Below are 72,089 nucleotides of genomic sequence, written 5' to 3'. Positions count from 1 at the left end.
ATGTAACCACTGAGACATCTAGCACTTGTTGCTACCAAGAGTGTTAAACTTGGAAAACTATCATCATCTACAACGTGCCAAGAGGAGGAAAGAATAAGTTAATAATTTAAAAAAGTAGTAGTCAAAGGATTTCACACAGTATTAGGAAATTAGCCGCACAATTTCTGAGCCGTTAGCGAGAGCTTTTGACAACAAAAAGAAATGGGATAGTCTTGAGAACTGGAGAAAGGCAAATAAAATACTGATTTTAGGTATGGTTTCACAAAAGTGCTGGGGAAAAAGAGGAGTGAGAAGTGGTTGAAGAGTGAAAAAAAAAAAGAAAAGGGATGGACTGGCAGAAGGACAAAGAGACATGGGTGTTACGTGGAACCACAACACTGTGAAGCAAGGACTAGGGAAATCACCGAGAAAGCAGCCAACTAAGATAACTGAAAATACACTGGAGCAAATGCATTTCTAGGGGAATAAAATAGTAAGAAATAGTCAAGATCAGCTTCACAAGAATAAAGCATGTCAAGTCAATGTATTTTCTCTTCTGACAGTATAACCAGCCTAGTAGTTCAGCGGGAGTCAGGAGCTGTGATGGATCTTGACTTCACTAATATTTTCAATGCTGTCCTGTGCAACATTCTTATAAGCACGGACAGGGGAACAAAAACTAGGAAAATAGATTCTGAGCAAAGTCAGCTGAAAAGAATAACCTCAAGGTATACCAGTTAATGGTTTGCTGCCATACTGGGAGGACTGACAGTGGACATAGAAGGGAATTCAGAATCCTATTGTACTTCACATGGTAATAAACTGGAGACATGAGCCAAGAGTCAAGGAGAAGTTCAAAGGGCTATGCTTCAGGAAAGAGGAGAAATCCAGTTTAGAAACAGAAAATGGGCACTGCCCAGGCAACAGGAAGGGAGCCTGGGGTTGAGGTGGCTCACAAACAGTATCAGTCAAGCATTAGTCCTCTTCTGAATGCAGAGGCAAGGGCTCAACAGGGTCATTTTGAGCATCTTTCTTAAAAGATGTACTTTAAAAACAATCTTGGGCAATATGGAAATTGCACAAGAAGGCAAGACACAGGTTTTACAAAGAGTTGAGTTTGTGTACTGTAGGTAAGGAGAGGTGTGGAGGGCTAGGAGTTTGATTTGTTTTTTCAATATGTAAGAAGTTATAACAAAGACAAATCAGTTGTTCTTTGTGTCAGCTGGAGGCGGGACCAAAAATAATTAGTGTAGTTTGTAAGAAAGAGGATATTGCTTAAGTTTTCGTGACGGATTTCTAACTACAAGCATAATTCAATGGTCTAGCAGATTATACAACATGAAAGTTGTGGAAAACCTTCTTTCCTGTGGAGGTTTGAGGTTAGAACAGATAATCCGAAAGGGACAGTCTGTCTTTATCCTGCCTTAGTGCCAGTGGTGGTCAGAAGTATAGCTCAAGATCCCTTCCCTACCTATATATCTTTGCTTTAGAATTTTAATTCAATGTAGTGATTCCCAAAAGGTCTTGAGAGACCAGGGAAAACTTTATCTGGTATTTCAGTAAAAGTTAAGCTGGTGTACAGGAAAGGGAGGGTACCATAATAGTTGTCCAGAATTTACCTCATGAGATACGTATGTATAAACATCCAACTAAATAAAAATACACAGGCCCTAATCGGAGCCACATATTATTCTTAATGTAGTTATCAGTAATGTCTCTAAGCAGAAACAGATTTTGGAAATACATCAATTGTTTTTAACATTTGTTTTATAAAATAATAATATAATATTCCATTATATGTTAACTATTCAGTCCGAGGGGCAGACCCTGTTGAGTTAGGTAATATACACTCACAGCAAAAATGAGATCCCCAGCAAAATCTGTAGCCTGTATAGAAAAAGAGTTGCAAGCAAAACAGCACTGAAGTATTGCCATTCTGGTTTCATGAGGAGTAACTGGTTTTCCAGTAGGAGTGTCCCAGTCCTTTAGCATTTGGCATTAAACCGCTTGAATTAAGTGTCTGTGGTGACCAAAGGTAGAAAGACCATCTGCTAAATGTAGCGATTTATGTATCTACAAGTATAGCTATATATTATAATCTATGATAAACCTGCAGCAAATGTGTTATACACCTAAACAGTGTTGTAGCGTGCAACTGTACACAATGGCAAGCACATCTGTAACATGCTGACCAGTAGCACAGATTAATCAGAAAAGGAGAAAGAGAGATGCTCATAATTCATTGTTCACTGAGTTTTCCCTTTTTCGCTGATCTTCAGCCACTAAAAAAAGATCCACATTTTCATGGTTCGTAACCTCTTTTATATATACACACACATATACATATATATACACACACTATGTATATAATATAATAATATATATATACATATACATGCATACATATATAGTCTACAAACAATAGCAGTGATGATCTTGTTTACCTCACTGTATTGACCCCATTTGAACAGGTTGTGGGTTTCAGGGAATGTTGTGTTAGGTGCTCCATCACAATTTCATTCATTGTATGTTATGCCTACCCAGGACTGGCATTACTCTATTTGATGTTTTCTCCTATGAGTCTAACTGGTCTTATTTCAAGGGAAATTCAGCCACCTGCTTCTGTGCACATCATCTCATTAACCACCCAAGTGCCAACAAAGAGTGTGCTGGATTTCAGTCACTCCGTGAGCAATAATCACCATGGTCTGATCAAGGTGGAGACAGATCTCAGACTGCTGTTAGTCTCAGCACTTCAGAACAAACAATTTTTCCCCTTTCTTTCCTTTTAAAGTATCAAAAATTCTCATTTATCCACTAAAACAACATGGAAGGAACATGACTCTCAGATTTCTGTTATGAGCCCAGTTTCCTCTTAAAACAAGGAAATGCAAAGTACAAAGCCAAGGTTCAGATACTGTCAAAAATAAAGTTACGCATGAAAACTTAACTTGGCTTCTTTTTACAAACACAGTTTTCATGGAAACTTTGATAATGTCATCCTAAACATGAAGGATTTTTTGTAATGTGCCTGCCTCAACCAGCACATGGGTTTCAGTAGTACCTACCCCTCATGCCTGTAATCATCTGAGATGTGGTTATTTATGCAGTAGATCAGCAAATAAAACAGTTTTTCAGTGTTCCTCAAAACAGAACAGAATGAGGTTGATGTCTCTTACATCTTACACCCGTATAATTCAGGTAGCAAAGCAGTAACAAAGAAGAGAAGGGACTGTTGTGTGCTCAAAGCAGTGAACCAGCGCCCTAGGGAAATGTGCTCTGCCGCTGTCTCTGCCGCTGGTTTGCCATACAGCCCTGGGCAAATGATTAGTCCAATATTTTAGAAGTATTTTGTGGGGTTTTTTTCCCAGATTGACTGAATATTTACCAGTCTAGCCTGACAAAATGGGAACAATCTGTCTTTTGGTATTTAAGGTTTTCTACATGAGAATGAGGAATGCAGAAGTAGTGGACCGTTTGGAAATTTTGTTTTTAATCACTCTGCGCTGTAATTCTCCCTATATAAGGGGGAACAACATAACTCCTTGACTTCACACATAGATTTGATGTCTAGGCTCCCTTTATAATGTCTGGAGAAAGTTAACTGCCTGCAAAAGACATTTCCAATGCCCTGCTCCCAGCTTCCCTGTTTAGCCAGTGGGAAACACAGCAAAGAAGGGAAAGGAAGGATGTGGGGGACTTTCTACATATGTTTTTATGTACTTATTTTTACAATAGCAGAGAGTTAGAGTGCTCTTGGGAACTGCTGGCGAGCTTACATGCCTGGCTGAAGAGATTTGAATACCCATCTCACAGAAAAGTCCCTGTCCCCCCCTCTCCCAATGTATTCATTCTTGCAGGAGAGAGGGAGTAGGAAAAGGAGAGTTTAATATCTCTTTCGCTGAGGCCATACCATTAGGCTCCAAATTATTCGATACTTAGTGGACCAGAGAATGAGCTACCTTAAGTCTTACTTTTTCCTGGATTTAAGTACTTGAGTTGTTTAAAGGCTTTTTCTTTTTCTAAACACGGGCTTTTGTCAAAGTGGGTTGTAAGCTTTATAAGAGTATAAAGAGGGTGTGAAGTCTTAGCACTGTTGTAGCAACAGTCTTTGTGATTTTCTGACTTTTAAGTGGGTATTTGTCAACTTTTCTATTTAGTCTAGTTTTCATATGTTATTTCTCTGTTTTCGCTTAAAAGGGTAAGAAACAGTCTGACTGTACACATGTAAAATTATGTCACTGACCTAAGTAACGTCATCAGGTCTGACACTTTAACTGTTGTGAACTGGGGAAGAGAGATGACAATACACTCTAAACACTCTAAACCTTTTCATTCCTCATATGCTGAAGCAATGGCATCCACTCTGGCTTTTTCAAGGCAATTGGCCTTAACAGCTGGATATCTTGACAAATGTATCCATAACTGAGATGTCATTAAAGATATTCTTAGTAAATGAATCCCTGGCAAACTCATTTTAAACAAGAGTTTAAAACTAAATTAAGAAAAAGAGAGAGGGGAAATATGGAAGAGGTCTTCATAGTATACAGAAAAATTACAAGTTGATTTAAAACTACTTAACCAATTTTCTTCAACCCAAGAGTGTTTTCTTCAAGCGGCTATATTGTAAGCCAACATAAAGACTTCTGACTTAAACAGATGCAGAAGATTTCGATAACAACATATGGAAGATATTTTTTTTCACATTCATTTAGTTGAAACTATTTTGTTCAAACATTTCTGACATAATCCAAGAGTAAAACCAAATATGGAAATCCTCAGTCCCAGAAGAATGCAAGAAATTAATGGGAGGTGCTAAGTTGAAGCTAAAATGAAAGTTGGCACTGAACTCCACCTAAACAGTCATTAGGATGGATTTTTAATAAAGCTGCAGCCATCTTGGGTACTTTGTTAAAAAAGAAAAAAAGAAAAAAGACCCAGAAAACTCCTCCCTGCTCACTCATGAATCTTTTAAAGGGCAGCCTCGCCAAGTTCATTACTAGAATTTGAGATGTTCCACCAGGCCTTTAAAGAAATACCACTTTTACATTATCTATATATAGAGAGATAGATATAAAAAACCCCATATGTCTTGCAGGAGATGAGTATTGGCATAGAGCACAAATGAACATCAGCTGCAACCCTGAAAACCAATATTTAAGCATGGCTGCAGGCATTTAGGTGAACCATGGAAATGGTAATTGTAAATGGTAACTGTCAGAGTAGGTAAAGTCATCCCCCACCACTGCCCCATTTAAGTCGTGGCCTTATATAATACTACAATCTCTTTGTCATTTGTCAAATAAAGGCTTTATTTACAAATTTGCCCTGTATACTGTGTTGCTGGGTTGGCTGTTTTACCAAATGAGTTATATAGTCCCCGGTGAGACCACTGTGTGAAGCAAATTTTTGCAGCATAAGTTACTCTCCCCCTATGGAAGAATGCGCTGTCGGAGGGATGTACTCGGACATCAGTCAGGCAGGGGCGAAGGGGGAATCACAGAATCACAGAATCACAGAATGTTAGGGATTGGAAGGGACCTCAAAAGATCATCTAGTCCAATCCCCCTGCCAGGGCAAGATTGCCTAGACCATATCACACAGGAACGCGTCCAGGCAGGTTTTGAATGTCTCCAGAGAAGGAGACTCCACAACCTCTCTGGGCAGCCTGTTCCAGTGTTCGGTCACCCTTACCGTGAAGAAGTTTTTCCTCATATTTAAGTGGAACCTCCTGTGTTCCAGCTTGCACCCATTGCCCCTTGTCCTGTCAAGGGATGTCACTGAGAAGAGCCTGGCTCCATCCTCTTGACACTTGCCCTTTACATATTTATAAAAATTAATGAGGTCACTGAGGTCACCCCTCAGTCTCCTCTTCTCCAAGCTAAAGAGACCCAGCTCCCTCAGCCTCTCCTCATAAGGGAGATGTTCCACTCCCTTAATCATCTTCGTGGCTCTGCGCTGGACTCTCTCTAGCAGTTCCCTGTCCTTCTTGAACTGAGGGGCCCAGAACTGGACACAATATTCCAGATGTGGCCTCACCAGGGCAGAGTAGAGGGGGAGGAGAACCTCTCTCGACCTGCTGACCACACCCCTTCTAATACACCCCAGGATGCCATTGGCCTTCTTGGCCACAAGGGCACACTGCTGGCTCATGGTCATCCTGTTGTCCACTAGGACCCCCAGGTCCCTTTCCCCTACGCTGGTCTCCAACAGCTCTGCCCCCAACTTGTACTGGTACATGGGGTTGTTCTTGCCCAGATGCAGGACTCTACACTTGCCCTTGTTATATTTCATTAAATTTCTCCCCGCCCAACTCTCCAGCCTGTCCAGGTCCCTCTGAATGGCTGCGCAGCCTTCCGGCGCATCAGCCACTCCTCCCAGTTTTGTGTCATCAGCGAACTTGCTGACAGCGCACTCTAATTCCTCATCCAAGTCATTAATGAATATACTGAATAGAACTGGTCCCAGAACCGACCCTTGAGGGACTCCACTAGATACAGACCTCCAACTGGACTCTGTCCCATTGACCACCACTCTCTGGCTTCTTTCCTTCAGCCAGTTCACAATCCACCTCACTACCCGATCATCCAGACCACACACCCTCAGTTTAGCTGCGAGGATGCTGTGGGAGACCGTGTCAAACACTTTACTGAAATCAAGATAGACCACATCCACAGCTTTACCATCATCTATCCACCGGGTAACATCCTCATAAAAGGCTATCAAGTTGGTTGAGCATGACTTCCCGTTGGTGAAGCCATGCTGAGTGCCCCTAATGATCCCCCTATCCTTGATGTGCCTAGAGACAGCATCAAGAACAAGTTGTTCCATCACCTTTCCGGGGATGGAGGTGAGGCTGACCGGTCTATAGTTACCCGGGTCCTCCTTCTTGCCCTTTTTGAAGACTGGAGTGACATTCGCTTTCCTTCAGTCCTCAGGCACCTCTCCCGTTGCCCACGACTTAGCAAAGATGATGGAGAGTGGCCTAGCAATGACTTCCGCCAGCTCCCTCAGCACCCGCGGGTGCATCCCATCAGGGCCCATGGATTTATGGACGTCCAGATTGCTTAATTGGTCCCTGACCCAGCCCTCATCAACCAAGACAGATTCCTCCTCTATCCTGACTTCTTCTGGGGCCTCAGGGGTCCGGGGCTCCTCAGGACAGCCTCCAACAGTATAGACAGAGGCAAAGAAGGCATTCAGTAACTCTGCCTTCTTTTTATCCTCTGTCTCCAGGGCCCCCACCTCATTCATCAGTGGGCCTACATTGCCTCTAGTGTTGGCTTTACCTGCAATGTATTTGAAGAAGCCCTTTCTGTTGTCCTTGACCTCTCTTGCAAGGTTTAATTCCAAGGAGGCCTTAGCTTTCCTAGTTGCCTCCCTACATCCTCTGACAACAGACTTCTATTCCTCCCAAGTGGCCAGCCCCTCCTTCCACGATCTGTACACCTTCTTCTTCCACTTGAGTTTGCCCAGCAGTTCCCTGTTCAACCATGCAGGTCTCCTGGTACCCTTCCTTGACTTCCTACCTGTTGGGATGCTCTGATCTTGAGCTCGGAAAAAGCAGTCCTTGAATGCTAACCAACTATCTTGGGCCCCCTTACTTTCTAGTACCCTGTCCCATGGGATTTCCCCTAGCAATTGCTTGAAAAGGCCAAAGTTGGCCCTCCTGAAGTCCAGGGTTGTGATTCTGCTAGCTATTCTGTTCCTGCCACATGAGATCCTGAACTCTACCATCTCATGGTCACTACAACCAAGGCTGCCCTCAACCTTCACCTCTTCAACCAGACCCTCCTTGTTAGTGAGGATAAGATCCTAAGCAAGCGCCTGGGCTCTTGTACTGCTAAGAAGGCTGGTGCAGCTCAGGCAGTGTGACCGTGGGGACAACGCTGTTGGCAGCGCCTGTGCCAGCTGTTCCCCCAGCCCATGGGGACTATTGCGAGCAGACGGGCATGGATGTGGTGGCACCCACACCGACACCGACACGGCCTGCAGGAGCAGTGTTGGTGGCTGAAGGAGGTGAGGCTCCAGCTGCCTTGGATGGGTCTTCTGGCCACCACCCCAGCCACGAGTTGCAGCGCGAGCTTCCCCCAGCTGCAGACCAGACCGTGCAGCCCTGGGTGGCTGCTGTGCTGGGACTGTGCTCAGAAAAGCCTCCTTGGGGATGCTGAGTGCTGCCAGCAGTGTAATGCAGCCTGGCTCCTTGCAGTTGGGGAGCAAAGTTAGCTGGCTTCGGGCCACCTCTTTCACAGGAGCCCAGTGGGGGACTACGGGTTCCCTCTGCAGAAACATAATTCTCTGTGGCTTGCTTGTAATCTGATCTATAGCTGCCAAGAGTGAATGCTGCCTGTACTTACCAAGACGCATAAAATAGCGTGTATAGGGACATCCCTTGTTAAGGAACACGCATTGTTTAACAGTATTAAAGAATGGAATGAATCATGGTATTTATACAGAGAGCATTGCACTAAATCCCTAGCATAAAAATATTTTGTGTGCAGGCCTCAACTGCTAATTGATTTTCTCTTGATGTGCTTTATTCAGCCTTTGCTATGACTGCCTGAAATAAAGAGCAAGGCTTCAGTTTTGTCCCCTGTCAAAGCCTGAATTCTGCAGGCTTGCTTCATGGGAACCATCTAACTGACTTCAGTGCCAGTGTACGGAGCCCCTGCACGCAAGAGGATCAAGAGCTAATTCTCATGTACGGCACTGTGGTGTGGTAAATGCTGACTTAAATATGACTAATGATATAATTAATGGCCAAACTGGTTCCTTTTCATTATCTTTTTCAGCTAAGCAAACACATTTCAAAGCTCCAAAGGAATCAGTCAACTTCCAGAAAAGCTGATTTATCAGGAACAGGCAGCCAAAGATGTTCTGTATCCCTTTCAAACAAATAATCCTTTCCAAAACTAAACAAGTATATGAACTACTTCCTGAAAGAAATGTGTCATTTGTCATAAGATGGTTTCTACTGCTTTTTCTCCTTTACCCCTTCAGGTTTTCAGCAATTTGAAATCTTACAAAAAACATCAGATTATAAATAAGCCAGAAAACTTCATTAAAGCTTCTACTTTTTACCAAACTGGCTGTACAAATTATCTAGTATGGAAGTGAAACAGCTACAATGGAAATGTTGCATCATGCTATTGTAAAGATTAGGAAGCATCAGATTTTTGTTCCCTTTTAACTAAAATACTCATTTCTTCTCTAAAATTTACGTTCTCCTGTTTAAACACTCAATGAAGCACCTTTTGCAATCAGTTATACATAGTGAAACCACGAGGTGAATGCATATGTAAGAACAGCCTTTGCCCCAGTACTCTATGTATGTCAGCTGTTTATATGGGAAAAGCTGTCGCTGTCTGCTTGAGATGTTTCCATTTTGCTTTTCAAGAACCACCAAGCACCACCAGTTTGAAAAATAAAGCACTTCTGACATATTTCAAGTAGGGAAACCATTAAATGAAAATTCTCAAAATCACAGGTCGCTTTTTGAAGTGTAGATCATGAAGTTTAATTGTCCCTTACAAGAACTGGGCAAATCAAGCTCTTAAGATTTTTTAAAAAGATCCAGCTGCTAAGCTTGAGGAAGATATAACTGTTCACATTATTTTTTTTTATTGCACAGTAGTAAAATATACTGTGTGATGTTTTAAACAACTGTATTAAATATAACCCTCTTGACCGTTTTTGAAATAGAGACACTGTCACTTCCTTAGCATTTCAAAATAATTTAGGCAGTGTAGATCAGAGTTATTAGAAATCTTTTCTGGATCATAAGATCTGTAATAATTATCCTTCTCGGGAACAATATTTTATTTTATAAGGGTTGTAGAACTGACGCGTGTAGCACAACAAAAGGCGTCTGTGTTAGGTTTTGAAGATGTTGTGAGTGAGAGAAGAGCTACAGTCAGCAAACTATCGGGTTAGCAATCCCATGAGTGCAACACTAGTCTCTCCCTCACGGTGAGGTCTGCCCAGCTGCTCCACAGATTGCTACGCCAGCACGGGTGTCACATCTCGGTGAAGGAGCTTTTCTCACAAATTCGTAGGGCGCCTTAGACTGCCACAAGCAAGTTGCCACTGCACAGAATTTGGGTTGTCCCAGGCAGAACATCTGTCTCACAGCTCATTACAGCACCCTTTAGGAAGGTGCTATCCCTTCTCATTTGCTTGCTGTATGCCATCAGTCCTATGCACAATCCCATGACCTACTTTCCAACCTATCCCATTTTTTTTTAGCATCCACAGTTATCTCATAAGGCTAGAAAGAAAGAAGAAGGATCTAAAATCTTCCCTGGTGGCCACAGAAAGGGAAAGGAAAAACTTTTGCAGTGCTTAGTGCCCAACTTGTCTCAGCGTTACACTACACTGGTGAAACAGCCTTTGCTGTACTGAGAACAGGGCAGAGCTCGCGGAGCACGCTGCCACCCAGCCTCCCGGGCACTTGGGGTTAGCACTGCTCCTGGGACCACACTGCCCTCCACACGTGAGGTGATCAACCTGGGGCTGACAATTTCAGAAAGTAAAAGGCCTCTGCATGGCCCAGTGCCACAGGGAGCTCCAGCCCTGCAGAATAGATCACTCCTTTCTGACCCAGCAAGGTTGCATGGCGTGCTCAAATGCCTCTCTGATCGCCACGGGCCATCCCCATGCTGCGATGCACGCTAGTCTTGCTTGCTTATGACATGCATGCTTAGACATGCATGCTTATGTATGTCTCACAACAGTGTGTTTCAAAGAGAGGCACTGTCTAAACTAAAACCACTTGCCCTCTGCTTGCCTTTTTATTTAAAATCTCCAGCAGGGAGGGAAGTAGAAGAGAAAGACTCATGCTGCAGGGGGACATGTCATCTTTCCATCCCAACGCTCAAAAAAGCAGGTTCCCAAGCATTATTTAGCAGGAGAGATGGAACATGTAGCTGTACTCCGAGTTGGCCTTCACATACCCTTTGAAGTTCCCCTATGCCCTTCCTACCCCATAAGTGATCAGGCATTTGGTGTGGGCATGGGCAGCAGAGGCTGGGTGGGGTGAAGAAGAGGGGATTACATTGGATGATCTGCCTCTAGTCCCTCAGGAAGAACAGCTAGCTGCCCCACAGTCCTACGACATCTCAATGCCTCTTCAAAGAACACCCTTCACCCATGAGTTCTTTGAATTCAGAGCCAAGTTCCACTTCCCCAGCTTTTATACCTCCTTTGACCCCTCCTACGTCTGTGCTTGGAAGCAACTCTTCTCCAGCCAGTCTATAAGCCCACCCCAGTGTTTATAGTAGTCACCATCTTCTAGAGGCAGGACAAGAAAGGATGGTGTCTTCATCCTGCATGGGATAAAGCGGAGAGGCAGACCTAAGGGCCTTCCCAAATAGCAGTTAGTCCTGAGGAGACACACTGTGAAGCGCAAAAATACTCTATTGTTGTCAAGTGCAAACAAATTTTATTGGCCTCACACAGAGAGGCTGCTGGCAAGGAGTAAGCTCTGAAAGCCAGTCCATGCTTGATAGCTTTCCAGGGACTCTCTGCCCCGCTGGGACACTAAAAGAGGAGAAAATATGTACACGCAAGCCAGGCTTTCTAACTAGGCTCAGCCTACATTGCAACATTCACAACCAGAAAATATTTTCAGATAGGCCACCCTCGTTTATTGGGGCCGTTTGGATACCCTCAGAGTCTGTTCAGATTAAATGTACGTAGGGGTCTTTCTCAGGCAGTGGCATGAGTTGGGTTATTCGGAGAAAAACAAACATAACACAAACAGGCTATGTTCTGGCCTGGCCCATAAAAACACCTGAAAGAAAGGCTCCCATCCTTCTAAGGACCACATGTCCTTAGAAACAGGGTAAACAAAAGCAAGTGCCAATAGCCCTTCCCACCATGCAGTTCTGAGGCACAAACACAGACAGTAGGCTGTCTGTCCATGCACTCATTAAAAAACATCTGTTATTACAGGCTATGAAAACATAGACAGGGCACTCTGCCCCTAGAGATGAAAGCAGGCAAAACCAAAAAGCCCAGGAAGAGTTTTCATCCCCCAGTGGTCCTATAACACCCTTCTTCTGACCTCCATACCCATGAACTCCTTTGCTCCCTACAGCTACTGGTTCATCTGCCTCTGGCCCAGGGCACGCACTGCCAGCATTCAGGAAGCTACAGCCTCTCCCACCAGCACCTGCAGAGCTACAGCCAGTCCCACCACTGTAGCCACCTGCCAGCTGCAGAGAGGATACACTGGAGGGCTCCGGCGGGGCGATCCCTCCTTGTAGCAAAGCTATGGTGCTCTACCCTCAAAATACCCCTGTTACTGCCTCCCTCCCTGCTCCCTGTGACCGCTAGAGTCCAAGGTCACACTCTTCCCACTTAGCCTGTCCTTCCAAGTGGACTGGAGAAAGTGGTTGTAGACACACATAACATCTAAAGAACTTGGGCTTTCTGGAGGCAACATGCAAAGCACTCTGCAAACAAGGCAAGGGCTGTGCTGCTCCTACCCTTTCTCTATGAACGTTCACTGGAGAAATGGGATTCACTAGAAAGGACAGCATGGAAATATGTTTTTGAGGGACACTGTAAAGACAGCTTGCCTGTCTCTTCATATTGTGTGCCCTAGAAAGGAAAAAGAAGTGAATCCTTTCTTTGGCTGTTGCAATTATACAGCTTGGAGCAGTCAAACTGTCTACCTTCCTACAGGAGTTGTGACAGCTCCCAGTGCCAGAAAGCTACATTCCTCTGCTTTGAAGAGCAGACTTATAATTCATGAGCAGCAAAATCTAAAGGCAGCTATAAAGGTTTTCTCAAATAATAAAAAAGAAGAATCAACAGCTACAGCCTCAATTATACATGGAGGCTTTGGATCTGTTTTTAGCATTTTCACATGATAAAAGGCATCAGCTGAACCAGATAAAGATGACACGGACCAGATGTTAGGGTGCATTATAGAAGATTTCTGTCACTGCCCAACATCAAGCTGTCATGGCCATCAGCAGACCCATCCTTGGGTCAGGGAGGATTCCTCTTGCTCCTTCCACACCACACCCTCGCACAGGCAGCGTGGCGAAGGCAGGCAGGAGCTGCAGACAGCCACTTCAAAGCGTTATTGCAGCAGCCAGCATCACTCAGAACTTGGCTCCAGTGGCGCAAAACAAGGGGGAGCCCAAAGACATCCATTTTACCTTTCTTCCTTAACTGCTCCTTTTTGTACATGTCACATTAGTGGGTCTCTTCCAGTTCAGCCTACAGGGAAAAAAAAATCTCCAGTCATTTTCAACAGGAGAAGACTCCAACAGTTGTCAACACTCAAAGTTTTTCTCCATACAAATAATGGAATTGCAGATTTTTTTTTTTTCTGAAACAGTGTAGAAAATTCATCAGGAAGTCACAAAAATTCTCTCTCAGGCTGTTTTCCTTGTAAGGGCAAATGGCTTTTAAAAATGGGGGCTGAAGTGTAACAACTGGAAACATTTTTGGTTCGAACTAGTATGTTGTTAGTAGTGTACATGTGCAGCTTGAGGGACACACAGAGTCCTTTCCTTCCTCCCAAAGCTCTCTCCTTGTAATGTTTAGCCTACCTGTTACTTTAATGACATGACAGGCTTTAGGCTTGACCTTTCCCTAATGACCATGCAAGAGCCTGTAGGGAAGTTCTTCCTGCCTCACCATATGCATTGTATATAAAGTTCCCACTGCTCTTTGCCCTCCTCCAAAGTCTCATGGGATCAAGCTCCTCTTTGGTCCCTGAAGATTTATCTTCCCTGCTCCCTCTTCTCCCCAGAACTATCAAGGACTAGCATGGGGAGGATAGATGGAGAGAAAGGACTGGTCCTCCCAGTTGCTTGGCACCCACCTGTTCCTTCCTCAAAGCACATAAAATAACAATAGCATCGCTCTGGCTGCCGATAGCCAGAAAGGAGAGTTAGAGTCACCCAGGCACATACTCTCTGTCAGGTAGGCATCCCTGTATTTTTAGCCAGAATTTTGCATACAAAACCACACATACTTTCTCCACACAGCACAAGCACAGGGTCTTCAGTCCACACACACCCCACACACGTTGCCTGCCTGAATCCTGTATGTCAGAAACACTGCTGTTCATAGCGGTGATTTGTCCAGGAAAACTGGACATGAATATCCATAAATCCCAAATAGTAAACTAGACATCTTAAATTATACCTAAACAAACTTTCCAGGTTTTTCTGGAAACACTGTTTGTTTCCAAACCGGGAACTCAGTGAAAAGCAGAAAAAGGACCATATATTCCTATTTTCTGATTTCCCAGCTTGTTAGTATTTTTCTCTTTATTAGTTTACACAATTTTTCTTGACCTGAAGACTCCTCAAAGCAATGTGCTATCACAAGACTGCCTCCATTGCAGCTATTTTCTAAGTAGCCATTTGGTCAGAGACGGGAATGGTAATTAAATCTTTAAGTATTTCTTTCCAGTTGTTGAGAAGATCCTATCTTTGTACTCCAAACTGAAGGGAAACAGACACAGATTAAATCTGCTTTTCCAGGAAGAAGAGGACCAGACTTTTATGACAACTGCTCAAAGTCTTCATAAGAGATTAGAATACCTGAAAAATAAGGTACCATATAGGTGTTCATCTGTAGCACAAAAATTAGTAGGTCTGTAGCACAGTTGATATAAGGTGCCTGTGGTCCCTGGGAAAGACTTCTCACATGGAGGTGTGACTGAAAGAAATTTTGAAGACCAGGTGTGATACTCTACAACTTGTATAGCTGAAGAAGAAAACACAGATACAACTTTCATACAGCAATTTTCTAGGCCCAAGGGGATCTGGAAGTGTTTTTTTGGGCATTTCTGCAGGGTCTACCATCACATGCAAAACGGCCCCCCCACTGCCTTGGCAGCTGGAAGGGGTCTTCTTCACCCATGGTGGAGTGTTTGCTGGGCTGGTTTCCTGCTGGTAGCTTTGTGAATGCAGCATGTCAGCTGAGGTGACTGTCTGTGTGAGCACCTGGAGCGATGGCTCAAGGTTGTCCTTTGCATGTGCCCCCTGCCCCTGTCACACTGATGGTTTTAACACAATGCTGAAGAAAGGAGAGGAGAGGTCTTGACAGTGTTTGCTGTGCAGTGCTAGCACGATGGAAATGATGTTCTCATTGGTTTCCACTGCCTAACTAACACCTCAAGGCACAACAGATCCTGCCTTTGCAGCTGCCCTGCACACAAGGAAAGCCCATGTCTGTGTAAACCACTCTGGGTGGTCCAACCTTCCTCACTCCACCGAGGCTGGGCGACCTGATTTTCTGCCTTTTCTGCCTTTTGTTACAATTCACTTTGTAGACATGGATGTCCCTCAGGAGGCAGTGCTAAGGAGCACCTTAATTCCCGTGATTTCAGAGACTGTGTCTTGCCTCTTATGTGAACCCTGTGCCAGTTCAATGTAGTTATGGTATTCAATGCCAATATGAGATGCAAATACAGGCAAAAGCGTAATAGAGACTCTCACACATTCAGGTAATGTTACCTGCACATAATGCCTTCTCTTCCCTCCTGATGTTATTTTCATTCCTGCACGCACTTCTGTTGTGAGTTGGTTTCTGCTGAAATAGATCTTTTCAAATTTGGGAGCTGAAGGGCTAAATTTGCTGATATTCGTGGAACCCAGGAGGATGATTCAGGCTGAAACTGTTGCTGCGCTGGCTCCGTGCTGCCAAGCCACTGCATTCCCCACCCAGAAGCCAGAAGAGCTCCAAGCCTGCATCCCAGCCAAGATTACTGCCTTCTTGTTGGGAACATAATATTGTTTGGTATGTAGCCATAATGGAGAACCTGAGCCCTAAGAGCGTGAGAGAGACTGAAAGATTCCGCTCACACTTAACCTTAGCTCTGTTTTCTAATGACCATTTCACTCACATAATGCTATTTATTATACTGGGGCTGAATAGATGCAACCAAGACCAAAATTTGGTTCTTATTAAATTTCTGCAGGCAAGGGAGACAGAGCTTGTGATCCCAGAGGATTGAAAAGGGATGGTCATGGAAACAAAAGCGTAAAAGCTGGATCATGAAATAGCCCAAAGAATTTTTGTAGTTTTTCTTGAGTCATTCAAGGACAAGAGGATGATGTACATAAAGAAGAATGGACTGAGACCTAGCTGAAAGAAGGAGGGCATTTAGTCCATCCTACATCTCAAACCCGTTATGCTGGGAACCATCTTCATTGGAAAGGTATCTAATCTAAGCCTCTATATTTTTGATGAAAGTGTTTACACAACTTGCTATGACAAAATCCGTCTCTGTATAACTCTACAGATGAAGAGTTCTCCATTTAGGCTAATTTTTCTCTGCTGCTGCTTTAACCTCATTATTTCTGTTCTGTTGTCATTAACTCATGATAAGAATTTGATCGTAGCCTGTTCTTTCAGTATCTCTTAAAAAAAATCAGCAATCATGTTCACTCCTGCTTCCCCCATCAAAATAAACCTTAATTAAGAGGCAATTAAGGTTGCGCAAGTGATATGCCATCATAACAACAATTGAAATGATGGACCTTTCCAGGTCACCCTGTCCCCATTGTTTTTGGCTTGTCTTCTCTGGAACATCTCATCTGCAGCCACTGCTCAGACCTCACAGGCTTTCTGCAAGACCCTTCAAACTTTGCATAATGACTCTCAGAAAATGTCATTTTTGAACTGGCTGTAATGACGGACGGGTGAAGTTTTGAATACGAGTCGTGCACAGCGTTGAGTTTCACTGAACAGCTATTGCTGAAGCCTGTTGTACTAACACCAGAGGACTGACGTTGCTAATGGACCTGAGTAGCTATGTTGGTTAGTGTTAGCAAAATTCAAGGAGATTAAGCTGAATAGAGGAACAACTCTCTGTATGACAGTTTCTTTCATTCCAGCATAGATCAATGTAGCACTCATGTCACTTTGGGCTGGATGAAACGGGCCTGCTGCTTTCGATTCTGAGGTGGCCAAAAGCTTCCTTTAGCAAAAGCTTATTAGAACATTTATACTTTTGAAAATTTACCTTGTCTCTGACTGTTTAGCAAATTCAGTCATGGAAACTAGAAATCCATAAAAAAGAGAATTTTACAGGAAAAAAACACCATGATTAATAGTATAGGCTTTATATTTTAATGTATTTTATATATTTAATAGATTTAGTCCTTCCTTTGTGAACATTTGGTGCCTATAGCAAGAGTTGTAGTTCTCAAATTATCAACCTGGCCCTAACTTACCCGAGTAACTAATTTTTGTGGGCAATAGAGCTGCTCAGAGAGCCTGTGCCTTCACTGTTGGGCACACAAATAATAATATCTTGACCTCAGCTTTGAACTAAGGTGTCTAAAGAAGGACCTTCCGCAGAATAGAAGTGTTAAAGTCCTGTTCTGGATTTGTTCCTGAAAAGGACCAAGCTTGAGGCATAACCCCCTCTTTCACATTTCCAGTTGGCTTACAGGTCTGCATCCCAGTCTGCAGACTGATTTTTGTGGATCTGATTCTTTGAGCTCACAAGAACCATATTCAGACATCCTAAATTCCACCTAAGTCTGTGTTTCCTCATGGTAGTGTTAAGCTCTGAGAGGCGTCTTGCTGATAAGAAACCGCAGGCTCACAACAAGGCTGGAATTGAGGCCACCAGAATAACAACTCTGATGGCTCTCTGTATGAGGCTTTTCCTACCTTAGAAGAAGGAGGTGTGTAGAAGTTAGGCACTACAATGCCATTCCTACAGCACCCTTGTCAGTGTATTAACTCTTTTATTGCCAGATGTCTAATAAAATAGTCTGTGGAATGATATCCTCATAGATCAGTTTTAAATCTCATGTTCTAAAGAGGAAAAGTCACAGGCTATTAGCTAGTATTACAGAAAATAATAACCACTCAGTGTTACAGCTAGGGAGTATGTATGAGACTCTGTATCAGAAGAATTCTGGATTCAGCAAAAACCAAAAATAGATATTGCTGGACACACTCTATTTAGCACTTTTATTGTTCCCTAAGAGAAATACTTCAATAATTATCCTTTATCTGAATCCTGTCATTCAGAGAAGAAGGATAATTTTCAAGGTAGGGTAAAAATAACGATCTGTATAAGCTGTTTCTGAATCCTTCTTGTCTCCAGGGAAGCACAAGTAATACACAATAACATGTACTCTTCCCTGCAGAAACTCTAGTGGTAGATTACTGATGGAGAAAGGGAAACAAAACACTGCTTTAGAGAGAATCACATGGCAAAACTCAAGCTGACCGAAATACTTCCACTTTTTACACACATTTTCCTTCTGGAGCACTACTGTTACAAGCAGTATATTTTCATTTACCTAAATGCAGATTGTTTGCCTTCCCCTTTCAAAATTACACTCAGACTTTGTTTCTTCCATTTGCAATTCCTTGTTGCATACTTTGCTGTGTTCTTTGTTTGTTGGTACTTCATTGCCTAGCCTAAAAGACTAAAAATTATCATCAACCGTGAGATAACATAATGTTGGTATCGATCAGATTGCCCTGTATATTTAAAACAGAGCAAATGTGCTGTAAGGAACATCTCAGCCACTCAGATAATCAGAAGCTTCTATAAACAAAATTCTTTTCGTTATAACTATCAAAACATTAATTCAGGAAAGCTGGAACTGAATAAGTGGAGTTAACCTGTATTTGCCCTTCTCTTTACACATACATATATTTACAGAAAGTTTCTGTCTCTTCTGGTTGTGAAGATAACCTTTCAAGTATAAACTGAGGGGAATGCTGGCTTGAGTCTGGAGCCAAACACATGGAAACAATAACACTAGACATAAGCTGCCTTCATTCATCTCAGTGGGATGCTAGCAATGAAGTCTGCTTATGACAATGTAAAAGCCAGACTTGTTAACTATTTCACTGCTACATTTTGGTAACAGAAAATCTGATGCAGCTGATCTATCCATCATAGCCTGACAGTCTTTTCCTTTGAAAGGATATGCCACGTAATATGACTATGTATTTGAAATATGTACATAACCCATCTTTGGTTTTGCCTTGACCAGATTGCACTTTATTTGACTGTTTTAATAACTGATGTTCTACATGTCAAAATCTGCTCTGTACTAAATGCAGAATAAAATCCTTTCTCGAATAAGTTTTCTTTTTCAAGGAATCTTTTTCCCCAAGGTTTTCTTTTTCTTTTTTTTCAACGGAGAGTTGTGGCTGAGCAATCCAAGGACTAAACTTAATCATCATAGGGACAGATACATCTGTCCAAATGTCTGTCTGTCCTGTGATTTTTCCAGAGAGCAGTGTGTCAGTTCATACAGAGAGGGAATGTGTGCTCAGTGAGCAAACAAGGGCTTGGTCAAAAGAAGTTTTCCCTGGTTCCTTATAGGATTCACTAACAGGATCTGTAGGATCTGAAAATCAGTCTGCCTTAAACCTCTGTTGACTGGGGTCTTTGGTTGTAGCTACCAAGCTGGGAAGAGTGAAGTATGACAAACTTCATGGCTAAGCAGGAAGCTCCTATGTCAGAAAAAAAAATGTTAGGGCAATGTGCCTTCTAAAAGAAAATAACTTCTGTTTACAATGAAGTGCATCATAAGAAGAAGCAACTGCCAGTTGTCCTGTCTCTGCTCTACCCATGGAGGCATCTGCTCTTCCCCTCTGTCTGCCTCAGCTGGAAGCAAGGGCCCCAGCTGGAGACAGGAGCAGTGGTTCCTCTTATCGCCTCTCTCCAGTTTGTATTGAGACTGACAGGAAACGAATATATTTACTAATATCATCCTTTTATGTTATTTACTTTCTGTTGCTATCTCTGTCCTCTTTCCTTTGTCCCTTACAAGAGAAATGAAGCCAAAAGAGAATGCGATAGCATCACTCCAAGGACTGGGCTGGGTTATAACATCAGAGGGATACAAGAACTTGGAGTAGTTAATGTTATAGTAAGTTAAAGAAAAATGCATCCTGGATTTCTAAAAGATGATGACTCATCTTGATGATGAAGATTCAATCCTGTATGGTGCCTTGCAATTTGTTTCTAAGAAATCCTCAATAATCTTTTGCTTCATTCTTGGCTATGTTTCCAGTTGCATAAAATGTCCCATCCAACTCAGTCCCACTGGACAATGAGGAGAGGTCTTCTTGATTTCGGTGGATTTACGATCAAACTTGTAACAGAGATACTAACTGCTGCATGGAAATCCCTCTGTGCAAATAGGCTGGCTTTTGCTGAACCCCATGAAGCTGAACAAGTCGTAGCAATAGTAAGAAACATTTGAAATTACTTAGTCCTATCAGAGACATCTGGTACACTGGATCTTGTTTCCAAAAGTTGTGAGTTCTTTCTTTAGAAATTTTTCTTCAGGAAAACTGCACTTTCTCCCCATCAAACTGTTTAACATAATTCTTAATGATTACGCATAAATGTTGTGGCATTTTCTTTCTCCAGCTGCAAGTTGCTGTATTTCAGAAAGTGTTTAGGTCTGTAGCAAGCATTTATAGAAGAAGTTTACTTTCTTAGAAATATCACTTATCTAATTGTTTTTTCAAGCACAAAACATAAGTGTGATCATTGTTTAGTTCTGGGTTTGTGTTTTTTTTGAAGGCTGCTGGTGGTGGGCCTGGAGGAGGTTCTTCGGGTTGGATGGGAGGTTCAGGAGATTCCCTGTTCTCTTCTTTTGGCTTTTGGTCTTTATATGTTACCCTCTGAAGATACACACCCTGAATCCAGTTTAGCATACTGCTTTACACATGTTAAAAAGTGAATGTCTGGATGATCGGGGAAGATCAGGGAGGTAGGAATGGGATATGATGCGCTCCTACACTCAGGCTAGTTAGATCCTACCCCTCCAGCAAACCACGCAGAGCTCTTAACTGAGTGAGGGCTCTTCAGTAGCTTATGTGAAATATGTGGGATGTGCTCAGCTTAATTCCCAGGGGAAATAGGTCTATCTGAGAAACACATGCTCCTTTTCACTCCCTCAACACAGACAGGCAGCTCACTGGGACAGGGGATTGTAGGATTTTTACTTCCAGCTGTGATCTCTGTACAGGCACTTGATGGGTGGGTGAACCTATTCTCAGGCTGCCCAGGGGCTGGTTGCTCACATGCAAACCCGTGGAGAGGAGTAGCCGCCTTACGAAACAAGCTGAAGCAGCTCAAAATAGCCTGTATTGAGTGCAGCCTGTTCAAAGCAGAAACAGGTATACTGATGGCACAATATGGGTTAATTTATATCGTTTTCTTTCAAATGCCTCCTAGTGCTCTATGTGGAGAACAGAATCTGTCTTTTTAAAAAAACACATTGTTCATTTAAATGGGTAAATGCAGGCACAAATATCAATCCTAGTAGCACAGACTTACTAGCCTCACACCACGTATAAATACAGTTTCACACCATTTGCAAGAAATATTGTATTCTCTGAGTTCCAGCTTCACTGTTATGATTACTGTTATATACCTGGATAAAATGCCAGTGCTGACAATGTTGGGAAGTTTCATACCTGCTAAACTGTCAATCAGGATATGATTTTCTTGTCAGTCTGGGTGCTGCTGAAAAAGAGCCAGATCGACAGGCTTATTGCATTTCAGTTTTCTTCTTTCTGTTTTGTAGTTTCTCTCTCAGTTCTTTTATTGGGCTTATAAAAAATTAAACTGTAAACTTGTCCACTTAAAAGGCTTTCTTACAACAATGCGGTCCTGGCTGAAATAACCATTTCCAATTTGATTGTGTTGGGAGAGCAGCATGTGCTTGCACGCGCACACACGCACACATACGCGCTCGTATATGGGTGACTAAAATCTCATCCATAATACTGTGTTTTTTCTATTGCTGTGATGGCAATAGTAAAAACATTCAACTTCCCTCTAGACCATTAAATACAATAAATGTAGCAACGTGGTGTTTTCCTTCAGTCTCTCCACCCTTGCCTGCAAATGTGGTTTGTCCTCATCAGTGAGGCACCTACCACTTTCACTCAGCGTGGAAGGAATTTAAAGCCCTGGAAGTTTTGGAGCTGTTTTTCTCGGGAAGATGAATATCATCAGGGAAAGTACCTTGCCTTCCAACATAACTAGGTTTGGCTAAATTAATTTCTTCTACCTCTGTCCACATAAGCTGCTTGAGTTTTCATCCCTTCTCCAGCACTCACATAGACATTTTTACCTTGAAACCCAAGATCTTCTGATTGAATGATCATTACTTTTATGTTTATACATACATTCATTTGTGATTCTCTTGAGCCTTTCCTGATGCTCATAATTTAGGTCTCTGTGGGGCTTTCAATTTATGCATTGCAAAGAAACCTTATTACCCCAGACTAAAAGAATGTTTCTAGGGTGTACAAGTCCATCAGGTCCCTAAATGCTCCTATAGCAAAACTGAATGGAGCAAAATTTTATTTCATAGGTTTAATGTTTGTTAGCTCAAGGCCCTGTCACTACACAGTATAGGAACTGTCATTTATTCTAATAGCTGTGGGTACATGAGAGAATTTCATTAACTGAACCACTCTGGAAAATGATGCATCTACAGAATCCACCGTAATGACCATGTTTCCACAGAAGATTTTGTTCGCTGGAGAATCCATGCGCTGATGCTGCCCACCTGGTGAACTCAATCATCTCAAATCAAAATTAGCCTGAAGTTGGAAACAGCACTGAGCAGTTCCCCGGGCCATCGGGCACATGTATGGTGATGCACAAGCAGCAGCTTTGAACAGCTGCATGGAGCGCTGCAGGACATGGTGACAGTGCCCTGTCCTCTGAGCAAAGGTTCCTGTAGTGGCGCTAGAGACACTTGAGTCCCATCATGAGAATGCCACGAGCTCGCAAGGCTGGTTGCAATGTTTAGGTTTTTTTCTCCTGTAGATACAGCACCAGAGGAAACTGGGAGAGCATAAGAGTTATAAAAGGGCAGGTTTTGTGCTTTTAACCCATTTATGGTTAGCTTCTCCATACTGCTCTGCTAAACCGAACCAGAAGCTATCACAGTGTGGTCAAACAGCACTGAAATATTACTGTAAAAAACAAAAGCTCTACCGTGTGCTTTGAAAACTAACCTCCCTACCCCAGCACTCAGGTTATAGCATTGCCCCAGCTAAGGGCGAGAACAGGAGCAGGACTGAGCCCAGTGTGCCCTGAGGCCGCCCGACCACCCAGCTGCCTTCTTGACAGCCTAAAAAGTGCCTTTGGCAGGGCTGCCCGGCTGTGTCTGAGAGCACCCAGAGGAGCCTGGCAGGGTGCAGGAGGGTCCCTGCATGTGGGATCCTGCCTGTGCCAGGGGATGGCTTCAGCTGTGCATGGAGCCAGGCTTACCCGTGGCAGAGCTCCTGGTGTGAAATGAAAACATATTCGCTCAGGTTTTTTTGTTTCAGTAAGGAGAGCACTTTAGAAAGCTGACACCGATTTTGTTGCCTTGAGTTCCCCTTTTGAGCTCCTGGCACTGTGCTGGGGAGAAATCCAACTCAACAGACTCACGTTGCTTTGCAGAAGGGGTTGCTGCCTGGCGCAGTGGGGGAAACACTTTTGCTACTTGAGAAACAGTAATGTGGAATGACACCTGATGTAAAGGATCAGAAATAGGTTAGAAACTTAGTAATCATCAGTAAAGTCCTGCTTAAATTACTCCATTCAGACTCTAACATTATGGCACAGATTAATACTTGTTAGTAAGTTCTAATCCAAGTGATGATCAGGTGGACAAAGGTATCTCTGCAGTAGATTTGATCCAGTGAAAACAAAGGAAACAATTGCATTCAGCATTTTACCAAAATTCTGCACATGGTTAGTATAAGTGTCCTTTCCCCGGGACAGGTCAGGTTGAAAATAATGATGTTTTGTAAGAAACTCAAATTTCACTCTTCAGATTTTACCCACATGATTTGTTTGTAAAGGACTATCACACTGTTATTTGATTTTTATTAGTTTATTGTTTTCTGGAGTTTGTGGCATTTTCTAATTAATGAGAAATATGTTCCTGTGATTTTCCCATGTGTTCTCTCACATCAGTGTGTGAGAGAGAACTTATGTACAACTTTGTTATTGTCTCAAGCAACAGGAACAGATCAAGTTCAGAAAGTTACTGCTTTTTCAAATAACAGTATGCCAGCAACTGGGACATAATACACATATGGCTTTTCCAAGAATAATGTTACTGATCTGTCTACACGTCCAAGGGAAGACAGTGATATAATCAATATACTTAGGATGGCTCTACACCAGGAAGGAGAGAACAAACCATTGATCAGGTAGGAAATCACAGACCTAGCCACTGCACTTACTGGCATCCACAGGAATCAGCTTGAAACTGAAAGATCCAGAACTACTTTCATTTCACGGGATCTCAAAAAAGCAGGTGCCAACCAGGACCACGATGCTGGTTGGCACTACAGTGCAACAACATCAAGCCTCAAATCTGCCTCTCGACCTGCTGCAGCAGCAGGAAACATTTTGGGACTCATCGTTTGCTGATGAAGGTCATCTCCAGTACCCTGACCTTCACAGCAGATACCATGAAGACGAATGTGGCCACTACAGCTCCCTGAAATGACAGGGTTGCACCACTACATGTTCAGGGGTTAAATCATCAGAACAGATTGCTGGAGCATGTTTTTCATTTGGCCTTAATTATGCAGGAAGGCCACTGTAACCGTAGTCATTATTTACACATCTCCTGGCATCTGCTCAAATCCATCTTTCTTGCTACATTCCTAGAAGCAGTTGAAGTATTTTCATTTCTTGGTAGGGTGGTGCTCTGCTGATATTTTCAATAAGAATGGATGTTCAGATTGCTGCCCGTACTATTTTGGATACTTGTATTCCTGAAGCATCCCTACTCTCAGTATCTTTTACTCTCCCATCCCAAAAAGTCAACATACTTCCAGAAGTACAACTCCTTTGAAAAGCATAACAATGAACAAAAAATTTCTTTTGTGTTCACTGTTTTCCAGACATGCTTTTTAATGTTCAAGAGGAAGATGAGATTTACATTCAGCTTCATCCCCTTTCTTTTGCTAGAAAAGCAATATGATCTATTTCAGCATTATAAAACCCAAAGTCCCATTACACTTGGAAATGTTAAATCCATCCAATAAATTATAATCAGGATAAATGAACACACTTTAAGCAGATCTCAGAGGACTATTCAGGATTGTCCCATGGAGCTAATTTCAAATGAGTTTTGCTCTTCCCCTGAGATTCATATCTTTTTCTTCAAGGTGGCTAATTACAAATATAACTGTAAAAGTATGTACCTATCCATAAAAACATTCCTTTCCGTCTTCAAGGAAAGATCCTATTACAGATATTGGCACAGATTTGCAGCTGTCAAATCAACGAATTACATAGTATATAGAAACCATGTAATATTTATTCATTTCTCTACCTTCCAAGTGATAGGCCAGCTCAAGAACATCTGGAGGGTTAGCATGTTTGTACACAGTTAATAAAGACAGCAACCTGGAACCCAGGTGCAGCTGCATAGATATTCCCATATACTCACTACACATATACTCACATCTTGTATGTAATATTGCATTATATTTACCCTTATATAGATCCCCATGACCCTAATGTGTTCAAATCCTGAATAAGAGAACAGAATCAGGAGTGACCCCAGTGCTGTTGGGAAAGGGGAGACAAGTCTACAGCCTCCAGGATCAGAACTGGCAGCAGAGCTATGCTGAAGATTGCTGGGTTTGCTTTTCCATTTGCTAATCAAAGTGAATATTTGCTGGTGTGGGTTATTCTTAAAAACATCCAAAGAAAACTGCTTTTTCTTGACAATAGGAAATTATAAAGGCAATATATATCACTAATTCAGGTTTACTACTAGATTCAAAATTTACCTAAAGGTGGTTACCTTGCTAGGAAAAAGATTTAAAAAAATAAGAGGAAATATTTTGAAATTAAATATTTGTCTGTTCTGCATAGTTTTGGCTTTTGGAAGTGCTCAAAATTGTTTCAGTCGATTCTAAGTGACATATTTTGGGAATAAGATCTGAAAAACTTCATCCTATTCTAACTCTGAATGACCTACTTTACAGCTAGAACCAGGGTTAAAAAAAAAAATGTGGAAACAGTTGACAAGTCTAAGAACTTAAGTGAGGACGGGGAGACTGGATAAGTCTACCAGGTCATGGTGTCTGCAATGGGAAAAAGCGAACAGCTTTGCTGTGTACAGAGGTCTGAAATCTGTAACTTGTTGCATGTTTAACCAGACCACTTGAAACAGCAAGCAGAAGGTTTGCTGAGATTGCTGAAAGCCTGAAAAGAATTGGCTCCAAAGCAGGAAGGGATTGCCAAATATTTTTGATTTTACAAAGAAAAACGATAGCAGAAAACTTTTCTTAACACAGAATTCTGGGCTCTGCTGCTGAAGTGGAGATTATAAACAGAGATACTGGAAAACTGCAATTGCATCATGTGATGAGCTCTGCAAATAAATCAAGTATCAAGCAGAACACATCACATGGAGAACACACACAGGTCACATGTTTTAATATGTCAGTTTCACAGCACTAATGGATTTCCTTTCAAGAACAAACACTATAATAACAGGAAGAAACAAAGCCGTGAAGATGTTCAGTTGGCCCAAAAAGCAAAGCCATCATTTTAAGGCCCCGACTTGAAATTTTCATAGAATCAAACTTCCTGCTGCTAATACAGAATAACTGATAGAGAACTCTGTAACTTCTCCACAAACTCTTTAATTTCAAGCTCAATGAATTAACTTGATTGAAGGCGTGTTGATTCAGTAATGCCATGGCCTAATTATCAGGACCGAGAGAGAGAGATTGAGAGAGAGAGAGAGATGAAATTACAGAAAACTTTGGGTCTTCCAAAAATGTACATACCCTCATTTCCCATGCAAGACTGCAGAGGGTAATATACAGCATGTGCTAAATAACCAGGCTATAAAGAAAGATATTGTGTTTTGTTTGTCAGAGAACAACAGAGAGCCCCAGATAGATTGGGAAAGCACCGAATGCCAAAGATTTAAAGAATTACAACCTCCAGCCAAAAGAGAAAAAAAAATGGAGAAGGAAAGTGATGTTTTTCAGGATTTACTAATGTAAATTGGGTTTGAAGAGGGAGAAACACATTTTGCAAACAGTGAGGAAGGCTAGAAGTAGGACTTCAGCATTTTCAAAGCCTTGAGTTATTTGCAAGGACTCCTAGAGTGAGAAGGGAACTACCAGCAGCACTAGTGATGGAAAGAATGATGCTGTCCACCGATACGGTGATTTCCACATTAACCATTAGCCTAAAACCATATGTAGATCATTATTTCTTAAAACAGAGGGCATGCTTGTTCTATAGACTGATGAATATTTCTTCACGACCCACTTAGCTCAAGCTTGTGTGTAAAACAGACTGAAGATAATTGCAAGGTACTCTTCATGACCAACACACATGTATGCACCGTCATGGCCTTATTTTGGTGCAACAGGAAAATGTTGCCTGTACATACAAGCCATTCCAGATACTGAATGTTTCTTGGAAAAAACATCAGTCCCATGAGAGCTAAAACATCCTGAGAGCATCTCAAAAGGTATTTGAATCCAAATACCATCTTGTGTTAAGAAAACCCATTTTTTTCCCCACAAAAAAATTAATGGTCTGTGATGGCCTTATTAAAAAAAAAAAAAGACATCTCAATCATGCCAGAAAAAATGCAGCTTATTGTACATTCTGCTAAACCAAACCACTGGTGGATGGATTGATAAGATAATTAAAGCTTTTATCCAGGCCTTTAAAACCCTGACCTACAGTAGTCTTTCAAAGAAACAGTGAGCACAAACATTCACACTGAATTCAAGATCAAGCAAGCTCAGACACCCATGCACTTTTCACATGGAAGAGAGAGTCTTAATAAAATAATCCTGAGCTAATACATGGAGACCAGAACTGATACTTAGAATCAAATGCATCTGCTGACTAGCAGAGGAGAATTAGTGCATCATGCATCAGGGGAAAAAAACCCCACCATTCAACCCAACTCTGAAACACGTATGTGGCAGAATATTCTCTGCCTATTGACTATCTTGAGCAATGCAGCTTTGCTCTCTTCTATGGAAAACAACGCATCCACACTCTGCTGTCGAAGTGGCAAAGGCCTGTATATTTGAAGGTAGCAAATAACTATTTAGCAAGCAAATGTATCAATATGTTTTCTTGCTTTGTGAACGCTGTATAGTAACAGCAAGGATTGAACAGGCCTGATGTCAGTGTAGCTGGGCTTATATATGTCAGCCAAGAATTTTCCCCAATGTCTTTTGTTCAATGTGCTTTTACCACTGCTTCCTGAATGAGGCACTTCCTTATCGTCTGTGGTTGACCTTTTCAAAGATGTTTTGCTGTAGTTTCTGTATTACCCAGCTACTTAATTTTGAATGGTTTGTCCCTTTTTTACGGACAGTTACCTGGAAACAGTGTGATCAGTTAATGAAGAACATCCTGTATGCTAAAATAATACATGTGCCCTTCAGGTGGATTTAACCTGAGCGTTAGATCGGCACAGATAATTTAATTAAGAGGTTGCTCTGTCTTGATCCTACACGAGGTTTAGAATCTTAAAAAGAAAAGTTTTCTTCAGCATGCCCATTCCTGGGATGAGAAAAGGGGATTATGGACTTTATCAACAGAACTACTACTATGATTTTCAGAAAATGATTTTTAAAAGTGTCTGTTTAAGCATGTGAAGCAGTTAAGACCTATCTTTCTGGTCTAAAACGTGAACTGAAAGATCATATCAGCTGTGCAATGGAGTGCCAATAGAGATGCACAGCTACAGCACTGCATGGAGAACAGTGTTTTTTCAGCTGAATACAGATCAGCCACATCCATATGGTTCTGCACCAAACAAGTCCTGTCCTTCAGCAGAACCTAATTCAGGGGAACACCAACCAATGTGATAATGCTGCATCTAGTTCTAAAGACAGCTCAGGAGTGTCCTCATCCTCCTCCAGGATGAGACGCTGACATACCCTAAACTTTTTTCTTGAACTAGAGACCCTTCTAGAATTTCCGTGTTTCCAGTCCTATCCCTTTCTCAACTTCTAGACAGATTTATTTTCTGAAATGCAGCATGGCCAGCATGTTTGCTTTGTATGCAATGCCTGAAGATGCTGGAGAACACCATGAGAACCTATCCATTCTCTGCATTGCCAGTTCACCACTACCATAGGAGCTTCATGTAGGAAGCCCTGGGATGAGGAAGCATGTAGTGCGCTGGGGAGGCAAGTACAGGCAATGATACAGACACAAATATATGGAATAAAGTGTTTTGTCATATACTCTCTTGCTATCCTATACACTGGAGAATTAAAATCATATCAATGTAGGGATTTAAGCATCCTATGATCATCTAAGTCAATGCTAACATACTATCTAGTCTTGAAAACACCGCAGTGCAGAAACACACCAGGTTTTGGAATTCAGATCTGTGGAGCACATTCAGGGGAGGTGAATACCTGGGAGCCTGCTTGGTGTTCCTCTGCTTCTCTTACACAAGAACCTTGTGCCTTCTGCATCCCACGAGGACACCTACAAGGTATTTCTCCTTTTATGGATCAGCACTTAGGAAACTCACCCAAGATGCAAGAAACTTTAGCTCTTTACCTTCTTCCTGAGAGAAATCAACCCCACAGTTTCTGACTCGTAGAAGAGCTGTCCCCAAAGAAAGCATGATTTAATCACAGCCCCAAAGCCAAAATTACATGTGCAAGAAGCAGCATTAGCCTTTGACCAACTGTGATTTGCAGAGATGGAAGAAAAGTAAGTTTCTTGCTTTTTTTAAATTCAAGACTCAGGTATCTACTTTCAGGATGTCCAGAATAGAGAAACTGGAGTGAAATGGAGCACCTCTGTATGTGTGTCTGCCAAGGGGTACTTGAGAGGTAGTTTAAAAACATACATCAACTTTTATTAAGGCCTACTTCAAGAAGCTATCTGTTCAGTAGGCGTCCAGTGTAATTGCCTCACTTATGTCATAGAAAATTTAGGAACAACACTAAAAAATCTGCATTCTTTTAGGAAATCAAAATTTAGGTACAGTGAGGCTAAATTCACAACACAGTTCCAATCTACCCATGTAACCCTTAGCTACCCTATGCAGCGCATAGTTTCTTGGCTGCTGAGCAGAAAGGAAAAGTTTACCTGATAAAAGTCTCCATAGTTAAAAGAGCACAGTCTTTCTAATGCTTTTTTTTATAACATCCATACAATTTTAAGGGAATTATTTCTTCCCTAGAGCATTCCAAATGGCGGATCTAAACCACACACATAGATTGCCATTCCACTTTAGGTTATTTGGCCTGCTATTTCAATAGGACTTTTCCAGAAGACTAGCGATCTTTGGGGCTTAGGGAGAGGGGTTCAGATTGCCTAAACCACGTCTTTTAAAATCTCCAAAATGCATTCCTAGCCATGTGTATAACAAGGGCTTTTTCTTCCATTTCAGGACAGTGACAGTGTGCTACAACTGCCTTTTTTTGTTTTGTGAGGGTGGGGTTACTAAGAACTGATTTTTTCTCAATATGCTGCTTTCAGGTAGCACAAGTATTCTGGCATTAAAGGACAAAGGTCAACATGAATGTATGAGTTGCTAATATTTTACCGTGTGCTACACATGCTCTTTCAACATCTGGCATTTATCATGTCTGCAGCTATGTTCACTAAGATCTTTATCTATTGTCTACTTCAGACCATAAAAAGGAGACTCAGTGGTGGTATGAAAACTTAGAGATGGGAGGGGAGGGGAAAAAAAAAATAAAAAACAATAAAAGACTTTCATTTGCACTGGGTTAGGACTTGCGAATTGTTGCCCCCTGTTTCTATCAATAGAAGGAAGCAATAGAACTCACCTAACTCACAAGGGATCTCTCAGAAGTATGCAAAGTGCCAAGTCATCCCATCAAATTTTATAAAGCAACAACTTTTTTAAGAAGGGACTTTACATTGGTAAGTAAATAATTCTGCACAGTCTCCATGACTGTTAAATTGGGATTTCATGACGAATCAGAAAAAAACTCAGCAGTGAAAGTAGGGATAGTTAAAAAAAAAAAATCATAAAGCAGCTGCAAGAAGCCTAAGACAATAGAACATTTGAAGGACACGTCCAAGTAACTTTGGCAGAGGTATAACACACTGAACCCCCGCCCCCTACAGACCTCACCAAGCTGAGAAACTCCAAAGGAATTTACAAACAAACCCTCCATCCATAACAAAACTTCAGGCAGAAGTGAAACAATAAATAGGACTATGCATAGTAGCAGGACCACAACAGCGGTTTGTAACAGCTCTTCAGTGCTTCACTAGTAACATGCACCAGGAGAACACGGGTGACATCCACGAGCATTTCACTGGCCTCACCACCTGCAGCTGGAGAATGTGGACAGAAGAAAGAAGAACTGAACTAGTGAAAAGATCAAACAAGACAAAGTATTTTGCAGATACTTCACTTTGTTTTTTTAAACATAGCATGTAAGGTTTCACCCTGAAAAAGTAGTCAAGTTTTTTATCACCGACCTTAACAAGATGTCCTTGCTAGAGCAGCAGCCTAGGAACTCAACAGGAGTTAAGTATTAAATGCTCACGGCTGCTTTAAATTGGGAACTGTTCTCCTTTTAAAAATCAGACAATATTTTCCAGCTGTTTATTAAGCAAAGACTCACATACTCACTACCTGAACATTAATAGTGAAAAGACTGGGCACCTTCAATACTTCAACAACACTGCTTTTAAATTGATGTAATTTGTACCCTGAAAAATGAGCCCTATAAGTAACAAGGAGAACACCAAAGAAAAACTGTTTTATAAGCCTTTCTCTCAGTACTGGTACCACATTAAGTGACCTCTCTGCTTCTTCCACCTACTGTTCACCACTGCCAAGCCTCGCAGCAGTGCCAGTCCATGAGAGAAGGAGAGCACAGAACCTTTTGCTGGGTTATTCCAAGTCCAGATCAATTCTCCAACCCAGCCTGTTATGTCACCTTTGACTGGTTACCAGCACAGGCTGAGAAGATGTGAGGGCAAGAGAAAAAGAAGTAAAGAAAGCCACTTGCTTGAGCTGACACTATGGAGAGCAAAACTCATCCAGTGCTCTCAGTGTCTGGGACTCATTCCCCTGGGGTGAGATGGGGATACTCTGAGCACATTTTAGCCTTAAGAAACACACTGCAAATTCCTTGAACAGGGCAACGGTGGTTTTAACAACCATTCAGGAGTTCAGGAAAAAGGCTGCAGGAGTTCACTGGATATTTTCTGAGCTTCTTTTGCATGTTAGTTAAGTGCTTGTTAATGAGGCTTTCGGCACTGATGTTTTTGCTGGAGGGTTTCTCGAGGGCCTTGCACATCTTTTGTATTAGCTGTGTTTAGATTAACGAGAACTATCACGTGCAGGCAGCCCTTGTTTATGGCATTCCATTGCGAAGGAGCAGAGCTGCATGAGATCATACCTCCTCTGCTTGTCCTAGAGGCAGTGTCCCCGTGAGGGTGACAGCCTAACAAACTCCCACAGAACTTCCTGCACGGGGAGGAGGGAAGAGGTGGAGCCCCAGATTCCTCTTTTGCTGGCTCCCACCCCCTCAGAGACACAGATTCGTGCTTCCCAGAAATGACTCCAGGTTCTGGTTGGGCACAGAACATCGGTTGTGCCCACCAACTCGTACAGCACACGGAGTGCATGCAGACCTAAGCTGCGTGCTGCCCCACAAAGAACGGATCCACCAAAAGAAAGGGAACAGAGGAGTGCACCCTAGCTAACCTTGCAACATCTGAAACTCCGTAAATACCTTACCCAAAGGCCCTTCTCACAGGGTTCAGTACTCCTGGTAACTCCCATATCCTCTTGTTGGAGAGCTCAAGTAGGAAATGCCATGGTTGGGACTGCACGGGCAGGACCTGCTTGTTTTTAAACAAGCAGAGATGAGTGCTATGGGGGGGAAGGAGGCTCGAGTGAAGCAAGGTCTCCAGGACTGACAGTGGGAGTCCTATTGTTGCACCCTCCGACGTGACCAACAACAACAAATTTCCCTTCTATCTATTTCCTTTCTATCACATATCTTAGTTTCAGTCTTATGTTAGAGTTCAGCTCCCCGCTGCTGGGATACATTCAGCCAGCACCTCAAAAGCATTGTTCCAGTTATACACAAGCTCAGCCTACCTGAGACCTAATTTTAAATCAACATGAGCTGAACTCTGTCCTGGCAAGACTGCTACTGAAAGCTGAGCAAGGTCATTTCAAGCCAGTGTGTTATAAGAGACATGCCTTTAATTGCGATCTGTCTCAACACTTGTCCCCACAGGAGCTACCCCAAGTGTTTGTCAAGGTTTGTGTCAGTCTGGGCTTCAAAGAGCCAAACCAGTCATGGTATCATGCACTGTTGCTCCTCTGTAGCATGCCTAGACACGCTTACCACACACTAACAATGAACACGATGGGGACATGCTGAGACCTGCGTTACAATTCTCCTAGTCTGCTTTCAGATGACAACTTAGCAACCTGAGGAAACAAAAAATAAACCCACATTGAAGTGGATTTGTAAAAGTACTGGAAATATTTTAATATTAAAAATATAAATATGAAAAGAAATTTTTCATGTCTTTACATGGCACAGAGAAATGAGAAGAGTCATGTATGCAGTAAATAATCATTGTTGCTGTCACTTAAAGGCTTAACTCGTGTTCCAAAATTTCAGTTCATCAATTTTGAAACTACATGTTCAGGCTCTCCATAGCAACTTTCATTTGGACGTGCTGATTTGCAGAACTGCTGTTTATCTGCCTCTCAACATCAAATCCCAAATGGCTCTTTCAGACTAGGCACCCAAAATAGCTCATATCTTAAATGTAACCCATCATTTTAAGACTTAAGGCACCATTCATGTTGGAATAGGAAACATCTAGTAAGGTAAACAGAACAGCAAATGCTTTTGTCAAACTTTACAGACACCAGGGGTTGGATTTTTTTCTTCCTCCAAGCCTGCTTCCCTCTGACATGGCAAATATAGCTTTAGGCATAGGCATGAAGAATGAAGCGGGTTTCCAGACAAAATTGGTTTAGGACCTTATGGGAGTCTTAGAGCTGTCCCCTGCCTGCAGCCCGGGCTAAGAAACACCAGCCTGTGAGAGGTAAACAAGAGAAAGTTTAAATTAGGCTAAACAGAGACCCATATTGTCCCACTTAAACTGTTATTAAAAGCTGAGCAAGCTGCTTTAAAGGTACCACATACAAGAGACCTTCACTAGGGTTTGCAGAACAGCACCGCTTTGTAGTGGTGCTTCTTCCTTATCCCGTACATTGAACGTGTACAGCACAGGTCCTTACTTCTGCAAAACACAAAGCTGTGATCTCAGCACCAGTGACCAGGGCACTGTTTTTCTCATGCTATATGCACACACATAGTCACGGGCTCCTGCTGGTTGTGGGTAGCTGGAACAGGCATTTACGTTTCGTTCCTGTGCTGCCAGTGGTTTAGACCAACCCCTGGTCTGATGAGAATGTGCCACCTTTACTGGTTTTAATGCTCCCTTTTAGATGGAAGAAGCATGTAAGATTCTGCAGGGCAATTCTAGCAATATCCAGCTTTTTTCTCTTCTTTTCTTTGAGGGAAAAAAAAAAAAGGAGAATGTCTAGGTTTTTGAAGTTCAGGTGCATAGTGCAATTTCTTAGACTGATAACATATGTATCTGCAGTTACAGCAGCACTGTCTATTCCTGAATTCCTTTAGTGTGTTACCACGCACTGACCATGGAATGAAAAACCACTGCCAAAAAAAAAAAAAAAAGGGAAAAAAGGGAGGGAAGGGAAAAAAACAAAAAACCCTGCACAGTGATGCAAGTAGGGAAGCATGCGCCATTCATTCGCATAATGAAAAGGTCAACGTGAAGACTGTTAGCACAGAAAAAAGATTACATTTAAAAATCTGTGGTGTTTAAGTCTTAATCTGAGCTGTCAGAAATCTCCCTTATAATTTTGGTTTCTACAGAAAGGTACTACGTAGAAACTTTAAAAGAATGTTGCTATTGTGTTTAAAAACCTTCCTGACCAAATGGGGTCTCAGTCAGCCACACAACAGCGTGGTTTTCTGACTCATAGCCCTTCTCGCTCACTCTGATCTTCCCTTCAAACCCAAATGCTGATTTGTCTGTCTTCAATTGCTCACTAGCCTGAAAAAGAAAAAAGTAACTGCTTTTAAAATATTGAGTCAATTTTGTTCTAGGCTGAATACAGCAGCATGATACAATCTGCAATGATATAGAATTTTTTCCTTCACCAGCTAAGTCTCTGGGGCATTTTATGGAATCAAATATTGTAAAAAGCAGCATCACATAAAGAAAGTTTTTAAAATAGATTTAAAAAACAAAGAGCAATTCAGCATGTGCATTATCCATGTGGAGCTGGTTTGGCAACTGCAACATGGAATTACTTAAAGCTTGCCCACAGCTTTTTTTTTTTTTCCCCTACTTCTGGCAGCATGATCATGGAAAACATTAGGCCTAGACTATTATTAATACAAGTTTCTAACCTAGGAAGTTATTCTTTATTTCTGCCTGCTGCTATCTAGATTCAATAGCTAGTTTTGCCAGGTCATCTATTTACAACGAATGACATTTCAAAAAGTTACGGTATTCTCTAAGGTAAGTTGAAAAGCATTAAACACTTCACTAAATTTACTGCTGACTATGGTATATAACCTTTTTTTAAATAAGCTCATATAATTCCCTGTTCCATTTGCATGTACTCTTACAGAGGTGATGACTAAAAGAATGACACTAGTGAGCCAGAAAAAAAGGACTGAAGGATCTTTTACTAGCAAAATGTAGCAAAACTGTCACTTAGAAGACATTTTCAAATGGCTGTATTCATTTGTAGTTTTAGTGAGCAAAAAAACCATCTTCAGGTGCAAAACTATCTCACTAAAAAAAAAAAGATGACTGAAAGAGAGCTGGTTAAATCAAGATACAGCCATAGAGGGGGAAGATATTGCAGCTACTCTCTTGCCAGGGATGGGAAACAAATTAACTTATTTGGTGGTGCTGAGGAAGCAGCAGCAGACTGGGAACAAGGGCGATGGCTGTAGCTCACCTAATCCCCTCCCTCTGCAAATCCATCATTCTTGTCAGTGCTTCAACCACAGCAAGAACAGATGTTTACATTTGCATTTACAATTATATTGAAGTCAACTTTCAGTCATTTGGAGTGAATTATAATATGACTAAATATGGTCACACATTAGTCTCCATTTTTGACATCTTCACCTCACAAATAGCTAATTATTACAAATTATTACAGTCTTAAAAAAACACCCCATGGTTGGTAACTGTATTGATAGTAGGTACTACTTCTGCTGCCATGTTCTGAATAGTATCTTATAGACTGTGTGTTTGCAACATCTATGACCACTAGCATATATGTGAACAGAAGTAGGCAATTCTAGGGTCTGGGCAAAAGAAATTCTGGACTTTGAATTCCCTTTCAGATTTTTTTTTTCTCCCCACACACAAACTCGTGTTCCCAAAACACTACTTACTGAAAGAACAGGAAGCTGCGAGTACATGAAATGTATTTTCAGTGGGGCTTGCAAATACATAAATGCACACCACGTTAGAAATTCAAGGTTTCGGCCATAATATCAAGTCCAATTTGAAGTAGCTCTTCTGCTAAAAGGAAAGGGCTACTCCTCACCAGTTACTTCTCTATCCTCCCTGAAAGACCAGCCAAACACTGCATAGCCACTTGGGAACAGAACTGAAGAAGCAATCCAAGTTAAATCCTGACCCTCCCAAAGAAATAGCTGTTAATATTCATTCATATTTATATTCCTGTTGAACAAAGAGAAATTAACAATACAAAAATCTGTTTCCATCTGTATGCAGACCCACAGCAAGTGTTTCAAAGAATGTCTTGGTAGAGATACTGTAGCTCATGAAATAGGAACATCTCATATTTTCACCTGAGCAGAAAGTAGTTGTTTACACCAAAAACCAGCCTGCAAAATATCTGAACATTGCATTTTAGAAATACCGTTGAGTATCCTGAGCTCTTCCTAAGACAAATCATTCACAAACTCCTTATGAAGTGACAATGATATCAAATGTTTTACAAGATTCTTCATAAAAGAATAAAGAAGGTAGTAATAAATGAAATACAAGAAAAAATTAATAAAGAAAACCCTTCAGCACTGATAGCCAGCACGAACATTTAAAAATCTATAAAAATTGGATGGTGACTGTCAGTGTTTGGAATAAGCAAAATCTTTTCTGGGATAGGTAAATCTTTTCTGGGATAGGTAAAGCTAAAAGTAAATTATGTTTGAAATATGGATCAGTTCTTTAAGGGCAAGGGAAAGAAACTTCCCTCCAGGCATAAACACTAAGCATAAAGTAACTCTACACAAGGCACTAGAGATCATCAAATCTTGTGGACTGAGTCTTCACAAGCTGTACAAGTGTGAGTAACAGCTTTTCTTAGGGGGGAGAGAAAAAAAAGAAAAATCAAATGCTTGTGTCCAGAGAACTTGCATAGTTAATTCAAGGAAAGTTGCCTGAGTAGTAAGGCTACATACAGACATAAGTTATATATTTAATATTACACCTCCCTTTAATAATAGAAAAGAGATTCATCAATCGTTGGCAGGATATGAGTAGCATTGTAATTTTCAACAAATGATTGAGGATGAGGCAAAAAGGGTAACCTTTTGTTTATCTTGAGTGAGTTGAGGGTTAGTATCACTTACGCTTATTCCTGGATTTCATTCATATATTAAGGTCTCCACATTTTGCTGCTTTGTGCTGAAGTGAGCCAAAGTGACAAGCTTGGATCTTTTCAATACCTGTATCTGGGAAATCCAGCTAATGAAAAATAGCTCTTGATCTACTTGTAAGGCCGCTAGCCCAGATGAAGTGTGTTTACACCAATGCACGCAGTATGGGCAACAAACAGAAAGAGCTAGAGGCCACTGTACAGCAGGAAGGTTGCGATGTGGTTGCCATCACAGAAACGTGGTGGGATGACTCTCGTGACTGGAGTGCAGCTATGGATGGCTATAGGCTCTTTAAGAGGGACAGGCGAAGCAGGAGAGGCGGTGAGGTAGCGCTGTATGTTAGGGAGTGCTTGGACTGTGTTGAAATTGAGGAAGATGGTGAGGATGACAAGGTTGAATGTTTATGGGTGAAGATCAGGGGGAAGGTTGGGAGGGCAGACATTATGGCGGGAGTCTGTTATAGACCACCCAACCAGGATGAGCAGGCAGACGAGGCGTTTTACAAGCGGCTGTCAGAAGCTGCCCGGTCGCCAACCCTTGTACTCGTGGGTGACTTCAACTTGCCGGATGTCTGCTGGAAATACAACATGGCAGAGAGGAAGCAATTCTAGGAGGTTTCCTAGAATGTGTGGAGGACAACTTCCTCATGCAAATGGTAAATGAGCCCACTAGAGGAGGAGCCCTGCTTGACCTGTTGTTTGTGAACAGAGAAGGACTAGTGGGATACGTGAGGGTCGGTGGCCGTCTTGGGAGTAGCGACCACGAAATGTTAGAGTTTTCAATAGTGGGGGAAGTAAGGAGGGGCAAGAGTAGAACTTCTGCCTTAGATTTCCGGCGGGCTGACTTTAGCCCTGTTTAAGAGGCTGGTGGACCGAGTCCCTTGGGAATCGGTCCTGAAGGGCAAAGGAGTCCAGGAAGGCTGGACATGCTTCAAAAGGGAATTGCTAAATATTCAGGAGCAGGCTGTCCCAGTCTGTAGGAAGGCAAGCCGTCAGGGAAAAAGACCGGCCTGGTTAAACAGGAACTTAGACTAGAACTTAAGGAAAAAAAGAGAGCCTACTTGCTCTGGAAGAAGGGTCGGGTTAACTTGGGAGGTCTATAGGGACGTGGCCAGATCGTGTAGGGAGAAGATTAGAAGGGCCAAAGCTCAATTAGAGCTTGATTTGGCTGCTACAGGTCAAAGATAACAAAAAAAAGCTTTTACAAATACATCAACAGCAAAAGGAGGGTCAAGGAGAGCCTCCACCACTTGCTGAATGAGGAGGGTAGTGTAGTGTCAGGGGATGAGGAAAAGGCAGAGGTGCTCAATGCCTTCTTTGCCTCGGTCTTTAATGTCAAGACCAGTTGTCCTCAGGAGACTCGGCCCCCAGAGCCTGAAGTTAGGGATGAGGGGGGGCTGTGTGAACCTCCCGTAATCCAGGAGGAGACGGTTAGTGACCTGCTGTGCCAGTTGGACACCCACAAGGCTATGGGCCCGGATGGGATTCACCCCAGAGTAATGAAGGAACTGGCAAATGAACTTGCCAAACCACTCTCGATTATCTACCGGCAGTCCTGGTTAACTGGAGAAGTTCCAGCTGACTGGAAATTAGCAAACGTAATGCCCATCTACAAGAAGGGTCGGAAGGACGATCCAGGGAACTATAGGCCTGTCAGCCTGACCTTGGTGCCAGGCCAGGTGATGGAACAGATCATCCTGAGTGCCATTACACAGCACATGCAGGACAATCGGGGCATCGGGGCCAGCCAACATGGATTCATGAAAGGCAGGTCCTGCTCGACCAACCTGGTCTTCTATGACAAAGTGACCCGCTTAGTAGATGAGGGCAGGGCTGTGGATGTAGTCTATCTAGACGTCAGTAAGGCATTCGACACTGTCTCCCACAGCATCCTCCTAGACAAACTAGCTGCCCGGGGCTTGGATGGGTGGACTATTCGATGGGTGGTGAATGGGGCAAAGTCCAACTGGCGGCCGGTCACTAGTGGTGTTCCCCAGGGCTCAGTTCTGGGGCCGGTGCTGTTCAATATCTTTATAGATGATCTAGACGTAGGGATTGAGTGCATCCTCAGCAAATTTGCAGATGACACCAAGCTTGGTGGGAGTGTCAATCTGCTGGAGGGTAGGAAGGCCCTACAGAGGGATTTGGACAGGTTAGATAGATGGGCCGAGACCAACGGCATGAAGTTCAACAAGAACAAGTGCCGGGTCTTACACTTCTGCCACAACAACCCCATGCAGCACTACAGGCTGGGGGAAGAGTGGTTAGAAAGCGGCCCAGTGGAAAGAGACCTGGGGGTGCTGATCGATAGCCGGCTAAACATGAGCCAGCAGTGTGCCCAGGTGGCCAAGAAGGCCAATGGCATCCTGGCCTCTGTTAGGAATAGTGTAGCCAGCCGGTCTAGGGAAGTGATCATCCCTCTGTACTTGGCACTGGTGAGGCTGCATCTTGAGTACTGTGTTCAGTTCTGGGCCCCGCACTTCAAGAAAGATGTTGAGGTGTTGGAGCGAGTCCAGAGGAGGGCCACCAAGCTGGTGAAGGGTCTGGAGGGTCTGTCCTACGAGGAACAGCTGAGGGAGCTGGGGTTGTTTAGCCTGGAGAAGAGGAGGCTCCGAGGTGACCTTATTGCAGTCTACAACTACCTGAAGGGAGGTTGTAGTGAAGTGGGAGTTGGCCTCTTCTCCCAGGCAACTAGCGATAGGACAAGAGGGCACAGCCTCAAGCTTCGCCAGGGGAGGTTCAGGTTGGACATCAGGAAGAATTTCTTTACAGAAAGGGTCATTAGACATTGGAATGGGCTGCCCAGGGAGGTGGTGGAGTCACCATCTCTGGATGTGTTTAAGAAAAGACTGGACATGGCACTTAGTGCCATGGTCTAGTTGTCAGGGTGGTGTCAGGGCAACGGTTGGACTCGATGATCCCTGAGGTCTCTTCCAACCTGGTTGATTCTGTGATTCTGTGATTCTGTAACGGTGGCAGAGATTACAGGTTAGTTGAACAAGAACCCTGTAATAGACATGAACAAGTTACATAACTTAAAAAAAAAATACTAAGATATATATACACTGCAAATATAGACATATGTGTTACCTTCAGTTCTACAAAGTCAAAACTTCTGTTACAAAATTTGGAGTATCAAACTCCTTACAGATACCAGTGGACACTTAAGGTGTCAGTGATCTCTTCCCACCCGACTTGGTACAATCCTACAGCCTTTCTACCAGTTCCCCAAACCCAACTTTTATCCTCTTTGCCCTAGAGCACTGGCAGGTATTAGATTCACATAGGCGACTGCACACCTGCTCCCAGATGTTGTCTCCAAATCCAGGGCTCCATCATGAACAGAAAAATGCAGCAAGTCCTCCCCAAGCCTCTTAGGTCACAAAAAGCATCTCTGAAGTTCCAGATGCTCCAAGAGGTGTCCAGAGAGCATGTATGATCGATCTACTGAAACTCAAGTAAGTTAATTTTCACAGCAACCCCCTCACCCCCCTGCCCCAAATACTCTTCCCCCATCCTCACAAGAGTCAGCTGCAGACCAGGACCCTTTTACAGAACACAAAGGCTGCAAAGGGGCTGCCCGCTGTTGCAAGAAGTACTAAGTGAAAACAGCTTTCTTCGTGGGTGTGGGGTTTCTGTTTTTTTTTTGTTTTGTTTTGTTTTGTTTTTCTTAGAAAAAAGTGAGCTGATCCAATTCTGAGAGGTAACATGAGACTAGAGAAAGGCAAACAGAGCATTTGGCCAGAGCATGGCCCTAGGGCATTTGTACCTTAACTATCCGCACTCAAATAAAAGAAAAAAAACAACACTTCACCACATGGGCAATACTGAAGAGGTTCTCAGTCTAGCAAAAACACACTGACATGTCAAAGAGTCAACTGACGGCAACAGTCTAATTCATATTTAAAAAAATATGAATTTGATAGTGATAATTATTTCAGTCCACTAATTCTGCTCACATACTTAGTCTTCATTGCCAACAGAACCAGCAATTAATCCACAAACTATTTAAAATTAACAGCAACTTAAACTACAGACAATTACCATCTTGCTAAACTTCAGTCAAAAAGGTAACAATCAAAGACCTGAAGCAGGCAATTAAGACTTCATACTACTCTTTGTAAAACTGAATCGTAAGGCTTTTCTGTAGCCACATATAGGAACAGGTTAGCATAGTATTTAAATCACTGGGCAAATTTACTATTAAAATAATTATTATGCAAATGTCAGGGAAGCACTGGTCAGCTCAACTGAACTGCAGCAAAAAATTTAAACCTCATTTTTCAGTACAGTCATACAAACCCTAATGGGAGTCTTACGGGTACTTTCCTGGAAGGAAGAACACGCACAAGTACATGGCTTTTGAAAAATCCCACTATATCTCTCCCTGCCCATTTAAGAATCTAACCCTTATTAAACTTACCCAGGAGTCCAAATGGAAGAGAAGACTCCAAGATGAAATGTTCAAGAAGATTAAAGTAAGATTAAAAAACAAACAAACAAACAAAAAAAAACAACAAAAAAACCGAAACACACAACACAACAGATACTAAAAAGGTATTAAGAGAACAAAACTTTTCCCCTCCCACATATTCAAGTAGTCCTAGTTTTAGTGAAAGTTATTCTCATTGGAAAAGAAAAGACAAACTAGGGAACACATGACATGCCTTCAGAGGAACCTTCAGTGAATATACCATTTGGACATAACAAATGCACAAATAATTCAAAGTAGTGCATTGAAGTTTTAACATGAATGAATCAATTAGGCCATAGACCACAATCCCAGAATTTTATGGAAAGGAGTTAGAATAAGATAAAAAAGGAGTAAGATTAATTTTTATTAAAAAAAAAAAGATTGGGTAGCAATGCAGTTCTGAAAACTTCTGTGCTCACTGCTTTGAAATCTTGATACCAAAGCTTGTGGATTTCATTAAATGTCAACATATAAGACAACTGTTGTAGACTGAGAAAGAAAAAAAAGGTACGTGTGCACTCAGGTCTCTGTTTCAATTTAGGCATCAGAACTAATGAATCAAAGAACAAGGCAGGCAATAAAAATCCTTCTTTTTAAGGGGGACAAAGTTTTATGTTGCTCATAGTTGTAAAAAATCAGAAAAGATTATAAGTTAAATCCGAACTTCCCACTTCCTATCTTGCAAGTTTTGAAAGATGATCATATACAAATTTCATGAACAGCAAATGAATCGGTCTTTTGGGTAGATTCTGATGGTGGGAAAGGTTCTTGGGACAGACCAAGGCATGTGACTGCAGAGTTTTAAACCTTTAAACATTAAAACACGAGTTCATACAACCACCTTACTCCAAAATCTCTTCATCCATATATTCAGTCTGTTCAAATCTCACACACTCATATTCCAACACATTTGCACCCCATCCAGAAGCCACTGAAGTGCGTGGAGTCGATGAAAGCAACCCAGTTTAACTTGTGTGTTCACCTGCTGTCCATTTAAATCCACTAGCTACTCATAGGTAAGTGTAAGTCTGCTTAATTTATATGGAGTTTTTCCTCTTTGTAGTTCAATGATGGACAAAAGACAACCAAGTACAATTTTTTTTTTTTTTTTAATAAAGATAAAATTACAAAAAAGGTAAAATCAGATCAGGAAAAGGCAAATTACTTTAATAGATCAGTTTAGACATTTAACATAATAACTCACATCCATTTTTAAATACTATTACATAAAGCATGGTGAAGAAAAGAATTTCTGCCTCATAATTAGAAAACTCACAATACAACTTGCCAAAAACCAGAACAAAGCTGTCTGAAAATAAATACAGTCCATGCCAAATAGTACAAAATGAAATCAGCAGTCTCTCTCAGTACGAAAACTTTTCTTCTTTTAGGTATTCTCCAACTCTAGGATTATGTTCTGCAACTGATGAGAGGCTATCTTTTGTTCAAGGATTGCTGAGCTGTTCTGATTTTGCTCTGTACAAAGGCAAAAATAAACTGTTAAGTTGTCTCATTTTTTTCAATTAACCATTTTAGAAATGCCATTTTGAATTACTACTGTCATGAGTCTAAAATATTTAGTATTATGAGGAACTGGAAGTGATCTCTACAGAAATCAATATTTTATAATATTTTAACTTAATAAACCCTGTTCAAAAGGTGACATTCATTATCAATTAATTAGGGTTTACCCTTTGGCATCTGTCTTTTCACCACTGGTGTCCTTCGACTTCTCCTCCTCCTTAACATCTGAAAATAACAAGATTTTAAATATACCAAAAGATGCAACAAAACCTTAAGACTTCAGAAGAGAAACGCATGAGCAAGTTACAATTTTTTTGTATATACTCCTAGCCAGGAGGAACTAGCTTTTAAAAGAACTTGCTGGTTACATATTAACATACAGTGTTAAATGCATCCATCCAAAGGAGTGATCTGGGCACAGTGCGAAGTGATTCAAAATACCTCAGGGCAAGTCTCTCTTGACTGGCCATAATGGCAATATGCAGCAATGAGACCTGGATTTCCCCTGAGCTCCATGTGCTAGTCTTGCAGCCTTTGCAGCCTGTTCTTGGAAGAGTCAAGAGTCCTTGGAATTACACTATACCCAGAACCCCATCCAGCTTCTGTTTCAGAGAAAACCAGTTGGCTCACTCCACAACAGCAAACAGGAACAAGCTCTTTGTCTAACATATTTAAACCAAGAACCATTTTTATCCCCTATTCTCATCAAGCTATACAAATCCCTGGCTCTAAGATTTCAAGCTTGTGGGGAAGCAACAATAACCCTTGACTGAAAATACTATTCTAGTGTGAATAGCTGTATCTCACAACTGATTAATTTAAAATAGATGCTTTAAATATGATGGAAAAAATAAATCATCATCTTAACAGCTAATTAACTCTTAACAGAAAACGCATCTTTCTCCTGGCAGAACTGACTTTTGCAGTTCCAAAATATAGAATGAAATCACACCAGAGTCCTACCTGTTTTTTTGTCCTCCGTCTCTTTTTTGTCTTCCTCTATCCTGGCTTTCTTTGCTCCTTTCTTATGATCTGCAACATTTCGTCGTCCACCTTCCCCTTCATCTTCAGAATCTGAAAATTCTTCATCGCAGGCTATGCGCTTATCAGATGCTCGAACTAGGATTCAGAGTTATGAAATTAATTAAGCATAAAGTTCAACTACAATAGGCCTAATAAAAAGAACTATCAAATTAAGAATGAGTAATAATATACTATAATAATTTAATGCTGATGAACTAAATTATGGATAAAAATACTATCTTTCAAGATACTCTGGGACTCTCACAATTACTTCCGAAAATAGCTTTACAGAGACACAGGGGGAGAGTTGGAGTATTTTAACATGTATCAAATGGACTTCAAATCCTGAAAACTAAGTCACAGTAGAAAACATTATGGTTTCAACAGTTCAGAAAATGGACAGTGCAGCAATAAGAGGGCATAGAATTACTTCAGTCACCGTCAAAAAAAACAAAGAGTTAAACGTAGCAGGAAACTCTCAGCTGTAGCTGAAGAACAACTCATTGTCCATACAAAGGCTAACAGTAATAAGGCATAAATGGTAGTGTTGCAAGTATGGAAAACCTCTTTCTCACAACAAAAAAAAGCACATAAAATAATTTTTTTGAAAACACGGTATCTCACTTTACATCAATGGGAACATTACTTTTTTGTGAGTAGCAAAAGGCTAAGTCCTGTATACCTTTAGTTACAATTCATCTGACACTTATGGAGTATCTATTTTAGATTTGAAATAGCCAGACTGTTTCATAAGATGCAAAAAACCCATGTTCTTTCAGCACTTCTTTATACTCCTTTAACGGGTTCAGATTTGTGCACAGATGCCACCCACCTGAAGAATAGCAAAACTGGCAGACCAGTGGCAAAATTTTTTTACTCAGGGAACAAAAACGCCAATCTTCCAGTACTGCATTACTAGGACTAAGATTCTGAACAATTAAATCTAAAAAGACTCTACTTTTATCACGAAAAGATAGTCCTTACTAGAAATGCGTTTGTCTGGATCTTCTCCATCCTCATCTCCACTGTCTTCATGAACAGCATCTTCAGGAATGGCCTGCATCTGTACACCAGGTGCATGAGGTAACATGCGCAAGTTTTCAAATAAGCGCTGCCTGCAAGTAGGAGACAAGGAAAGTTATTCTTGCACAGAAGTAGCATTTCCTTGGACTTTGTATTTAATTCTGAAAACTCTCCATTCAAAGTTAACCTGCTTTGCTTTATTATTTCATTTTTTTTTTAAAAAAAAAAGGCATGCCAAGTTCAGAAAGTTTTCTATCCCTTACAGATCATTAGAATCCCGCAGTGTATTCGAACATCATTTTCTTTGAACCTTTTAAACACTTATTTTAATAAACTTCAATCTTCAACTCCCCTCAGGGTCAGTGCAAGTACTGCCCATCTGGGCTGAACCGAGTGATAGTATTACTCTGTTTTAATAAGCTGGAGTATCAAGTAGGATAATAAGCTACGCTCAGTTTCTAGAAAGCAAGACAGACACTTTAAAGCATGGTTCCCTTTCAACCCAAACTATTCTATGATTCTCTTAGGACTTAAAACTATTCATTCCAAAAGAAGTTCAAACGGAGAGAAAGAGGTGTGGCAAGCATCAAATATTAGCACTTGTCACAACTGTCTCAGTACCCTTCTGCCCAATTGAAGAGTTAAATGGAAACTGGCTGGCTTTTTTGGAATCCTTACAGGCTCTGCCTCTCTTCAAATCACATGACCTGACAAAACAGTTTTGCCAATCCAGGTAGTCCCCTAAGTTAGGTCTCTGAAAGCATTACACCTAACTGAAGGAGAGTTCCCCAAAATGATGGGTCAGTGCTCTTTTGGTGAGTGCTAGTACAAGGACATGAGATTGTATCTTTGTCCATAGAAGACACACAATCCACACCCAGGGATGTGTTAAAGAGCAAGCAAGTTTTGCAGCCTACTCACACCACAAAAGCTCAACAATACACGATATACAGCAAGCAGCCTGGCAGATCACCAGCTGGAGCGCTGTTACTACAGAGAAAATTTGTAGAATTACATCAATGAAAAATAGATGGGTTTTTTTCCCCCCCTTGCACATTATTAAAAACCCTTTCATTTAATTGCAATTTATATATTTGTGCTATGAAAACCAATCGCAGTCTATACACCAACCACTTCAAAAATTAGTATTGTAACTCCTTTGGTGAATTTTGCAATTTGACAGTTTTACAGGTTACAACAGTACTGGCAAACTTACACAGCTAGTTTCACATCTTTATTCAGCTATTTTTAGTAACCAAAAGAATTCCTGTGCACCATTAACAGCCTGTTAACTCTGGGCAGGGATGGGAGTTTATTCTTTTAAATCCAGAGCAGGGATAAGCCTCAGTAAGCAAAGAGTAACTTAAGCTAACCAATGATCTCTTTATCAGTTGAGTACAGAACTGATTGTATGCTGTGCCATTACACCATCCCTGAAGTAAAATATTTGTTTACAATCAAACTTTCAGGATGTGAGGAGGAATAAACTAAGTATCAGAAGTGGCACAGGCTAAAAACACATACCCGCTATAGCCTGGCAATAAGCACTTCTCAAACTTTGTGCACGATTTGTCAAACCACAGTCACTCAATTGCCTCCACACATTTATCACTATCTTTCCACAGTTTTGGATGTCCGAGCTCACATATGAATTTTTCTTTTCACAGCTGACAGCTACAAAGAATGACAATCTTGGTTCATGTTTTGACACGGATCTGAGAATTAGAAATCCTAATCATCACAGCATACCAGCTTCTTTCCTGACAGGATAAACTTTCTCCAAAATTAGAAATGAGAAGCAAGTAAAACAGTCATCCCTTTAGTTGCTGGAAAAGTAAAAATCACACGTTGGCGGTCTTACATTTTCATATTTATAGTCATAGGACTTCACAAGCATACATATTGTTGTAGGAACAGACTTTTTAAAAGTACTTCTGACAGAAATGAAAAATGTCAAATCTATTTAGTACTTATTTTTAGTGTGTAACAGAGAAAGGTGCACAGTTTTCAAAACTGCCTAACAATTAAACCTCTGGAAAAATGTGATCCACATGACCTGCTTCATAGATAAAGTAATCACTACTTACTTGATCTTCTCCATGTATTCTGGGTGTATTTTGATTAGTCATATTTGAAGGACTAATATGAAGCCTTAAAGTCTGGTCCAAAATACTCAAAGTAGTCATTGTACGGCAACTCTGTAAACCAAAACACAAAAGACAACTTTGTGACCCAAAAAAGGTTTTTAACACAATGGTAGTTTTGACAGGATTTTAGTTAGAGAACTATCAAACCTGAAGCATTCAGGTAAGCAATAATACTTAAGTATTGCCTGAACGGTTCAGTGTTTTTCCTCTAAATTATTCAATAGATGAACTTATATTTGTTGGCAAAATACACAGAGCAAGAGAAAGTTCTACTGTAATCATGTTAGAACATACATTGGAACAACATAAGTAACAAATCTGGTAAAATAATTAAAAATGCTACTTCTGCAGAAAAGAGAAGATCAACTGATGATTTCTTACAGCTGTTTTCAAAGTTAGTCCAGTTTGAAAGGTTTAAGTGAGCCATTCAAAATATTCCTTCAGTAAAACATATAATATGTATTATTAGGCTGAAGATCACAGCTAGTTCAATATCCATGGTAAGCACTGTACAGTGGTTCAGTGACACCCATGTCTATCTGTTCCCCCCCTCCTCTCCCCTTACCCCGCTTTTTGTATTTTCACAGATAATGGTCTCCTGACTGGAACATCTAATCCCCAAAATGAAGTCGATGAAGACTTCATATCCAGGAAAACGGTAACATTTTATATGGAATATGACTGTATCTTTCCAGATAAAGTAACAGAAATCTAAAAAAACCCAGAACCCTTAAGAAATAAGACACTGAAATCCACTTCTAATTGGACCCTTTGTCTTGTTTCTTCATTTAGGATTATTACAGGATAAGTGATCTTGGTAGGTGGATAGAAAGGAGACAGGAGGATTAACTTGCTATTGCAACATTTCAAAATGCACTGTTCTTTCTCAGAACAGATTGAAGATGACAGGGACCCACAAAGTTAAGAGGAAAGTAAAAAAAAAAAAAAAAAATCAAACCCACTTTTTATATATATCCATTGAATGGGACAAGCTAATGGAAAAAAGGTCCAAGTTAAGGAAATAGTACTGTTTCTTCAAAAGCTTTCTCTGGCAAAGAATATATATTGATGTACAAGATGGAAAATATACATCTTGAAAGGTACTGTCCAAATATTCTTTTCTCACTGACAGCAGCATTCCACTGAAGTCAAAAGGAAACACTATGAATCCAGCAAGAGATACATGAATAGCAAAAGGTTATCAGCAAAAGTTGCAGTCCAACATGAAAACTGCCATGACTGATGTGCAACAAACCAGTCCAAATACTAATTTTATAAAAAGGCATTCCAAAAACATGTCCAGAAGTATATTTGGCCAGAAGCAAAGGGAGTGCAGGATCTTTGGGGACCTTTTGCACAGAAATTACTTCACTATTCAACTATTTGAAAGAAGTCTACTATTGCTTTTTTGATGTTAAATTTTTCCAAGATAGCTTGTAGAGTCAAAATTGAGTCAAATGGAAGACTGGAAGTCAATATACTTTCACATTTACTTTTAAGTCATAGGCACAATGAAGAAACAGTTACATTTTACTATGTAAAATGGGCACTTGCATACTCATTAATTTCTTGTGAATACCATGTCCATGGTGCCCAACTTACACAGGTCTATGCTGTTACAATCAAAATGCAGTATATATTCTATCATACTGATGACATTCATATTAAAAATAGTTACAAGTAGGGTTCTGTAAGTTTTACATGTTTTGAATTTTCCAAAAATGATCCAAGCATTTAAAGCTTTTGCTAAGGCATAAAAAAACCCCAAATGCTCAAGTTCCTGTAGTGCATAAGCTACTGAAAATTCATTGGTTAAATCCTAACAATAGCTTTCTAAGTAGTTTATTCTAAACTGATGCATTACAGGTAGCTATAGAAATATTTGCTATCTGTTCACTTAAACCCTCCCATGATTATTTCCTAAGAAAAATATTAATTTGAGTATTAATATTTACCATTAGGAATTTCACAATCTAAGGCAACAGCAGTTTCATACGTCCAGCATCGAGCAACATTACGAATAGTATATCCTCCTCCTCCTAACATCAGCAATGGCAAGTTAAAAGTCTTTACAACTTCCACACATTTAGCATGACCTGTGAAACACAAAAAGAATTGACAATATATGCAAAATATCTATTAAACAGAAAAATATATAATGAACTATTTAATCAGGCATATGCAGTCGCATTTATCAAGTAAGAACTGAATTTATTCAAGTAAAACAGACCTGTCTCCCCTAGAGGTAAGCACAACCTCACAATAAATCAAGATCTACAGATAAGGAATGTACAAAATACATCGAATGTTATCCACCCCAGTCTTCAGAAACTTTGCATGACAGTCTGTCGCTGCTGTTCTGAAATGCTCTTAGAATGTCTAGCGTTTTGACTGATGTCAATACACAGTGACAAATCTAGGGACAATTTCTCAGTCAAATGCAAAGGGGGAAGAAGGTAAAACAGCAAATAGGTACTCGGTCCTTTCTACTTCTAAATCTGAACCTGTATTAGAGGTTGCTAAGTCTTGCTTACAGAGTGAACTGGTGCCAAGACAGTACACACTCCAGGGAGATACAGCATACTGAAAGGCATCTGTAGGAGGCAGCAGCTCTCTTGGTTTCCAAGATATGTAAAATGGAAAAAAATCTGAACTGTATAGGCAACTGAAGTAGCTTTGCCACCTGGTGCAAATCAAGAAAAAATACCCTGAAACACTGCAGACCTGACAGATACTATACTGCATTTTGTTGCCTACAAAACTCTAATTGCCTCATTAAGAAAACGCAAAACCAAGAAAACTCAGAAAATGAATGATTCAAACAGGCTGGATTCAAGGCTTAGCAAAACTTTAACATATATTTAACATTTTATCACTTAAATATTAATAAAAATATAATAATAATTAAAAATATAATTATAATAATAATAATGCTTGCTAAATCAACATCTCATCCCAATTTTGAGAATCACATTTTTGGGTAGAAATCTAAATAATACTATGATAAATTAATTCTATAAAAGTTAATAATAAAAATGAATGTTAACATAAGGCTCAGTATAACAAACACCACTATAAATTTAACAATGCAGTGAGTATTCTCATTTCAGCAATACCTATTTTACTCCAACAAGGTGTTTGATGTGTAGTATCTGCAGTTCTAACTAAGTGAACTAGTTTTGTTATTTGCCCATCATAGTAAGTGTTGCAGTAGGACGACTGTTGTCATCCTGTCATTCCAGAACATGCTTTAAAGCTGCAGAAAGCCTGTGCATAGAAGAAAGGGAATCACTTGAGTGGCTAAGAAGAACATGGAAACCCAAGCTTCTTAACTTTTTTAGACGGACAGAAGAAAGAGGCAATGTCTAGGTTTCTTTTGTCCATCCCTGTATAGCAAAGAAAGAGGTGATTAATCACAGCAATGAACAAAATCTCTGTGACTCCAGTCCTCATCATGCAAGTGTCTTGAAAAATAGTATGAAGGATAGAGGTTTCTATTAAATAAAAAGTCACAGACAACAAATAAACACGTTTCTGCTTACCTTTAACAGTAAGATTAAAGCACCCCAGCCTGTCACCAGACAGTGAATCTGCTCCACACTGTAATACCACAGCACTGGGCTGGTACATCTCCATTACTTTGGATATAATCTATAATCGATATAAACCAGCAAGTTGTTAATTCACTTTATGAAAATAAATCCATAAAATGAAACGAGTATCTTTCCAGAGAGCTTAAAAAAAAAAAAGTACTCACTGGTTTGAAAATCTGTCCATACGATTCATCATCTATACCATCCCTCATTGGAAAGTTGACAGCATAGTATTTGCCTTTTCCAGCACCGATGTCCTATAAGCAAAGATGACAAATGCTTTACTGTAAACACAGAAGCACATGACGGTATCATGGAAAAAAGTCTATACAAGTCTGATGCACTGTTTTGTACCGTTATTCATGTCTGCGAGGGGAAAAGAGGCAAAGTACCTTACTTGATTGCCATTGTCCCATAAAATCATTTTGGAGTGTGGGAACTGTACACCAAAACTAAATTTGCAGTAAGTACACTTGATTTTTTAATTCAAAGATTTAAGACAAAAAGACAAAATGTAACTCATCAGTTTAGCCTGGTAAAAATAGTTCAGCAAAAACAAGCAAGAAAACCGAGAAGAGCAAGGTAATATGCATGTTTTCAGTGCTGTACAGAATATTTGGATTTAAGAAGGTTTTTAAAACCATATTCTTTGCTCCAAACACAGGATGAAGATCTAGCTGCAGCAAAAGGGAGAGAAGAAAAATCTAACAGAGGCCACTTATAGGTGCCCTTGAAGAAATAGAGACTTTTTAAACAAAAAAATGAACTTTCAGATTATTTTCAGTTCCATTAAGTGACAAGACAGGAACTGTAGTAGTCTATCTTACCAGGTTTCCTAGACAAAATATGTATTAAAAGAAAAAACCTCTTTGCAAAAAATCAAATGAATAAACCCTGAATCCATCCAATTCTGTTTTGATGATCAGCTCAAAACCTAAAGATCCCTGCTCGCCACACATTCCCATTTCTTCCCTTTAGCTCATCACCAAGACAGACAGAAACTGATCCAGTTTACAGTGCAGTTCTCTTCCACTAATAAAGGTACAGTGGGGAAGACAGTAAGGTTTAACCTGTTCATTTTGGCTGTAAACTATTATCAAAGAGCAGCTCTGCAGAAAGAGCACACTTCACATCCAACATCCTTGAAAAACTACAAGTCACCAGCAGGATGGCCCAGCAATACAAATACTAAACTTCTCAACACTGGCTATTGAAATAGTCATGGACTTATTCCTCTTCCTGAGGAAAGCCTCCTTAGCAGGAAATGAACCTCTAATACAGATCAAATTTCCTGATACAATCTGGGCCTCTATGTAGCACTACAGTCTCAACTGACCTATCTACGTACCTATAAGACAAGATTAGCGCTATCATCTAACGTGTAGAAAGTCAAATGATTTACTAAGGACATAGGAAGTTCAGACTGCACAATATCTTCAGTAGAAAATGGATGAATGCAGCTCATCTAGAAAATCTCCATAAGATTCAGCTACGTTGATTAACTTGCAATCACAAAATCATCAGCTGACGCAGATTTGTTCCTGCATCAAATAAGCGTAACTCGATCAGCAAACTAAAGGACTAAGATCAGCAAACTAACTAAAGAATTACAGAAACAAGCTTGAATGGAGCCCACTAACAAAAACAAAGATAAGATTTGGGTGTTAAAGCTGATGTAAACAAGCAGCAACAGCAGATCAAGTTCAGCAGAAGCAAGAAGCACAACACTGGTCTCCAGAAGGAACGCTGACTTTTCAAAGAATTAGTTCTCCCTTTAGTTAGGTTAGCTTTGCAAGCTCTGGAGATAGGAAAAAGTTAAAACTTTTTTTTTTTCCTATGGGGATGTAATAATTGCAATAAAGCCTGCTGAAGTCTGTATGCAGACAATGCTCATTTCAAAATATTAGCTAGCAGCACAGAATAAAAGTTACCATGCCTGAGGTACTGTTTGTCACTGACACTGTGCTAAAAAAAATCCCAATAACATACAATATTCTTCTATTTATTTCAACTGTGTATCTTTAAATTCTTTGTCCTGGGTGTGGTGAGGTGAAGAATCCATAAACTTCTCTGTCAACAGGAAGTGCTGTTTCTAAAAGGCAAGATATCGAACCCTTAAAAAAAAATTCTAGCCAAATTCGGCAACAACAGCTTGTCCTTATAAACATCCTGGTCTGAGCCGAGTTTTGTTTGAAGCACCACTACCACCTTGTGGCCAGTCAAGTTAAACCACATGGATAAAAACTGCCTGATCTGATTTCTACCTAAATCAATTTAGAACACAGTTTAACAAAATTTAACAACCCTAATAACATTCAACTCCAACAACTGCACTGAAATGAACACTTAGCACCCCACTGATTTAAAGCTCAACTTTCATTTACTCCTGTGTCCTCTGGGTATCATCAGCACACTGAGGAGCACACATTCCAGGAATATTAACAGAAACACAAATATCTGCATCTCTTGAATCAATTTAAAGATAGTAGGAAAACAGTGAATTCTTTCCCAACACAGAATTTTTGTAGGCCAACTTTTTAGAAATGCTTACAATTTAAAAAAAAAAATTACTAACTGTGATGTACAAACTAACGTACAAAGTTGCTAATACCAGAGGAGTGAATTATGCTGGAAGTGCCTCTGATAAAAAGAGGTTTAATGTAAGAGTTTGAAGCTAGGAATATATTAAACCTAATACTTGAAATATTCTTTCAAGTTGTGAAGTGGAACAATTTCCTGTTCTAATGGACAAGAGTCTAACATGAGAAATGACTAACTTACTTAAAATTAATATGAAGGGCCAGGAAAAATGGTTTCCATTCTCAGCTTTGCCATAGATTCTACAACAGCTTAAATTATAATTCTTCACAGGCCAATGCTCCCTTCCTCAAGCTAACTATAAGGCTTAGTACACAATTGTCTGAGGGGCATGCTAAAGTTCTTCAGCAGTGAGCATCATGAGAACTCAAAACACGCTTTATGACATAAGAAATATTCCAAAAATGAGTCATCTGTATTACTAGGCAAATAGAACACAGTAAATTCAAGTTGCAACTGAAGCTTTGTGACTACTAAAGCTCTGGCATAAAGTTATTCTAAGACTTGAAATAAGTTTTGAAGCCATGTGATCTCCAAACAGCTACTTTTCACTGTACATGTAGAATTGAAATGTGCAGATCATCATTATAAATACACCACATTGTCTTCCAAGAGATACTTCCAAACATCTGAGTGAACTCAAATAATTACATATTTGAACTAAAATTTCAGATAATTTATCCAGAAATTAAGGTGTTGATTTGACATAGAAATGAATAATTTACTTCCCCACTAGCCTGTATGTTTTTCTTTTCCTAATGTTCTTCCACAAATCTATCACTCTAGACTAACATATTTTCTGAAAACTTACTGCTGTATAGTATTACTGGACATAGTTTTTTGTAACTTAGTACTAAGACAGCATCTACAATGAAGAGAATACGAGGGAATTTATCACCTAATGAAATTTCATGTTCAACCTTACCCTAAGGTCCCCTGTGCCCGGAAAATATTCACCATACTTATGGAATGATACTGTCATGACACGATCCGTGGTATAAAATGCTTCTTCAACACCATCACCATGATGGATATCAATATCAATATACAACACTCTTTGGTGATACCTAGAAAGAAAATCATGTATGAGAAATCATCATTATCTGTTATGTTCATAATATACTGATATCTAAACAAGGAAAAACCTATCTAAAAAAACCTCACCAAATACTAAAATCCAAGATTACAATTCGGATGATTTTGGTCGAAGTGACCATAAGCTCTTAGAATTCTCAGTACAGTTTGGATAATAATGAAAATAAGTTTATCTTCATCAAAACAAGCAATTTAAGTATGTAATGTATTTAGTATTTACCCCAAGTTGTCTCACCCCATAGGAGCTATACCTTGTGTTTCTGTTGACACTTTCCGTTGTTCAAATCTGCTGAATTTGCCCCTTTCACAGAGCATTTCTTTCTGCCTTCTCAATAATTACCAACACAGTCTGCACTAAAACATCTCTCAGTGCACGCTTCAAACAGCATAGTTCCAGGAGTAGGAATAAGCCATGTTCCATAAGCCCGTAAAAAATAAATTTAAATACTTATTTTCCACTGACTTTTCTCCTTCACCTCTGCGACTTGTAAAGATAGGCACATTATTTCCAAGTGTATCACACTTACTATTAGCACGAAATTACTACACTACTGCTTAGTATTTCCTTAAATACTGCAAGTATTGGATCAGTTTATTTGAGATGGATACAGAAACCAGTTGTTTGAAGCCTCAGAGCATTGGAAACAACAGTAAGTATCTCTTAAATTCTATGTTGTTCAGTAAAGAACAAAGTCTATCAACATCAGAAGGCACATTTTCATTATGCTTTGCATAGTGCTATAGAACGTGAGTCTGAGCAGTCATAATTTCAGGTGGGCTAAGATTTTTTGCTTAACAAGACACTGAACAGGACAGTTTCCTATGGTTACATAACCCATAACTATTTGAAAGTTTCCTTCCTTCGCATGCACATTAAGCTAAAAAATTCAAGACTGAACCACAGAAAATCACACCGCTTTTCTTAGACTGCGGAGACAGATCCTGAATACACGCTTTACTTTAAAATTATTGTCTTAATATGTTAATACTATTTGTTAGCATCTTTAGAAACTTCTTCCATCTTAAAAAAAAACCAAACACTTTCAGACTACAGCTGCTTCCCCCCATCCCTCACCAGCAGACTCACCTGCTCCATTCACAGGAGTCAAATATCTAGAATATTTTTTGTAAAAAATGAGATTTACATGTTATTAGAAGGGATACAGACCCCTGAAGCAGTACAAGTAACACTCAGGATTTGAAATTTTAGTGAAGCATTACTGCTTGAAGTTAATTATATGATCACTTTTTCATTACTCCTCTCATTTTTTATTTTGCAGTCACAGCAGCACAGCTGTTATTTCATTATTTATTCATAACAGCCACATTAATTCATGTAACAATCCAAGGAAACTCAGGGCATGATCTTCCCTGAATATTCCTATTTGGTTTAGTAACAACTGAAGTGATAGGAAACAAGCAAGCATATTGAGAAACCAAACAGGTATACGATTGGGAGCACAATGACTGTCCTAAGGGGTCAGGGCAGTGATCCACCTAGCCCACTATTCTGTCCCCATGAGTAGCAACAGGAGATTAACAGTTACAGAAAGCATGTAAGCCTGTCCATTTTCTGAAGTCTGCTACCTTAGTGCTTCCCCACTATCTAGAACTACAGCTTATGGTATTTTACAGGGTGCATCGTTGTTTAGATCTTTAACATCCATTTACAGAACTCTTGTCTATGATTATGTGTAATCTCTTTTTTGAATCTGTTGTTGCTGTCTGCTTCCTTCAGCCTCCTGTAGCAGCAAGTTACAGAAGTTCACTATCCTCTGTGTAACAAAGTACTTCTAAATATCTGTTTTAAACACATCTCCTATTAGTTATCTTTTCAGCTTGCCTGTATTTGAGTTTAAACTTCTTCCTGAACCCAAATCGGGCATAGCTTGGAGTTCTCTTAATTGAAACTGTACAAGTTCAACATGGGCTACGAAAACTCACTGAAATAATAATTACAGTTCATATCTTCAAACATTTAAATACTTGAATTTGACACTTTCTATAATTTTATCTTGTTCCCATCATAAACTTACTTCAGTAACTCAAGGATGGCAAGCACGATATCATTGACATAACAGAAACCAGATGCCTCTGATTTCTTGGCATGGTGAAGTCCTCCAGCCCAATTAACAGCCATGTCCGTTTGTTGTCTGTTCAATTTTACTGCCCCAGCTGTAAAAAGACATACACAAAAATGAAAGAAAATGCAGTCAGAAACTTCTGAAGGCCTTTAAATCTGTTACATGAAATAGTATCTTACTTTTTAAACAAGTTGATCCTAGATCTGAGCTCTTACCAATACCGAGATACAGACTGTCAAATAGGAGATATATCAAGTAATTGATATATAATTATTTCTTTATGAAAAAACCCACCGTTCATTTGTTTCAGTTTTAAAATACTATCAAAGTTTTAAGTAGCTGACATAAACGTATTAAAGCTACAAAATAGCTGGCAAACAATCTATACTTACCAACAGAGCCTCCAGTTGACAGCTGACAAAACTCAAACAGGCCATCAAATACAGGACAATCTTCTCCAACATTAACTGTTCAAGAAACATATTACTTTTAAAAAACACCATTCCAACAGCATTGCTATACTCATGGATAACGTTTACAGATGCAATGCATAGTTCATTTAGCATTCTAACTACTCCCCCCCAGCCTCATTTTTGTCAGGCTACGTTTTAATCACTGAAAACAATGTAAAGTCTTTATAATCTAACATGACTAAAAACGATCCTTTTTTTTTTTCTTTTTAGTTTCCACAGGAAGCTTTGTCTCCTTATTAACATGAAGTTAGATCATTTTTAGATTTTTGAAGAAGTGCTGATTAATATAGGTCATGTTAAGAAATGCACAATTACTTGGAAAAATAATTTGCTGAGAATAAGGCATCATAAAGAGGTTGCGGTACTGCCTTTTAAATTGATATAATAGCTGTCAAACTGCACTCCCAACAGTACTTTGAGCCCATTCCTATAATTAAAGAAATAAATTAACAGAAAGGGCGAGCAGTGAATAATGTAGTTTTTACCATCTCTCTCCAACAGGAATGAGTAACTCCTTTTCTTGACTTAAACACGTTTTCATACATTGATTTTTACTTCTCTACTCTTCTAAAAGCCATTCTTTTTCAGAAAAATTGTGCATTACAACATATTTTAAGACACTTGTGCAAACAGTTCACAAACAAAGTTTAATCTGTGCATTAAGCCTACAGAAAGTATTATTTCACATCTAGAATACACCCTGTGAAAGGGAAGGCAAAAATCCTTCCATAAGCTTAAAGAATGGAAGGATTGCCAAGATGGATGCATTTAATAGAAAGTCCCAAAATTAGTGTAGCTAAAGGTAGGCACACGTTAGAGTATTTCTCTAAACCACGCACACCATTAAGCCATGTTCATACCTCTGTATTGGTGAATATTTAGCTTTAAACAATGCTAACCATCAAAGCACATACACATAGATTTAATCTAATGTTGACACTTACATCTCTGCATTTGCTTGCTGTACTCAGACATATTGTCAGGCCTTATTGATCGGAGAAATTTGATGTATTCATCACTATGGTACTTGGTCATTTCCTCAGCAGTAGCTTTGTGAGGTCGCTGATAACAAGAACAAGTTATAGAAATAATCAGTGCTCTGCAAAATCAGCTAACAATTAGCTAAACCAGACAACTCAAAAGAAATCTAATCTACTTTGAAGGGAGAACAGTGAAACTGACAGTAGTGCTGTTTTACATAAAGCAAGGACTACTCTGTTGTTAGTATACAACTTGATTACTTCTTTGTGCAGTTACCCCAATGTCCCCCCAATACCCCACCACCCCAATCATAAAAATACTGGTGAAAAGTCTCTACCTCACTTCTTCCAGACATGGACAACAATCTGCAGTCCTCACCAGTTACAAAATACTGCTTCATTTTTAAGTCAGAGAGCTCCAAATACACTATTTAAGTATTTTCTATTTCCACTTCCACTCCTCTCCGTTTATTTGTGTGAGAATACTTGTAGCCCTTTAAAAATAACTTAAAATGCTTCGGTGGACATTGTATTGCTTATACTCACGTAAATTTCCATTTTTCTGTACAAGCCATAATTTAGCAGCAAGTTGTGGGTCATTCGGATCCTATGGGGTTTCATCGGATGCCCTTGTCCATAGTAATAGTTTCCAATATCACCTGTCAATAGTACACAAGTGAATAGCTATTCCTATTACAAACAACTTTCATTGTTACTTAAAAGAATCATTCCCAGAAGAAAGATGGATGATGGTTAAAAAAAAACACACCAGGGAAAAAAAAAAAAAAAAAAGGGACTGTTTATTTCAAAAATGCCATGAGGAAACCAAACTGCCCATAAAAGGTCATATGTCAAAAGCAGAGGGCAAAAAGGAGACCAAATCTAACACTTTTACTACAAGCAGACAGTAGTGGGGGAGCAAAGATGTCTACAAGAAGTGGTTTCAAATCAAGAGTGAAGAAAAGAGGGGACAGGAACCGAAGAATAAAGTAATGGGAAACAAAGCTGGAATTAAGATGGGAGCAGAAGCTACTGATGATATCGTGACATTATACCATAACAGAGGCTGTAGAAAAACCTACCATTTTGCAGGAGCTGATTTTAAGGTACCACACTCGGGCTGCCCTTAACTACTAACCCTAGCACAGTTTCATTCCAGAAGTTAGCTTCAGATCCATGGCTGCAACCACATACACAAACATTCCCCAGCCACCTGCTGCTAGGGATCCACAGTAGTTCAACAGAACCTTGTAATCCAGATTAGAATCACAGAATCATAGAATGGTTTGGGTTGGAAGGGACCTTAAAGATCATCTACTTCCAACCCCCCTGCCACAGGCAGGGACACCTTCCACTAGACCAGGCTGCTCAAGGCCCCATCCAACCTGGCCTTGAACACTGCCAGGAAGGGGGCAGCCACAGCTTCTCTGGGCAACCTGTGCCAGTGTCTCACCACCCTCACAGTCAAGAATTTCTTCCTAATATCTAATCTAAATCTACCCTCTTTCAGTTTAAAACCATTCCCCCTCGTTCTGTCACTACTTGCCCTTGTAAAAAGTTCCTCTCCCGCTTTCCTGTAGGCCCCCTTCAGGTACTGGAAGGCTGCTAGAAGGTCTCCCCAGAGCCTTCTCTTCTCCAGGCTGAACAACCCCAACTCTCTCAGCCTGTCTTCATAGGAGAGGTGCTCCAGCCCTCTGATCATCTTCGTGGCCCTCCTCTGGACTCATTACAACAGCTCCGTGTCCTTCTTCTGTTGGGGGCCCCAGAGCAGAACGCAGCACTCCAGGTGGGGTCTCATGAGAGTGGAGTAGAGGGGCAGAATCACCTCCCTTGACCTGTTGGCCACGCTGCTTTTGATGCAGCCCAGGATATGCTTGGCCTTCTGGGCTGCAAGCGCACATTGCCAGCTCATGTTGAGCTTCTCGTCAACGGTCACCCCCAAGTCCTTCTCCTCAGGGCTGCTCTCAATCCATTCTCTGCCCAGCCTGTATTTGTGCTTGGCACAAATTAGCCCAGCTCTGTCAAACTGGAAAGCGACTAAACATGACTGAGATAAATTTGACACTTCCAAAGCAAACAATGGCTGCTATCGTGGGCCAGTTAAGTTTTCTCCCCAGCCTGGGTACTGTTACAACACACACGCCTCCACTTTGAACACTGACATTCCCAAGACACAAACCATTTCATATAGAACTAGCGGCCCATATGTTTCTGGAAACATCTACAGGCCTAAAAGGTATGTCCAATTGTCAATGGCTTTCAGCTGGAGAAGTCCATAACAACTCTTCTCAATAGTGCCTCTTTTCTTTTTGACCAAATTTCCTGGTAGGATTAGTGAACTTTACCACCTTGAAATTTTTACCTTTCTTTCACATCCTCCAACATGCTCTGCCTAGTCCACTTGGAATGAAGAAAATACCATTTTCACAATGTCATACTATTTTACAAATTTTGGTAGTCACAGGTAAGAAGCAGCACCGCTACAAAACAGCTTCAGTTTCACCTCTTCAACATGAGCTCCAGCTCAGGAGGAAGGGAGAATGTCAGCATGCAGTAGCATCACCAACTACCAAGAAAAGCAAGCATTACAGTAATATTCTAAATCCTGAAGCATTCTAAAATCCAGCTTTCAAAGTGACAAGGAGAGTAAGGACACTCTTAGGAAAACAGATATAACCTCATGTAATGTAAGATGAAGTTATCTAGAAAAACAATTGCTTAACACCTCTTAGCCATCCCATAACAATGGCAATACCAAGTTTTAGCATTAAGTTAAGAACTTTGAAGAACTCTGACCTACTCCTAACCTAGGTATTTAAGTGGAAGATTACCACTGCTTGTCAGTTACTAAGACCTGGAGTCTTGCAGATACTTATTGCAAGCTTGTACTTTTGGTCACATGCAGGTCAAGAGCAAAAGGTATTGAGAGAGTACACCCACAGCAAAAACATTTCCCAGCATTTTACAAAACACTACCTTACAAATTTGGCGTTTATTAAAGATCTATCACGTCCTTTGAAACTAATGACTGGAAGATGGAAACAGACCATTTACTAGCCCTACTTTGTTTTGTGAAGTTACTGTTAAGTCCCAGATTTACAAAATTTCAAGCTAGTAAAAGCTTAAAATCTTGAAATTCTTAAGACAGTAGTGACTTTCAATAACGTGATGCTTTTGAGGAAACTTTAAGCCACAAATTCATTTGGAATGAAGAATTTGTATGTATTTCATACTTTTTTTTTTTTAAAACAGGTCATCTCAATTTGAACTACTTCAACTTGTATAGTCATTATCACTAACTTTTTAACTCAGAATGCTGATGGATAAAGAATCAGACAATTAAGAATTATTTTTCCATCTTATGTAAAATGTAAGATGTTATTTTCCCTTATGCAAAATAAAAAAAAAATTAACAAGCTTCCCAAATATACTTGCCAGACGTACTTTGATATATTGCAATTAATCAGATTCAAAATCAAGCATATTCTACGTACCATACACTGCAGTGTATACTTAAAAAAACCCCACACAATTAATTAAGCATAATTTTTAACTTTCACTTTATTTTTTACCAGAAAGGAGAACTTTTAAAAGAATTGGCAAGTTGGCAACTTAATGGGAGCTTATTTAATCAAACAGAAGATCTGTGGGTGAGTATCTGGCAGAAGCATATTGTTCCTTCCATATTAGAGGTCAGCAGTAATGACTAACAATAGATATCGAGATAATACACTTTAGCAACAGGCAATACCATCTACATCTTGCAGGTCTTAGTATCACCAACAAAAAAGGGTTTTGGCATTAGCCTCATAAAAAAAAATTTCAAACATACGGACAAAAAGCCCATTAAGTTTCAAGGGACTTTTGCAATGTGTATGCTGGCAGGCGTGGGGAAGAAGAAGGTGCACAAGAGGTTCTTCTTTCTTCATTAGCACCTTGATTTCCAGTACACATCACATCACAAAGGGGACCCATCTTGGAGACATTATCCTGTGGTGAAGGCAAAGGTCTCAAAAGTCTCTCCCCTCCTTTACCCAGTGAAGGAGAAGGTGCTCTTCCTGGTACAAACACTTCATCCACTGATCCTGAAACCTATATATCTCTTTATATACCACATCCTAACTGGAATACTATGGGGAGAAAAGCAAGGTGTACCAAGAGCTACTGTGTGCAAGGATGGGACACCCCTCCCGCTGATGGAGCTAAAAAGCTCTGCACTTAGTGCCAGGCTAACTCTGGCTAGAGTACGCGTATATATGAGGAACGGGTACAGCGAGGCCAAATGCACAAGACTAGTATTGCAGGTAGTATGAGCACTTGATCGTAAACTTGTCAATACAAAGGTAAAAATCATACAAAAGTGTTATGAGCATACTTTATATCACTCACCAGTGTGGCTGCACACAGAAAGTGGTAAGAAGAACATAACTGAAAGAGGAAGCGGAAGGAAAAAATGCAAAGTAGTAGATGCAGAAAGTTGGCAAATCTATTAATCTTTCACAGTAAGACTTCAAAGAGTGAAATTTACTGTTTTATACCAGTAAAAATATCAGCTAAATGGCTCCCATTGTGAAGTAACAACATAATCTCTGAAAAGTTCAGTCCTTAACTAAAACGAATCAAGTGCCAATTTAATGCTAGCACACGTTTACTGTCCTGCACTGCTCACTGCATGATGCAAAATGTGATACCAACAAATGACCAGAAGACTTACCTGAAAATTAAGTTTTTACATATACTGTCATGTTCTGGGTTCAAATATATTAAAAAAAAAATTACTTCTCAATTCATACAAGTTACTTGCCTAAATTCTGAAAAGAGCTATCAAATAAAAATAAACCCACATGATTTCTTTGATGAACATAAGCTTTAGACACTCACTTCTTTATCCAAGACTTCAGCAAGGTCTACAGATGTTAAATATTCTAATACACAGAAAAATACAAGAGGCTGCATGCCCTGAAGGAACTTCAATTATGTCTGACAAACACACAACCCACTAACAAAAGCTGCCATGTCCCCAAAAAAGGATGTTAGTCTCTCAAGTTACTAAGATATATAGAAAAATAACACCTTTAAATTAACAGATTACAAAAGTCTTAACGGCCTGAACAAAGAGGCAAGATGTTTACTTATCTTTTTTGATACTTTGTAACTTGTGAGTTACATGACTTCGTAACTTTGACACAGATAAATTGGTATTACACCAACCATATTTCTGCTTATTTTAAGTATGGTTACCGTGAAATCATGAAGTATTTCAGAACTGCACAAACCCTAACCGCTACAATGGAAACCACATGAAAAAAAACAATATAATAGCTGTAGTTACATTTGGATTGACTTCTGCAATAGTAATGGGTGAACTTATGTAAAGATGAATGTAAAAGAGATCATCAATGCCTGATCAGTCCCACAAACAGCTATTCAAACAGGCCTAAAATTACTGCACTAGCATCTGAAGGGTTGGGGGTTTTGTTCTGTTTTACAAAATTAAGCAGACAGCAGAAGACTAGAGAAGTTCTGCCTTTTGAGCCCTGAGCAGAGGTTTAACATCACCACCGTGTTTGAAAGCCACTGCGCAAAACATTGATGAATCTCCTTGAAACACTCTTCAGTTAAAGCTTATGTATGCAGAGAAGATGAACTTAAACTATAAGTGCTAATGTACTTAAACAATGTCTGAATATAGCAGCATACTGCCCTATTAAAACAGGTTTAGTCTCACCTTCATGGGTGGAACGAACCACATTCTGATCCAGATCTCTCCAATTTTTCATGAAGGTAGAGCTTTTTAACACCCACATTAAATTATGCACAACAAGCAATCTAAACAATACTGCTAGTGCACTGGCATGGAATAAATACACTTATCAACTGTAGCCATGCTAGTTGCTGCGTGATTCTCTAGAACCATGCTTTGCTGTACAGGAGCACAGAGTTGGAAAGACCATCTGGGTCCTGTCTCCATTGCTATGGGCAACTGTACAACACGTACCTGTTTTGGAAGAGGCCACTGAACTACCTGATGCACATTCCGCAAGGCCGTGGCAACAACCTGAAGACACAATGGTAAGAGGCTAAAATAAAAGCTACAATATCCTTCCATATCTAGTATGGTTCTAAGCAGCGTGAGCAACAGACTTTGCTAAGCTATGCCTATACATACTAAGACTAGAAGCATTTATTAAGAGTATTTCAGCTAAGACTGAAGTATCTTGATTTGTACATTTTTGGTTCTTCCCATAGTATACTGGCTCAAATTTAAATAAAATTCCTGACCTGAGCATGACCACAAACAATGAAAATTCTGCAAACTGGATGCGGCTGACAGTCTGTTACAAAAAAAACTGCAGAAAATGAAATCAAGCTGCTTCTACACAAAGTTTATTGGTTCCGGGTACAGTGTGAAGGCTATTAAAACTGTTAGTTATCAGAAAACGTTAACAGCAATACACTCCCAGAAAACTTAGTAAGTGACAGGCTAATTTAAAAAAGCAACTTTAGATGACTACACACCGAGTTTCACAAAAAGCATGTAGGAATTTCTTGCATCTCTAAAGATACATATATGCTTCTAGTACTTTTCAACACTTTTTAGCATATGCTTTTAAAGAAAAAAGAGTGAAAGCATGTGTAGAGGGATTATTATGACAAAAAATGGTCATTTACTTCAGTTATGACATCCTTGGAGATACAGCACTACCTCAGTTGTGTGCTTGAGGTATCTTTGTGGGTTTTTTTGGCTTTGAGTTATTTAAGGCTTCGAACACTCCCCTCGCTTTGATTCAAGGCTTTGCTGGTACAACACAGTTACAAAATACTCAGAATTGCCAGATGAACCACAAATTAGCATTAGAAATATTTACTGCAGGTATTAACTCTAAAATTTCTTCTAACAACTCTATTTCCAAAAGAAGTATAAAATAACTGTTGTCTTTGGCATATAAAAATAAGACATCAAAAACATTCCAAAGCTGTTAATTTCTGTCACAGAGAAAGCATTTTTTTAAAATCACTTTTACAAGAGATACTCCTTTCTCTACATTATTTTTAACTGCATTTATCCTAGTCTACGTATTGAAGCAAGGTATGTGCTACAACTGCTTTTAAGTCGCCATTATCCTGCCACCTCAAAACTTCTTCCTTCTCCAGTTTCTCCCCCGCTCTTCACTAGTATAGTTTTTTGTCTGTTAAGGGAGCCTGACACTAGCACCAAGTACGAAAATCCAGGGATCACAAAAAACCTGAAGATATCGGCACCTAGTAAACTATAACCGCCTGACTTTATTAAAAAAAAAAAAAGCATATTAAAAAAAAACAAACAAACAAACCATGCAAACATTTGCAGAGAGAAAGGTTCTAAACTATCACAGCAGCCTTCCTCTCAACAATGCAAAAAGTGATTCCTCTTCCCAAGGAAAAGTCAGATCCCAGCCTCACCAAAATTACCCCTAACAGGGGCCTCCTTTCTCCTTTAGGCTGAACAAAGAACCAGAGCTAGCAACAAAGAGAAGGGGGCGGCAACCACCACTCTGCCTCCTTTAGTGTGGTAAAAAAACCAAGACAGGCCCCACAAGGTCTGCCATTTCTAAAGAATGGGAGATTTGCTGCAGCAGCAGACGCCTTTGATATCTTGGCAGGTTTACCCATTCATCTTCATTTCCAAAGTGGTGAAAACACCGAAGTGCGACGGCAAAACTGCCTCAGTCTCCGTGTCCTGGCTACTACCAACACCGGTCTCAGATGGCAACTTAAAGGACTGTTACAATGGGAGGCAATTTAAAAAAAAAAAAAAAAATCAAATCTCTTAACTAATCTCACCAACGAGTTTACCCTCACAGTACAAAAAAAAGGAAAAACAAATGCAAACGAAAGGAAAAAACGAAAAGTTCTCGCTGCTGTGGCCAGAGAAAACCACAAATAAGTTGCTGCAAATATCTGAAACTAAGGACGAGCTTTATGTACTTTTCCGACGTGACTGACAATGCAGATCACAAGTCACTGCCTCCTCATCAGACAAGCGTGCAAACTCAGAAGGCTTGCAAGCAACTCAAATTTCACTATTATTAACCACCTACGCATGCAACTTTCGTGCTTTGCTAGAAGAAAGGCTCGTGGAAGCCAAACCTCCGCTCTGATGCATGTTCCTTTGGGGGGGAGGCAGAGTCCCCCTGCCCCCTCCGCACACCAGCTCTCTGTGTGAAAACCAGAGGAAGGGGAAGGCCTGAGCCGCAAGAATCACCAGGTGCCGAAGCTACACATGGCCCAGACTTTTTTTGCAGGGGAGGAGCTAGACGGCAGCGACTCCAGCGCCTCAGTGCTTAGCGGATGAAGGGGAGTGTCCCAACTTTTCTGCTTGTTTTCGGGGGGCTGGGGGGGAACAATAGACCCAGCGTTCACCGCCGGGCCCAGCAGCCCCTCCGCGGCAGGCCAGGCAGCTCCCCGACCCGCACCTCGCCCAGCTCCAATCCCCCCGCCACCACCCCCAGCCCCGCCGCCCCCTCCTCCTCGCCCGGCGACCCCCCGGGGCTCAGCCCTACGGCGGGGCGCGAGTGCGCAGGGCCGATGGCGAGAGCGGGGCGCGGCGGCGCAGGTGGAGGCGGCGGGGAGCCCTGGCTGGGGTCTCCACTGAGCCTGGAAGGAGGGGTGCTCGTTCCGCCGGGGAGGGGGCGCCCATAATGGCGGGGGCCGGGGGCAGACCGCCCCACGCGGCCATTAGAGGGGCTCCCCGCCTCACACACTCACACGCGCGCGCGCGCGCGCCGGCCCCGCTCACCGTCATAATAGTAGCAGACTTTCTTCTTGCCGCCGCCCTGACTGTACGCCATAGGGCCGCCGCGCCGGGGTTGAGCCGGGCCCGGGCCGATGGAGCTGGAGGCCGAGGCGAGCGCCGAACCGGCACGGAGAGAGGGAGGGAACAGGGGGCGGGAGAAGGCGGACGCGGGAGAGCGGGAACTCGCGACGCCGGGCCACGGGCAGCGCGAGCGGGCCCGACCATCGGCAGGGGGGAGGGGGGAGCCAGAGGGGCGCGCCCAATCCGCCGCCGCCGGGGGGGGGGGCGAAGGAGAGAAGGGGGTGGAGAGGACGCGTGCGAGCGAGCACGGGCTCTCTCCCGCTCGTCCCTGCCCTTGTCGTTTAGTCACATACAGAGTCAGGGATGGAACCGGCAGGGAGTGCTCATAAGCGAACTCTTGGAGGAAGTTCTTTTCTTGCCCACCCCCACGCCGCGTATGGTACGGTCCGCCGGCGGGCGTGGCGCCCTGTCCCCGCCCCTCAGCGGAGCCCTCTGGCGCATGCGCGGAGTAGCCGCCCCTTCCAGCCCGGTGCGTGCCCGGCACCACATGGCGGCCGCGGGATGGGGGTCGCGCCTGGGAAGGGGCCGTGGCAGGGCGGCTGGCGGGGAGCAGGAAGCCCTTACTACGGCGGCCGACCTGCGGGCCCGGAAAACAGCGGGCCCATCCTCTGCCCAGCGCGGGAGTTAAAGTCACGGCGACTCCCCTCAGCCGCCCCCCTGGGACCGGCTGGGGCCGCAGGGCTGCTCTGCCCGTGAGCGGGGAGCGCTTCCCGCCGCGTTGGGGCTGGTGGCCGGTACCTCACTCGCGGCCCGTCTCCCCGGGACAGGAGTTCGGGTCGGGTGCGGATGCTCGACGTGCTGGTGCGGCGGGGGTGTCGTGCCGTGTGCCTCCCGTGAGTGAGAAGTCGCGTGATCTGCTGTTTTCCACAACAAAAACGGTGTCTGGTGGGGTTTTTGGTTTGTGTTTTTTTTTTTTTTTTTTTCCAGTAGCGGACTTACGTACTACTTTGGGGTTTTCTTTTTTGTTTTGTTCTTTAATATTAAAGTCCTGAAGGTTTACGGAAGAACTGCCATTTCACCCTTGTTTGAGCAGAGCCCAGCTGCCCGCCGCTCACCCACCCACCAGGTGCCCGAGGCAGGCTGCTGCAGAGCTAGGAGTGCTCCTGACAGTATGTGGGGCCTATTCACAGTTGCTGCTCGGTATCCTCCTGCTAGAAGAAGTTCAAAGCATACTTCACAGTATGCATAGCAATTACTTCTTCCAAAATTAAGGCATGCTGTGCAGGATGAAAGTAGATGTGGTTTTATATATGGAGTTTGACATCTGGATCAAGTTTAGGTTTGAGATCTGCTGGCAGTTTTCTCTGCCTTTCTCAGCGCAGCTACAAACACAGGAAGAGGAAATACAGAAAGTTAACCTGTTCACGTTTATACTTACCCAGTAACTACAGTTTTCTTGCATTTGCATTTATATAGGGATTCACCCTTGTTAGAACTTGAGGTCTGATACAGCTGAGTCTGGGGAGGTGTATTTGTTACACAAAAGCTACTGCTTATTCAGCTGACACGAAGATCCAATATTAGGGACTTGCACTCATTGTAGAAGTCTTGACCAAGGTTCCGTGATTTATTGGAGACTCTAAGAGTCTCCAATAGAAACCCTGATTGTTGCCACATGTACCTTGACATTAGCTTATATAAATGCCTACTTGTTCTCATCAAAATCAGTACATGCCCAAACACAAGTTAGATCTTTATTTCCAGAAATAGGTTGTTTTCACTCCTAGAGATACCTGACAGGAAGCTGTGTCCTTGTAGCTGATAAAAATTGTATTGTTAGAGAGAACCAACTGTAAAATAAGTTTATGTTAACCACATCTATATACACAACACCCTGAGGATAAACCTAGGACACACTGAAATAAAAACGGGTTCTAGATTTTTTTTTTTTCTCTCTTCATGTTGTCACAATAGGATACTGTTTTTTGTCACGTAGCCAGGTGGTGCAGCATATTTAAGAAGCATTTGTCATATTCCTTTTGGAAATTTCTCTCTTAGAAATAACATACAAAATTGATTTCTATAGCTTATCATATAGCTGATATGTGCTGCTTGCTGCAAACTGCAGCAAAATACCTGCATGATATTTTAAGCTATAATAGAATCATAGAATCATAGAACAGTTTAGGTTGGAAGGGACCTTAAAGATCATCTACTTCCAACCCCCCTGCTATGGGCAGGGACACCTTCCACTAGACCAGGTTGCTCAAAGCCCCATCCAACCTGGCCTTGAACACTGCCAGGGAGGGGGCAGCCACAACTTCTCTGGGCAACCTGAATAGGCTCGATGTCATTCACTTAGTAGTAACTTCCTTTTAGTCTCAGCCTGCTTAACACTGTCACTGCTTGAACAGAGTCAGATTAGACTCCAGAAGCTCATACACTGGTTACCTGATATAAAATAAAGTATTATACGCTTCTTTTACCATTGAAATTCAATGTGTTTGTGAAGTTACTTGGTGTTTTGTAGTTGCCCAATAAAACATTTTTATGCAAACAATATAATAGCACATGTCAGCTGGCTCAATACGAGGAATACTTTTACTTGCACCGTGAAGGGAATTCAATACAAGCAGTGACATATTGTCAAAGTTCTTCTTAGGGACTTTATCTAAAGAAAAAAGTTAATAATTACATTAATAAGTTATACAATTAGTTTCAGATGGGTACTCAACCTCATGTAGAAATAGCTGAAGTGACATTAGCTAAATCAAGAGAAGCCGTTTTACTTTCAGGGTAAAAATGACTATACCTGTTCTTCTAACACCTGAATTTATGTAAGCGTAGTTCTCATTTAGAGAAGCTCCTAGAATAGTAACTCTTACCTGAATTAAGCAAGTGCAAACAAGCATACAAAATTATCTTTAGCCCGAGAAATAAGAATTTGTTCATTGAATTTACAATAATCCAGTATTACAGTAAGGACACTATTATATTTAACAGGTAAGTAAAGATTAAATATCAAGTTTCAAAGGTATGTATACAAGGGTGATTTCCTAGCCCAGTCTAACTTCTAGAAATGCACGTTCTGCAGATACGTTCAAACCCGCTTATTAAGGAAACAGCATGACAGCCATGCTAGACAAAAAGCTAATGCCATAGAAGAAACTCAGGAGCCATCACTCCCCACGGTTATCACACATGAACATCAGCTATTTGAGTCCCAGGCCAGTTCTGAGACAGGAAAGAGTATATAACAAAGCAGTAGCAGGAAAGGTGACTATTCCATTTTAATATGCAGCTATATACAAACATGATTTTACAACATAACAGATATTTTTATATCTTCCTGCAATTACTTGTTGCTGTTACTGGATGACTTTTGGCTTTATTTCACCCTTTCTCTGCATCGTTATACTAGCATTAGCTTGTTCTTTCACACAATATTTATGTTGTACCTTAGATAGTGTTAATTTAGTAAATGACATGAAAAAAGGAGCAATAAGGAGCTTTTAAACAGAAGAATAACTTTCAGCTTCAGCATTTGGGTTATTGGACTAGATGATCTTTCGAGGTCCTTTCCAATCTCTAACATTCTGTGATTCTGTGATTTGCAGCCAGCATTGCTATAGAAAGCGTTACTATTTCTTACATACCACTTCTAAAGCACGTTTACTGTGAAAGCTTGGTGAATGCTTATGCAAACAGTGAATGAGAAATCCTCTAGAGGTAAAGGTTTAAACTTTTATTTTTCATATTAAAAAGTGATCAAGACAGCATTCTCAAATCCAGAGGACCCCCCTGGTAAAAACCATGCAGACTAAGATATTTTAAAATAGAGAGCTTAAATGAAGGGTCTTATAGCACGTATTTTTTTTTTCCTTCTAGCAGCTGCTATAGAAAAGTGGCATTACTCATATACCACAGAATCATGACCAGATCACCTTCCCTCTCACTCCTTGCATAATTTAGAAGCAGAAAGATACAACTAGAAAGCTTGCCATTGCCTAGCTCATTACTTACCCAAACTGTGCAACCCCATGCACACTCACGTACATACAGCCACCTCAGTTCACTTTAGCAGAACTCAGTAAGTAACCAAGTTAACAAAAAAAAAACCACACCACACCCAACAAAAAACCTTTAAAGAGCAAAGGAAGTTGTTCACCTAACAATGAGCCCCCTCGTTATCAAGAGCCAGAGAGAACCTTTTAAACTACCTCGCTCCAGACCATACACTCAGAAGAAAAAAAACTAATTTAACCTAGAGATACACAAAAAATCTTTTCATTAATTTGCCTCCTCATAGAATAGTTATACCATTAACTACTGTACAACCCAACCCCCCTCTATCCTTCTTTAACTTATCATACTCTTTCTCATCCCCCCTCACTTTTTTATCTATTAAAAGTAAGTATTTTCAGGTGCTAGCTATTAGCAGCGTTCACAGCTGCAAACTTGTAATCACATATACATAAATGTAGGGAAAAAGTCACAGACAATACTATTGACTTGTCCCATTGCTCAGGAATGCTAACAATCTCTTGACAGCACAGAGGAGAGTTAACATGGAAAAAGTAGTTTTCTCAA

At 40.9% G+C, this 72,089-nt stretch overlaps 1 protein-coding gene across 1 annotated transcript; it reads right to left on the bottom strand.

Annotated features, from left to right (window-relative positions):
• Positions 1–43,283: 43,283 nt before the first annotated feature.
• Positions 43,284–67,695, bottom strand: HDAC2 (histone deacetylase 2). The gene is given in 16 exon segments (XM_068425457.1): positions 43,284–43,638; positions 43,854–43,911; positions 44,650–44,805; positions 45,694–45,824; positions 47,820–47,842; positions 47,844–47,882; positions 47,884–47,930; positions 49,835–49,975; positions 51,422–51,530; positions 51,637–51,729; positions 54,996–55,137; positions 57,202–57,340; positions 57,642–57,716; positions 58,667–58,784; positions 59,249–59,361; positions 67,482–67,695. Coding segments are annotated over 16 exon segments (1,467 nt in total). The 5' UTR covers positions 67,534–67,695; the 3' UTR covers positions 43,284–43,607.
• Positions 67,696–72,089: the final 4,394 nt, after the last annotated feature.

The sequence above is a fragment of the Nyctibius grandis genome, chromosome 1, assembly GCF_013368605.1.
Source record: "Nyctibius grandis isolate bNycGra1 chromosome 1, bNycGra1.pri, whole genome shotgun sequence".
NCBI lineage: Eukaryota > Metazoa > Chordata > Aves > Nyctibiiformes > Nyctibiidae > Nyctibius > Nyctibius grandis.
This window is presented reverse-complemented; position numbering and strand designations above follow the sequence as displayed.